We start from the raw sequence: 68,474 nt of genomic DNA on the forward strand, positions 1-68,474 counted from the left end.
GTGGACAGCAAGGCCCTTGGCTGGCCCTCTGGTGGGCAGAACGGAAACAGCAGGCCGCTCCTGGGGGGGGCATGGGGCCCAAGCCCCTTTGACTGTGCTCCTGGGACTCGAGCCAGTGTCCTGGAAGGGGGGCGTCCAGCACACCGGGGTCAGGGTGGCCTTGGGGGCTTGGCGGGCCAGGCCCCGGAGTCCCGGGTGAGCAGACGAAGAACAGAAGTGACACAAAACCCACAGCGATGGCGGAGCGCCTCGCAGGTGGCCCCCAGCAGAGGACCGGACTCCAAGGGCGGCCATGTTCGGGTACACGGCCAACTCGGGGCGCCCGCGGGCCTGGGCGGGCCCCCGGCCCGGGCGGGGGTGTCCCAGGGCCCGGCCGGCCGGCCTCCCGGGCTGGCGTGGACGCGGGGCGCCCTGGCTGCAGGGCCTAGGTGTAGAAGATGACCTCGGGGATCTGGCCGTCCTCCACCGACGTGCCGTTGTTGTTCCCGGCCGCGTAGCAGAAGGTGAAGCACGTCTTGGCCCCGGTGGTGGGCGACTCGTGGGTCACCTTGCGCAGCCCCTTGGTGCCGTAGTGCGAGTCGGGGCCCTGCGGGGGGCGGGCGGTGAGCGGCGGCCGGGCCCGGGGACCCCGCCCCGCCCCGACGCACCTTGAGCGTGGCGCAGGCCGTGTAGTTGACGTTGGGCAGCACCTCCACCGGCTCCTTGAACATGACGCGGAAGGTGCTGGCCGAGCCGTCGCAGCTGAAGCCCGTGTCGTTCTGGCCCAGGACCGTGTTGCTGTCCGTGTGGATGATCTGTGGGGCGGGGGGCGGCTCAGCGGGGCAAGGCGGCGCCCAGGACCGCCCCAGGCCAGAAGTGGGCGTGGCCGCCCTCGGGGCGTGGCCTGGGCCGGGAGGCGGGCCATGCAGGGGCGTGGCTCGGGCAGAGCCCGGGTGGGCGTGGCCCTGAGGCAGGCGTGATCCTAGGCAGGGGTCCCGCAGGCCTGACCTGGGGGCGTGGCCGGTGGAGCTTCGCTATGGGCGTGGCCTGAGGCAGGACCCCTGGGGGGCCTAATCTGGGGGCGTGGCCTGGAAAGGGCCCTGCCCAGCGGGGGGGACTGCATGGGCGTGGCCTGAGGCAGGGCCCTCCGAGCTTGGTCCTGGGGCGTGGCCTGGAGGGGCACGGCCCTGGGGGGCCTCTGCGTGGGCGTGGCCTGAGGCGGGGCCTTCTGTCTGCCTGGGGGCGTGGCCCGGCAGAGCTCGGGCCTGGGTGGGGCTGGCCGGGCACCTGGATGTTCACTTGGTAGTCCGTGGGCCCGTGGATGGATCCATAGAGCCCAAAGCCCACCACGAAGATGCGCTTGTTGACCGAGAACCTGTGGAAGGGGAGGAGAGAGGCTGACCACGTCAACATGGGGGGGTGAGGCTGACCCTGTGACACCCAGGAAGGACCCCACGGAGGCCCCCGCCCGCCCCGCGCCGCCCCCACCTGATGCGGTCGCTGGTGCCGCTGTAGCCCCAGCGGCTCTCCACCTGCTGGAAGCGGTTGATGCTGCACTCCTTCCCCCGCAGGCAGCACCGGGGCCGGTCGATGAACTCCACGCGGGGCTTGGGGTTCACCGTGAAGTGCAGGAAGAGGCTGACCACTTCGCGGTCCACCAGGATGCCCGACTGCGCAGGGCCTGCGGGCAGAGGGGCTGCTGGGCTGGGCTGAGCCCCGGGCGACCTCAAGTGCAGGGACCTCCCCGTCGCCTCCTCCTGGGGGACCCCCGCCATCATGGGGGTGGGGGATGCCCTGGCGCCTGGAGCGGGGTGTGAGCCGCCTGGCGAATGGCTGGCTTCCTGGTGGAGTCTGGCTGCGCTGGCACCTCAGTTCACCCCACTCCAGGACCACCCCAGTTCCCCCTGGGTGGAGGCTACACCCTGCCTGTCCAGGCACAGGGCCACTGGCCCCGACAGGGTCACTCACAGGAGCCTCTGGGGACAACAGAGTCGCGCCTGTCGACCCGGACGGGCCCAGAGTCTCGGGAGAATCCAGAAGGCTGAAATGTCGAGGACCTTTTTTTGTTTTGTTTTGTTTTTAGCCTGCAGGGCAAGCAGGCTGGGACATTCCTGTAATGCCAGTACTTGGGAGGCTGAGACAGGAGGATGGCAGGCTTAAGGCCATGCCTGGGCAACTTAAGCCATCAGTAACTTAGAAACTATTTCAAAATAAAGTTAAAAAGGAGCTGGGCGTGGTGGCGCATTTTTGTAATCCCAGTACTTGCGAGGGTGAGACAGGAGGATCGCAGGTTCGAGGCCAGCCTCTGCTACTTAGTGAGGCCCTCAGCAATGTAGTGAGACCCTGTTTCAAAATAAAAATAGGGCTGGGAGCCAGGCATGGTGGCACACGCACACTTGTAATACCAGCATCTGGGAGGCTGAGACAGGAGGACTGCAGTTCGCGGCCAGCCTCAGCTACTTAATGAGGCCCTTTACAACTCAGTGAGACCCTATTTCAAAATAAAGAATAAAAAATAGGGCTGTTATTGTGTGTGTCTTGGAGGTAGAACACCCCTTGGTTCAATCCTCAGTACCACTAAATAAGCAAACAAACAGATAAATAAGGGTTGGTGTGCAGCAACTGGGAATCGAACCCAGAGCTGGTTCAGCAAAACAAACAAACAAAACAATAAAAAAAACTGCATAAAGCCGGGTGTGGGGGCGCACGCTTGTAATCCCAGCATTTGGGAGGCTGAGACCAGAGGATCACGGTTCGCGGACAGCCTCAGCTACTTAGCGAGGCCCTCTGCAACTTAGTGAGACCCGGTTTCAAAATAAAGAATAAAAAATAGGGCAGGGGGTGTAGCTCGGAGGTTGAATGCCCTGGGTTCCATCTCCAGACCCGCAAAAAAAAAAAAAAAAAAAAAAAAAGAGCAGAGAGAAAAACTCCAGGCTGTGGGCCGTGGGCGTGAGCTGCATCTGGTCAGCAGCATCTGGAGGGGCGTCGGCTCGAACTTCCTACTGTCCTGTACTGTCAGGTGGGCGTTCCGCAGGGACACCCTCCAAGGCTCGAGGGGCCTCGGTAAGCCGCCTGGCTGTCCCTGCCCTGGATCGCCCAGGCACGAGGCCTCGCTCGCGGGAGGCGAGGGGACCCCCTACTTGCTCTACACGGTCCCCAGCCCCTTCTGTCCAGCAGAACCCATGTCCCTTCCTCATCGGTGCCCAGAGGCGACGAGCTGGGAAGGCTCAAGGCTGGTGGCTCTGCCGCTGGGCAGTCCGAGGTCGGGCCGCGTGGACAGAGGCCCGGGGTCTCCTGCCTCAGTCCGGGCTCCATTCTGAGCATGAGGGGAGCTGACGGGGGTCCTGGCTGCGGGGTCCTGGCCGCAGGGAAATGCAAGGGAATTTGTGGGACTCCCAGGGGTCCTGGCCCAGCAGGTGAGGACCCCAGGGCAGGGTGAGCCCTCGGGTGAGAAGATCAGGATTCGGTGTGGTTTGGATGTTTGGATGTGAGGTGGGGACACAGCAGCCAGCTTCCAGAAAGCCGGGGTGGCTCCAGGCCGATGTGGAGGCAAGCGGGGGACAGCATGGTCAGGATGGATGCCCCAGAGGCCTGGAGCCAGCGGTTCTGGGGAAGCCGGGGGGCCGGGGGCCAGCAGGCCCTGGAGGATTTGGGAGACTGCCCCGCTACTGGTCCACAGGCGGTCCTCCACAAACATATGGCAAGTAAGCGACGCCACCCCACCATGAAGGGAGACTCTGAGGCCTCGCCCAAGGCAGGGGTCACGGGGACAGCCCACCCCGAGACCCCCAGCCCTGGCTTTGAGTTCGAGGGGGTCTCCAGGCAGGAGCAGCACCCCGCGGGCCAGGACACATGGTCAGCCAGGTACACCCTGGAGGAGACACGTCACGCCCACCCCCACCCCTGGCTTCCAACCTGGGCGGCCTCGGGGACCACAATGTGGCAGAAGGCGGCGGGTACCGGTGCCCACGGAGTCTGCCCCTCCCGTGCCCACAGCCCAGCCCGCACGTCCACAACTGCGCACCACCTGTCCCCTTGAGCAGCAACCCCACGTCCCGGCACTGGGTCCAGACTGGGGGCGACCCGAGTGGACGGCACCCGCTGCCCTCTCCGGGCCTGTTTCCTCACCTGCAGGATGCAGACAAGGGCTTCGGGCAGGACTCGGGCTCGGGACGGGGAGGCTCAGCCCTGGGCTTCAAGGGCCCGGGGGACAGAGATGTGGCCTGAGCTCGGGAGGACGAGGGGGACAGGTGGGGCCAGCGCAGAGCCCGCCACTGCCCTGGAGGGCGGCCAGCCTCCCTGAGCCTGGCGTGCCCAGCACCGGCGAGGACCCCGAGAGGTGTGGGGTGGTGTCCCCCCCAGGGTGAGGGGGCTCCCACGGGCAGCAGGCACTGCTGACACAGGTTAGGGTTGGGAACAGACCCCCACAGCGGACCCCCGAGACAGCCCGCCAATCTCCAACACCTCCACACCACCAGGGGGGCGAGTCCCCAGATAAGACGTAAGATGCCGGGTCAGACCTGAGTTTCTGATCAGTGGGGAATAACGTTTAGGATAAGTATGTCCCAAATAGTGCACAGGAGATACTTATACTAAAAAGTTATTTATTGTCCTTTTCCTGTGGGGTGAGCGGAGGTCAGTGCGGACCTGGGAGACACAAGGCGGCCCGGCTGCGACACACGACCCCATCTACAACCGGCCAGGGCCACACGGCTCTCAAACGTACGTGTCCACACGAGCACAGAAGGTACGGTGGGGGCCACCCATCACACACAGCGGGGACCTCGCGCGCGGCCCACCCCGGCACCCCGCAAGCCTCGCCGTGCAGGACCCAGACATGGGCTAGACATGGACGCCGAGGCCTAGCCGGCAGAAAGGACAGAGCCCAAGAAATGGAGACCCTTATCTCCTGGGCTGGTGTCACCAAAACACAGCTGAGGGACGCTGGGGGGACTGCTCCACGCCAGGACAGAGGCAGGGCGGGCGTGCAGAAGGCGGGCACCGCTTGAGAACCTTCGCTCCGACCTTTACACTGTATGTGTTTTCAAGTTTTCGACATTGAACACGGACCGCCACCACCATGGGCACATGGAGCGGCTTCGGGCTCCCGGCCAAGCACGGGGAGGGAGCCTCAAAGGGCGGGTCACTGGGGGCCGGGCTGCCCCCCAGGCGGGCCCTCGGGCCCGGCGCCCCCAGCTGCGTTACCTGCGGCGAATTCCTCGATGGTCATGAGCGGGAAGCGGATGAGGCCCAGGGCCTTGCCCAGCACCCTCCGCCTGTTTTCGGGCGTCACCTGCAGCTGCTGCCGCTGGCACTCCGCCTCCGACCAGCGGACCACCGCGTTGAACAGCCGCACCTCCCGGATGCCCAGCGTGTCGCGCTCCAGGACGGCCACCAGCGTGTCTGCAGGCAGCAGAGAAGGCGTTGAGCTGGGCTGGTAGGTAAAGTGTTTACCCATCCCCACCCAGCCCTGTCCATCAGTCTTTTTTGGCAGAACTGGAGGTTGCAGCCAGGGGCCTTCTACCTCTGAGCTATATCTCCACTTAGGAGGCCGAGATAAGATGACCACAGGTTCGAAGACAGCAAGGAGTGAGACTCTCCTCAGCCTAGCGAGGACCTGTTTTTAAGTAAAGATAAAATAGGGCCGGGGGTATAGCTCAGAGGTAGAATGCCCCTGGGTTCCATCCCCAGCACTGCAAAAATAATAAAAAAAAAATAAAATAGGGGGTGGAGGTATAGCTCAGAGTAAGAATGTCCCTGCGTTCAATCCCCAGAACCACACACAGACACAAATAATGATGATAATAATAATTATTATAATTATAGTGCGGGGATGTACCTTGGGAGTAGAATACCCCTGGGTTCAATCCCTAGACTCACCAAAAAATAAAAATAAAAAAGAAAGAAGGAAAGAAAGAAAGGAAGAAAACAGGAGCCGGGCGTGGTGGAGCACGCTTGTCATCCCAGCATTCGGGAGGCTGAGACAGGAGGATCACAGTTAGCAGACAGCCTCAGCTACTTAGTGAGGCCCTCTGCAACTCAGTGAGACCCTGTTTCAAAATAAAGAATAAAAAATAGAACAGGGGGTGTAGCTCCGAGGTCGAATGCCCCTGAGTTCCATCCTAGATGCGCAAAAAAAAAAAAAAAAAAAAAAAAAGAAAGAAAGAAAGAAAAAAAGAAAGAAAACAAAGAGAAAGAAAGAAAAAAAAAAGGACCAGGCAAATGTTGAGAGAGAAGGATCGCAGAATCGAGAACAGCCTCCGCCATGAAGGAGGATCTCACCAAATTAGTGAGACCGTTTGAGAATTTGGGGATAGAATACCCCTGGGCTCAAACTCCAGTACCAACAAAAAATAAAAGAAAGTGGCTTGGGCAGCCTCCACCAGTTGGGATCATGGCGACCCCAGAATGGAGCACCGTCCGAGGCCTGAGCCAGGCCCTCCCGATGGGCTCCTGCTGCAGCGGGACGGCATCTCCACTCGCCCAGTCTCCTTCGGGAACCCCAGGCCAGGCTCAACTCTGCCCCTCAGCCCAGACCCAGGCGGGCCGGGCTCAACCTCAGCCCCTGAAGCCGAGGCTCGGGAGCGCCGGCGGCCTCCAGCACCCACCCAGGTCGATATCGGTGAAGCCCTCCGCAGTGATGGCATCCGCTGTGTTCTTGTCGATGCTCTCCAGGCACAGGCTGGCCAGCTGCGGCTCATCGAACAGGCGCGCCTGGCAGGAGACAGCAGGGCGTCAGCATTCGGCTGTAGGACTGCGCCCACTGAGCCCCGCTGCAGCCAGGGCTGGTGGCACACCCCAGAGGTCCCCGGCCACTTGGAGGCCGAGGCGGAGGGTGGCCGAGCCCAGGAGCTCGAGGCCAGCCTGGTGACAAAAGGGGAGACCCCTTTCACAAAAACAAAACAGTGCTGGGCGTGGTGGCGCACGCTTTGTCATCCCAGCATTCGGGAGGCTGAGACAGGAGGATCGCGATTCACAGCCAGCCTCAGCTACTTAGCGAGGCCCTCTGCAACTCAGACCCTGTTTCTAAATAAAGAATAAAAAATAGGGCTGGGGGTGTAGCTAGGAGGTAGAATGCCCCTGGGTTCCATCCCTAGTACTGCAAAATAAATAAATAAGTCCCAGCAGCCTTGCCCATCGGGGACCTGGGAGCACTCACCTCCTCTGTCGCCCCTCTGATGTCAGAGACCCTGGGGCACAAGCCACTTAGACCTGCTCACAGCTCCCACCCAGCTGCCCACCTGTCACCCTGACCCTGGTTTGCACCTCATCAGCACCGCTCAGCCTGTCAGACCCCAAAAAGCCCAGCTGAGGCCCCCAAGACCCCAGCATCTCCCTACAAACTTGTCACTAAAAGACCACCGACTGAACTGCCATGAAACCTCAACTTTGCCGGGCGCGGTGGCGCACGCTTGGAATCCCCGCACTGGGGAGGCTGAGACAGGAGGATTGCACAGGTTCAAAGCCAGCCTCAGCTACTGAGTGAGGCTCTCGGCAACTTAGTGAGACCCTGTTTCCAAATAAATTATAAAAATAATTAGGGGTGGGGGTGTAGCCCAGTGGGTTCCATCCCCAGTACCACACACACAAAAACCCTAGACTGAGCACACCTGTCGTCACATGGGAGAAAGGAACATTCTCCACAAAGCCTTGTCTACAGCAAGGCCCCGTGCCCAAGACCCAGCGCCAACGAGCCAGTTAACCCACATCTGGGCAGCGGCCCAGTCCCGCTGTCCTGCAGTCCCTCTGTCCTGCAGGCCCAGTCATGGTTGGCTGATCAGCAGGCTGCGGAGAGCCCACCAGGAACCAGACACCAGATGTGACCTCAGGTCAGGACCCACTGCTGGCTGGCTACACTGGTCCTGGCCCCTTGCCAGTCTCCTGGTGCCCGCCCAGCAGGCCCCGCCTCCGGCACACCCAGCCTGGCGCCTACAGCCCTACCAAGCCCTGTGCCCCGCCCACAGACAAGCCCCGCCCCGCCCCGCCCCACCAGCAGACTCACAATACTGACTCAGCCCGGCCCCATCCACAGCACGCCCGCTCCATCACACCTCTGCCGCCACACACGCCCCGCCCACAAGCACTAGATCTTGCTGTACTAGCCCCGCCCCACAGAAACTGACTCCGCCCAGCCCCGGCAACACAGGCCCCGCCCATGCCAACACCAGACCTCCAGTACTACACCCAACCCTGCCTCGCCCACATCCATGCCCCGCCCTCCAGTATACACCCTTGCCCTACTAGCCCCACCCACTCACCAAGGCCCCACCCACACCCACTGCCCCCCCAGCCCACCATTAGCTCAGCTCACATCCGGGCCCCGCCCCAGGTACTAACACACCTCAGCCCCGCCCTCCAGCACTGCATTTCAGCCCCACCCTCAGGCTCTGAATCTGGCCCCGCCCACACCCAGCCCCGCCCTGTTTTATACCCCAGCCCCAGGCCCTGAGCCCGGCCCCACCCGCAGGGAGGCCCGGCTCACCGTTGACCCCGCCCACCCCCAAGCCCCACCCTCCGGCACTACACCTGAGTCCCCCCAGGCACTGATCCATGCCCCGCCCACCCAGGCTGGCCCCGCCCCGGGCACTGACACAGGCCCCGCCCACCCACGGCTGGCCCCGCCCCGCAAGCCACCTGCGTGAGCAGCATGAAGGCGTTGTCGGCCCGCAGGTTCTTCTTGAGGAACTCCACGCAGTGGGCCTCGAGCGCCGGCACCGCGTACTTCTTGGCAGTGTACAGCGTGGTCATGACCGTCTCGGGCCCGATCTGCACCTCGTCCGAGTAGAGGAACCTGAGGGGGTGTGCAGGGTGGGGGTGAGGGGGCCGCCACCCAAGGGGTCCCACTGGATCCTTGCAGAACCGGGTGTCGCCAGCACTCTGGCGCGGGCTGCCCCTTGAGGCGAGTCTCCCCTCCCTCCCGGGGCCAGGCAGGCTCTTGCGTGAGTCCCTTTTTCTCTTCTAGATTTCTTTCTCTTTTTTTCATTGCTGGGGATGGAAGGGTCTACTTGCTGAGGCTGTCCTTGAACCTGCAATCCTCCTGTCTCAACATCTCAAGTACTGGAATTACAAGCACCCGCCACACATCACGCCTGGCTAAGGACAGACTTATGCTATGAAAATTATGTTTCAAGTTATATAAAAGGTATACTCCTAGTAGAGGTGTGGGGGCTCACCCTTGTAATCCCAGCATTCAGGAGGCTGAGACAGGAGGATCCTGGTTCACTGCCAGCCTCAGCTACTTAGGCCCTCTGCAACTTAGTGAGACCCTGTTTCAGAATAAAGAATAAAAAATAGGGCAGAGGTGTAGCTGGGAGATAGAATGCCCCTGGGCTCCATCCCCAGTACTGCAAACAAAACAAAACAAAACAAAACAAACAAAAAAAAAAAAAAAAAAAAAAAAAAAAAACAGGTACATTCCTGTAATCTCAGTATTTAGGAGGCTGAGAGGAAGATTGCAGGTTTGAGGGCAACCTGGGCAACTTTGTGAGGCCGTTTCAAAATAAAAACTAAAAAAGGCTAAACTGGGCGTGGTGGCACAAGTTTATAATCCCATATTTGGGAGGCTGAGACAAGAGGACCACAGGTTCAAAGCCAGCCTCAACTACTTAGTGAGGCCCCCTGCTACTTAGAGAGATCAGGTCTCCAAATAAAGAAAAAAAATAGGGCTGGAGGCGTAGCTTAGAGGTAGAATGTCCCTGGGTTCGATCTCTACTCAGACACACACACACACACACACACACACACACACACACACACACACACACACGGCAGGTCTCCGGAGCCCACCCTGAACCTAATGTGTATTCTAGGACTTTCAAGGGCTCTCAGGGTATGGGAGCTGAAGCTGCTGTGGCCAGGCTCTGTCTTCCGTAGCGCCCACACTCTGCCGTGCCCCCCACAAGAGAAGGATCCGAAAGCTTACCTGAGCAGCGCCAGGAAGGCGGCCGGTTCCACGTCGGGCAGCTCAATCTCGGTGGACGTGGTGGCCATCCCCCCGTTGAACATGGCATCGAAGACGGCGCTGCCCACGGCCAGCACGAACCTGGGGCAGGAGAGGGGATGCCCATTAGCTTTGCCAGGAGCCCCGGTCCCGACGTCCTCACTGGGGGCCTCAGCTGCCCGGGCAGATGCCAGCTGTCCAGAGCACATGGCTGGGCAGATGCTTCTGGAAAGGGGGCCACACACAGGCATGGGGCCATAGCCGGGCTGGCACTCCCTCCAAGGTGCCTCCCAGAGCCCTGCGGGGAAGAGCAGGCTTGGGGGAGTGTCCGGAAGCTGGGAGAGACCAGCTGCTGGGTACCACACCCTGGCTGGGGCGGGGCTGGGAAAAGATTCCCGGGGACCAAGCTACAGAGGACAGCTCCTGCTCTGTGCACCGCACGCACGGGGTGCCAGGGCTGGGGTCATGGCTTGAGGACTCCCCCTGCAGCTATGCGGCCCTTGGGAACGTGACGCTTCTGCAGGATTCACCACCCAGGGTCCCTGGGGGAGTCCCGCCCTCTCTCCTGCTCTGCCCTCCACCCGCCCGCCTCCCCGTCCAGCAGACCCTCTTCTCCTTCCTTCCAGCCCAGGGCTTGGAGACAGAGGCCAGATCAGGAAGGGAAAAGTGGGTTCAACGGTGCACCCCAAGAGCATCCACCTCTGAGAACCTCACGTGTCAACAGAGTCTCTGCGGACACTGCTGGGTAAGATAAGGCCACGTGGTAGGGAAATTCAGACGCGGAGCCAGAACCGGGCATGGAGGAGCACACCTGCAATTCCTGCACTTGGGAGGCTGGGACAGGAGGATCCCAGGTTAGAGACCAGCCTCAACAACTTAGACTCTTAAGCAACCTCGTGGGATGGTTTCAGAATTAAAAAAGAACACGCTTGTAATCCCAGTACTTGAGAGGCCGAGGCAGGAGGATCACAGGTTTGAGGCCAGCCTTAGCTACCTAGTGAGGCCCTCTGCAACTCAGTGAGACCCTGTGTCAAAATAAAGAATTAAAAACAGGGCTGGTGTGTAGCTGGGAGGTAGAATGCCCCTGGGTTTAACTCCCAGTACTGCAAAATAAATACATAAATAAATAAATGAAAAAAAGAGCTGGGCATGGTAGCGCACACTTATAATCCCAGCACTCAGGAGGCTGAGACAGGAGGATTGCAGGTTCGCAGCCAGCCTCAGCTACTACTTAGGCCCTACACAACTTAATGAGACCCTGTTTCAAAATAAACAATAAAAGATAGGGCTGGGGGCATAGCTTGGAGGTACAATGCCCCTGGGTTCAATCCCCAGTACTACAAAAAAAAAAAAGAAAAGAAAAGAAAAAAGAAAGAAGAAAAGAAAAAGGACTGGGGCATAGCTTGGAAGTAGAATGCAGTACCAAATGATGATGATGATAATAATAATAATAACAACAACAATAATAATAATGAGAAGGAGGAGGAGGAGGAAGGGCCGGGGTGTCGCTCAGTTGCAAAGTGCCTGCTTTGCACTTGCGGTGCTCTGGGTTCGATCCCTGGTTTCAAAAAGACAAAAATAGCAGCAGCAGCAGCAGCAGCAGCAGGGCGTGGTGACTCACGCTTGTCATCCCAGCATCTGGGAGACTGCGACCAGAGGCTCACAGGTTCGCGGCCAGCCTCAGCTCCTACTTAGCCCTCTGCAACTCAGTGAAACCCTGTCTCAAAACAAAGAATAAAAAATAGGGCTGGGGGCGTAGCTCGGAGATAGAATGCCCCTGGGTTCCATCCCCAGTACCGCAAAAAAAAAATAATCAGCATCAAAATAAAACCACAGAGCAAGGGCACGCGAAGGCAGAGGCAGAGCCTGGGTGATGTGGCCACAAGCCGAGGGACGCTGGAGCCCGAGACCCTGGAGCTGAAGGAGAGGCCTCCTGGAGCCTTGGAGGGAGCGCGGCCTCCTCACACCTGGACCTCAGGCCCGAACTCCGGCCTCCGGAGCCCAGGGGACGCATCTCGGTTGTTCCAAGCCCCCTTGCTGCAGTCAGCGCTGGAGCATGGCACCTGCCCGCCCCCAACCCCCAGGGCCACGCATCCCAGCCCTGAGTCACCGCAGCTGGCTCCCCCGGCCCACACTCTTCACTCCTACGCGCCTTCCGGAAATAAAGTACCTCTGCCTGCATCTTTTCTTCCTAGTTTAAAAAAGCCTCTAGCTCCCCCGCAGGGAAACCTCTGCCATCCACGCAAAAGCTCAAAGTACAAAGAGGTGCCCACGGCAGAGCCAGCCAACCCGGCGGCCAGGGCACCGGCCCCGCCACTGTGTCTACGTGGAGGCTCCTCCCAGGGCGGGGGCTCCATCCTGCACCTCCCTCCAGACAACCCTGAGCTCCCGGCAACCAGCCCTGTCCCAGGGCGCCCTGCGTGCCCACCACGAGTGTCCAGCCACACAAGGCTTCATGGCTGTGCACGTGATGTTCGCATCACTGAGGTCAGGAGCGAGGCTCCCAGACACCTGCAGCGTGGCCGCACCTCCGGGACATCGCGCTCAGAAAAACCAGACACAAGCCAGGCGTGGCGCCGCACGCTCGTCATCCCAGCAATCGGAAGGCTGAAACAGGAGGATCGCGGTTCGCAGACAGCCTCAGCTTCTTAGCGAGGCCCTTTGCAAATCAGTGAGACCCTGTTTCAAAATAAAGAATAAAAAATAGAGCTGGGTGTAGCTCAGAGGTAGAATGCCCCTCCGTTTCATCCCCAATGCTGCAAAAAATAAAATAAAATAAAATAAAAGATTCTCAGCAACCTCGCCAGACTTTGTTTCAAAACAAAAAAGACTGGAGATAAAAATGTCCCTGGGTTCAATCCCCAGTACCACAAAAAAATAAAAATAAAATAAATAAAAAGGGCTTGGGGTGTGGTATTTAGCTCAGTGGTAGAGCAAACCTGATTAATCCACAGGAACGTGAAAGGAAGGGAGGAAGGAGGGAAGGAAGGAAATTAATTTTTTTTTCTTGGTCTTGGGATTGGACTCAGGGGCATTCTACTTCAAAGATATAACCCCAACCCTTTTTATTTTTTGCTTTGAAAAAGACTAAGTTGCTGAGACTAGCCTCCAACCTGCCATCCTCCTGTCTTCGCCTCCCAAGCACAGGGATTACAAGTGTGCGCCACCATGCCTGGCTTATTTTTTATTCTTTATTTTGAAACAGGGTCTCACTGAGTTGCAAAGGGCCTCACTAAGTAGCTGAGGCTGTCCGCGAACCGCGATCCTCCGGTCTCAGCCTCCCAAACGCTGGGGATTACAAGCGTGCGCCACGCCTGGCTTCCCGCTGAAACATTAAGTAAATATTATGAACAACTTTATACCAATAAATGAAAACAACATAGATGAACCATTTCCTAGAAAAATATAAACTGCTAAAACTAACTTACAAAGAAAGAGAAACCTAAGTAAAATACATTACAAGTTGAAAAGTGAATCATTGATTTAATATCTTCCCACAAAAAGAAGCCCAAAGCCAGGTGGCGCACACCTACAATCCCCAAACTAGGGAGATTTGGTCAGGAGGACCACAGGTTCAAGGACAGCCTCAGCAAGGAGTGAGACTTATCAGGCTAGGGAAACCTGATTTCCAAATAAAAATAAAATAGGCCTGGGACTGTAGTTCAGAGGTAGAATGCCCCTGGGTTCAATCCCCAGTACATTAAAAAAAAAAAAATAGCCGGGCGTGGTGGCGCACACTTGTAATCCCTCCGCTTGGGAGGCAGACAGGATCCTGCAGGTTCGAAGCCAGACTCGCTGACTTTTAGGAGACCTTGTTTCCAAATAAAAAAAATATAAAATATAGGTCTGGAAGTGTAGCCCGGAGGTAGAAGGGTTTCCAGAAACCCCAGTACCACACACACACACAAATAGGACTGGGGTATAACTCAGTGGTAGGGTGCCTGTTTCAATCTTTAGTACAGAGAGAGACAGACAGACAATGAGAGGGGGAGAAGCCCAGACCCACCAACCCTAGGTGCACACTTTCTTTTTTATTTTATTATTTATTTATTTATTTGGTACTGGGGATGGAACCCAGGGGCATTCTACCTTCGAGCTACACCCCCAGCCCTATTTTTTTATTCTTTATTCTGAAACAGGGTCTCACTGAGTTGCCGAGGGCCTCACTAAGTAGCTGAGGCTGTCCACGAACCATGATCCTCCGGTCTCAGCCTCCCGAGTGTTGGGATGACAAGCGCGCCCATGCCCGGCTCCTCTCCATTCTTGACAGTGAGTCCCCTCAGAAATGAGGGCCTAGGGGGCGACCCCAGCACAGCCTGGCCTTCTGCCCTGTGGACTGCCCGTCCAGCAGGAGCTCTGGGCCAGTCACAGGCACCTTGTCAGTCCACGCGCTCAAGCAGCGTGCATGACCCCCAATCACAGATACAGAAACCGAGCGCAGACACCTCAAGACGGAACTCCCTGACCCCACCGTCAAGACACGAGTCCAAGCTAAGATCTGTCCTTTCCAGGCCCGTCCATTGTGACCCTCACACCAGAAATCTGCAGCCCCCTGCCACAGTCCCCACGCCCCTTCCTCCTTCCCCCACCCAGACACAGGGACCAGCCACCTTGGCCTCCTGCGGCTGCCACCCGCAGCACTTCTGCGGGCTGAAAGCCCTCTGGCGCGCCATTCCACACTCAGAGCCAATCCAGCACTCCGCTGTGACCTTGCAGTGGCTCCCACCTACCCAGCTCCCCTGGACCAGCACAGCCTCAAGCCTTGAACAGCCAGAGACCCCTCCTCTCCTCCCTTCCGGGGGTCGAGTTGTCCTCACACCCAGCTCTAAGACTGCCACTTTGCCACCAAGCCAACGACCCTCAAACAGAACCAAGTACGTGTGCCAAGGTCAACCAGCGCGGGAAGGGGGCATCAGCCCCTCAAAAAAAACCCTGGGAAGGCGAGCAGGGGTCAGGCCCTGGCATGATACCCTGCCCTTTACCAGAAAGCTGACCTGAAGGTACAGAGGGAGAGGGAGTTCAGAGTTGGGGGCTCGGGTGTCGTTGGTGAGGCAGGGGCGCGGTGGCCCAGGCAGGATGGACGGAGGGAGGCAGCGGTCCGGGAGTCCCGGGGTGCATGCGATGGGAAGCAGGGGTCTCTGATGGAAACTGCAGGGCCGGGGGGTCCTGAGGTCAAGTCTGGGCTGTAGGGGATCTCTAGAGGTATGGAGTCACCGAGGCCTGAGGAAGGAGACATTGTGGGCTCGGAGCCTGTGCCTGGTCATGAGGGGACAATGGTGGGGGATCTGTGTCATGCAGGAGTCCCAGGACTCTTGGTACAGACCCAGCTGAAGCTGGGGAGACTGAAGGCTGAGGGGTCCCCAGGGTGCAGGGATTCCTGTCTGGGCTCTGGGTACAGGTGACCTGGAACAAGGGGTATAGATGAGATGGGACCCAGGTTCAGGCCAAAGATGGATGCAGGCCTGGGGTGGAGGTACAGGGGTCCCTGGGCTCCAGGTGCAGGTCCTGGGAGAGGATGCAGGAGTCCAGAGGATCCCGATGCAGGGCCTGAGTCAGGGGTGCCGAGGACCGGGGCTCCTGTGTGGGGCGGGGCGAAAACGCAAGGGTCCCAGAGATCCAGGTGCATGGCCCAGGAGTGCATGCGAGACTCCAGAGTTCCTGGGATCTGGTGGAGGGCCTCCCGGGAGCTCGACACAGGGCCTGGTTGGGGGTGCAGGGCCTGGGGAAGGGATGCAGGCCCTGAAAAGGGCTGCAGGGTACCTGGGGCTCCAGCACAGGGCCTGGGGATGCAAGGATCCCGCTCTGGCGCAGGGCCTGGGGAGTACAGAGGGGTCTTGGGGGTCTGGCCACGGGGCCTAGAGGGTATAGGGGTTTGGGGGCTCTAAAGCAGGGCCTGGGGGTACAGAGAACTCGGGGCTCTGGCGCAGGGCCTGGGGGTGTAGGAGTCTTGGGCCGGGGAAGAAGTGCAGGGGTCTGGGGCACTGCGGGGCGGGAGGGGTGCAGGGGTGGGGGAGCAGCGGCCGGGAGGGGGTGCAGGGGCCTGAGGTACAGCAGATCGGGAGGGGGTGCAGGGGCCCGGTGCGCGGCGGGCCAATGGGGGTCAGCGGAGACCTCGCGGGCCAGGGGTGGGAGGTGCAGAAGGGAATGCAAGGGTCGGGGCGCGTCGGGCGGTGCAGGGGGTCGGGGTGCAGGGGGTCGGGGCAGGCGTGGTGCAGGGGGGTCGGGACCGGCAGGGCGGGATCCAAGGGGTCGGGGCGGGCGGGGTGCAGGGGGTGGGGGTGCAGGGGGTCAGGGGTGGGGTGCAGGGCGGGCGGGGTGGAGGGGGTCGGGGTGCAGGGGTCGGGGTGCAGGGGGTCGGGGGGTGCAGGGGTCGGGGTGCAGGGTGGGCGGGGTACAGGGGGTCTGGGTGCAGGGGTCGGGGTGCAGGGGTGGGGGGTCAGGGGGTGCAGGGGGTCGGGGGGTGCAAGGGTCGGGGTGCAGGGAGTGGGGGTGCAGGGGTGGGGGTGCAGGGGTGGGGGTGCAGGGGGTGGGGGTGCAGGGGTGGGGGTGCAGGGGTGGGGGTGCAGGGGGTCGGGGGTGCAAGGGTGGGGGTGCAGGGGTGGGGGTGCAGGGGTGGGGGTGCAGGGGGTCGGGGGTGCAAGGGTGGGGGTGCAGGGGTGGGGGTGCAGGGGGCCGGGGGGGGGGGGTGCAGGGGTCGGGGTGCAGGGGGTGGGGGTGCAGGGGTGGGGGTGCAGGGGGTCGGGGGGGTGCAAGGGTGGGGGTGCATGGGTCGGGGTGCAGGGGGACGGGGTGCAGGGGGTGGGGGTGCAGGGGTGGGGGTGCAGGGGGTCGGGGAGGTGCAGGGGTCGGGGTGCAGGGGGTGGGGGTGCAGGGGTGGGGGTGCAGGGGGTCGGGGGGGTGCAGGGGGTGGGGGTGCAGGGGTGGGGGTGCGGGGGTCGGGGGGGTGCAGGGGTCGGGGTGCAGGGGGCGGGGGTGCAGGGGTCGGAGTGCAGGGGTCGGGGTTGGGGGGTCAGGGTGCAGGGTGGGTGGGGTGCAGGGGGTCTGGGTGCAGGGGTCGGGGTGCAGGGGGTCGGGGTGCAGGGGTGGGGTGCAGGGGTCGGGGTGCAGGGGTGGGGGTGCAGGGGGCGGGGTGCCGGGGGCGGGGTGCCGGGGGCGGCCCGGCGGGGGGCGCGGGTCCGGGCTCGCGCGGCGCGGGCGGGGTCGCGGCGCCCACCTGTGCGCGGGGATGCGCTGCGAGCTGAGCCCCTTGCCCACCAGGAAGTGCACGTCGCACAGCACCTCGTTGTTGAAGAGGAAGGCGAAGCGCTCCTGCACGGTGGGCTTGGTGGCCTGCCAGTTGTACACCGGCTCGCGCAGCAGCGCGGCCCCCGCCGCCTCCTCGCGCTCGCCCGCGGCCTGCGCGTCCGCCCCGGGGCCCGGCGGCGGCGGCGGCGGCGGCGGCGGCGGCGGCGGGGGCGGCCCGGGGGCGGCGGCGGCGGCGGCGGCGGCGTTGCCGGGGGCCGGGGCCGCGGCGTTGGCGCTGGGCCCGGGGCCGCCCCCCGCGCCCGGGCCGACCCCCGGCGGGCACGACGCGCGCCCGCCGCTGCCACCCGCCGCCATCTTGTCGCTGCGGCGCGGGGGAGGGGCGGGCGGGGGAGGGGCCGCGGGGGGCGGGGCTGGAGGAGGAGGGCGGCGGGGAGGGGGCGGGGAGCGGGAGGGAGAGGAAGGGGAGGCAGAGGGAGGGGGGAGGGGAGGGGAGGGGAGGAGGGAAGGGGGAGGGGAGGGGGAGAGGAGGAGGGAGGAGGGAGGAGGGAGGAGGGGAACCAGGGAGGGAGGAGAAGGGGCGGGGCGAGGGAGGAGGAGGGCGGGCTGGGAAGGGGGAGGGGGAAGACCGGCGGCCAAGGGAGGGGAGGAGGGAGGGGAGGGGAGGAGCGAGGGAGGGGCTGGAGGAGGAGCGGAGGGAGGGGCGAGGGAGAGGGGCGGGGAGGAGGGACGAGGAGGGGGAGGAGGGCTAGCGGAGGGGGGGGAAGGAGTGAGGAGGAGGGCGGAGGGGAGGGGCGGGGGAGGGGCGGGGGAGGGCTGACCGGGGGCGGGGGCGGGGCGAGGGAGGGGCGGGGACAAGAAGGGTGGGGGAGGGAGCGATAGTGGGATTTTTGGAGGAGTAGCGGAAAGGAGGCGGGCGGGGGAAGGAGGGGAGAGGAGAGCGGTGGGGAGCTGGCGAGCCCGAGGGGACCGAGAAAGAGGGCGGCTGCGGGGTCGGCGGGGAACCCCGAGGGGGCTGGAGCCCCTGCCCCTGACTCAGCGCCGGCCGTGACGTCACCGAGCTGGGCTCCGGGACCGAGGAGCTCCGGGCGCCCCGAGCCTGGGGTCCACGCCGGGGACCCCAGGGGCCGCCGCACCCGAGGCCTGGGACACGCTCCGGTCCTGGACTCTGAGGTCCGAACCCCGGGCTGCGGACCCGGAGCCCACCCTTGGGCCGCAGTTCCGAACTGGCTCTGAGCTGCCCAGCCCCCAGAAGCCAGATGCTAGACCCCCGCTCCAGGCCTTTGCCAGAAACCCAGTCCCTGCCGGGCGTGGCGCACGCTGTAATCCCAGCATTTGGGAGGCCGAGAGAGGAGGATGTCAGGTACTCAATGCTCAGCTACTGAGTGAGGCCCTCCGCAACTCAGTGAGACCCTTTTTCAATATATTAAAAAAAAAAAAGTAGGGCTGGGGGTGTAGCTCGGATGTAGAATGTCCCTGGGTTCCATCCCCAGTACAACAAAAAATAAAATAAAATATAAATGGATAAAAAATCGGGTTGGGGGTGTCAGAGGTAGAATGCCCCTGTGTTCGGTCCCCAGAACCACAAGAAGTACTAAGTAAATAAACAAATAAATCCCGGGCCCTGGGCCCCATACCCTCCTTAATCGCAAACCCAATTAGCATGCCTGCAGGGAAGGTCAACCCGGGACCCTCTGCCTGGGACCCCCTGCATGGAACCATGGGGTCATCTCTGCCTGCTGCTTACCTGTGATCTTTCTGTCTCAGCCCCCCAAGTACTGGGGTTACAAGCAGGCACCTCCAAGCGGCTAATATTTTTTGTGGTACTGGGGTTCCTAAAAAAAAAAACAGGTTTGTTGGACAAATCAAGTGAGTAGGCGGCCTGACCCCAAGGGTAGAAGGAACCTGGGCCTGAAATGACCCGGCTGAACTACCTTGATCGATCCCGGCCTGCAGGCTACTCTAGCATAGGGTTTGTTTGTTTGTTTGTTTGTTTGTTTTTTACAGAGCCCTAATAATCTCCCAGCTATGTTAAGCAAGTTGAGTCAGGTTTTCTGTTACTCTGGGCCAAATGCACATAACTTCTACAGCTGGCCGCGTCCCGTTAATGACTTCGGTCTCACTACCCTTCTAACAATGACTGGCACTGTGTGGCTATTTATATAAACAGTTGCCAGAGTGGAGTTTCTTTTTTTATGGAACTAAGGATTCAACGCAAGGACATTCTGCCTCTGAGTTGCACCCCCAGCCTTTTATTTTATTTTTGTTTTGTTTTTGTAGTACTAGAGGTAGAACCCAGGGGCCTTCTACCTCCAAGCTATACTCCTAGCCCTGTTTTATTTTTATTTGGAAACAAGGTCTAAGTTGCAGAGGGCCTCACAAGTAGCTGAGGCTGGCCCCAAACCTGCATTCCAACTAACTCAGCCTCCCAAGTACTGGACTTACAGGCATGCATCACCATGCCAAGCAGCCAGCAGCCCTTTTTACTTTTTATTTTATTTTATTATTTTTATTTATTTTTATTTTTTTGCAGGTCTGGTGATGGAACCCAGGTACATTAGACTGCCAAGCTATACCCCCTGCCCTGTGTGTGTGTACGTGTGTGTGTGTGGTACTGCAGGTGTAACCCAGGGGCTTTCTACACCGGGGCCAAACTCCCAGACCTATTTCATAATTTATTTGGAAACAGGGTCTCACTAAGTTGCTGAGAGCCTCACTAAGTGGCTGAGGCTGGCCTCGAACCTGTGCGATCCTCCTGTCTCAGCCTCCCAAACGCTGGGATTACATGTGTGCGCCACCACACCCAGGCATTTTGTTTTGTTTTGTTTTGAAACAGGGTCTCCCTAGGTTACTGAAAGGATTGTTAAACATCTGAGACTGTCTTGGGTCTTGAGTCCGCCATCCTCCTGTCTCAGTGTCCCAAGTACTGGAACTACAATCCCCGCCCACATTTTTTGAGGGTTTTTTTAAGTTTCTGGCTCCCGCTCAGGTAACCAAGCTCAACCCACCTGCACAGCCAAGCCTCTAGAGGGCGCCCTTGACAAAGCTGCGCCCTGGTGTTTTGTTTTGTTTTGTTTTTAGCCCACTGGGGATTGAACCCAGGGGCTTCTACTTTGGACTTACACCCCCAGCCAGACTTTTTATCCTTTATTTCTTTATTTATTTTTTGGTGGTACTGGGGATGGAGCCCGGGGACCTTCTACCTCTGGGCTACACACTCAGACCTATTTTATATTTTATTTGGAAACAGCGTCTCTTAAACCAGCTGAGGCTGGCTTCGAACCTGCGCGATCCTCCTGTCTCAGCCTCCCAAGCGCAGGGATTACAAGCCTGCGCCACCACGCCGGGCTTGCTTTTATTTATTTATTTGTTTATTTATTTATTTATTTATTTATTTATTTATTTTGCGGTACTGGTGATGGAACCCAGGGGCATTTTTTTTTTTTTTTTTTTTTTTTTTTGCGGGTCTGGGATGGAACCCAGGGGCATTTGACCTCCGAGCTACACCCCCTACCCTATTTTTTTATCCTTATTTTGAAACCGGGTCTCACTGAGTTGCAGAAGGCCTCACTAAGTAGCTGAGGCTGTCCGCGAACCGCGATCCTCCGGTCTCAGCCTCCCGAATGCTGGGATTACAAGCGTGCGCCACCACGCCCGGCTCATATATTTTTTTTAACTCTTTATTTTGACAGTCTCACTGAGTTGCAGAGGGCCTCAACCAAGTACCTGAGGCTAACCCCAAACCCAGATCCTCCAGTCTCAGCCTCCGGGGCACTGGGATGACAAGTGTGCGCCACCTTGCCGGGGGCTCTAGAGCTGTTGGAATGAATGAATAGTGAATTAATGAATGAAGACCAGCTCCCATCCCCCAGGCACCCCCAGAACCCCCCTGGCCTGCTCGCCCGCCCATCCCTTGCCTAGCCCAGCTCCCAGTACACACATGCGTGCATGCGTGTGACTGCGTCTGTGCAGGGGGCGTAGGCGCAGGGTCCACATGCCAGGCCCTGCCCACCCCTGCCAGGCCATGCTGCTGACCGCTCCCTGCCCCCTGCCGCCTGCCAGGAACAGCATGTCCCCTGAGCCTTTGCTCCAGATTTTATTTTTGTGGTTTTCTCTCAGCCTGTGTGTTGGAGCCCGCCCTCCTCCAAGGCTGGCCTTCCCAGGCAGGCGGTGGCAGGAAAATCCTAGAGCTGGAAGAACCGGAGCCTGTCGGGGCCTCGTGACCCGGCCACCCTCCCCCCGCGGGGTGCCTGGCCAGTCTCCACCTCCGGGAAAGGCCGCCTGCATGTCCCTGGAGCCCGCGGGCCGCATGGTCACATGGCCGTCACAGCTAGTGGTGTCTGCAATCTGGGCAGGGTTTTGAAAAGACAGTGGCTCAAGCTGGTCCTCCCAGCCTTCTGGAGGCTGAGATAGGAGGATCGCGGTTGGCAGCCGACCTCAGCTACTACTGAGTGAAGCCCTTTGCAAATCAGTGAGATCCTGTTTCAAAATAAATAATAAAAAAATAGAGCCGGGCGTGGTGGTGCACGCTTGGAATCCCAGTACTTGTGAGGCTGAGACAGGAAGACTGAGGCCCTTGCAGGGTCTCAGCTACTTAGTGAGGTGCTCTGCAACTCGGTGAGACGGTTTCAAAACAAAGAATAAATAGGGCTGGGAGCGGGGCGTGGTGGCGCACGCTTGTAATCCCAGCATTTGGGAGGCAGGGACCCGGAGGATCGCGGTTTGCAGACAGCCTCAGCTACTTAGTGAGACCCTCTGCAACTCAGTGAGGCCCTGTTTCAAACTAAAAGAATAAAAATAGGCAGGGGGTGTAGCTCGGAGGTCGCATGCCCCTGGGTTCCATCCCCAGACCCACACACACACAAAATTGTTTATTCTTTTCTTGGTGTGTTGTACATATCCATCATAGGGAGGGTCAAAGTGATACAAAAATACACACACCCATCTTGCTTGCTTTTTTTTTTTTTAAGTGTTGGAAATGAAACCCAGGGGCATTATACCTCCAAGTTACACCTCCAGCTCATTTTATTTTATTTTATTTTATTTTTTTTGCGGTACTGGGAATGAAACCCAAGGGCTTTTTACCTCCAAGCGACAACCCCAGCCCTATTTTTTATTCTTTATTTTGAAACCAGGTCTCAGTGAATTGTGGAGGGCCTAAGTAAGTAGCTGAGGCTGGCCATAAACCGCGATCCTCCTGTCTCAATCTCCTGAATTCGGGGATTACAAGCGTGCACCACACCCAGCTTTATTTTCTTTCTTTCTTTCTTTCTTTCTTTCTTTCTTTCTTTCTTTCTTTCCTTTTCTTTCTACTTTCTTTTTGTGGAACTGGGGATTGAACCCAGAGGCATTCTACCTCCAAGCTATACCTCTAGCCTTATTTTTTATTCTTTGTTTTTATATTTATTTATTTATTTATTTATTTGTTTGTTTATTTTTGGGTGTGGTGCTGGGGATGGAACCCAGAGGCTTTCTACCTTCAGGCTACACTCCCAGACCTATTTTGTTTTTTTTTTTTTTTTTTTTTGTGGTGGTGGTGGGGTGGAACCCAGAAGCTTTCTACCTCCCGGCTATACTCCCAGACCCATTTTATATTTTATTTGGAAACAGGGTCTCACTAAGTTGCTGAGAGCCTCACTAAGTAGCTGAGGCTGGCCGGGAACCTGTGCGATCCTCCTGTCTCAGCCTCCCAAGTATTGGGATGACGGGTGTGCGCCACCACGCCACACCACACCTGGCTTAGTCGGTATATTTCTAAAACTTTTTTTTTTTTTTAGTGATTGTATTATTAAACAAAGTGAAAGAAATCAGCCACAAAAGACAGCGTGCAACTAACTCTATTGATAGGACTTGTCCAGAGACAGGAGTGGGCTTCAGGATGTCAGGGGCTGCTGAGGGGTCTGGGTGACAGCTCACAGGGTCTGGGCTTCCTTTTGGGGTCATGGAATGACGATAGATAGACGTGGCGGTTGCATGGCCCTGTGAATGTACTAAAACTCAGCGAAGTGCACACTTTAATGGGTAAAGTATGGTATGTGATTGTTATCTCAATAAAGCTGTTATCAGCTGGGTGCGGTGGCGCCCGCCTGTAATCCCAGTACTGGGGGGAGGGAGGACTTCAGGTTTAAGGCCAGCCTCAGCGAGACCCAGTTTCAAAAATAAAAAACTAAATCGGGCATGGTGGTGGTTTCACGTTTGTAATCCCAGCATTCAGGAGGCTGAGACAGGAGGATCGCGCAGGCTCGAAGCCAACCTCGCTGGCTTAAGAGACCCTGTTTCCAAATAAAATATAAAATAGGTCTGGGAGTGTAACCCGGAGGTAGAAGGGTTCCATCCCCAGTACCACCAAAAAAAAAAAAAAAAAAAAGAAGATAAATAAAATAAAATAAAGAATACAAAATAGGGCAGGGGGTGTAGCTCGGAGGTCAAATGCCCTTGGGTTCCATCCCTAGACCCGAAAAAAAAAAAAAAATATATATATATATGTGTGTGTGTGTGTGTGTGTGTGTGTGTGTGTGTGTGTGTGTATGTATGTAAAGAGATAAAATAAAAACGACTGGGAGTGCAGCGCAGTGGTACAGCACCCCGGGTTCAATCCCTGTACCATGACTATGGTGACAGCCACCTGCAGGGATTCCTTCGGCTCCAGCCTTCCCAACGTGCCCCTGTCCCCCCAGGCTCTGCTCCCTCTCACCCCAGAGGTTAGGTGCAACTGAGGTCAAGGCCAGGGCATCCTCCCCAGCCCCGCCCCACACAGCCGCGCCCAAACACAGGCCACGCCCCAGAGACCACGCCCTCCATACGCCAGTCCTCGCCCCTCTGGAGTTCAAGCCCCTCCCCAGACACAGGCCACGCCCCAGACCCCCAGGCCACACCCCTCCAGGCTCCAGAGTGGTGACTCTGGTCTTGCGGAGCCTGGTTCCGCAGGGAGCTACCTGCTGCGACCACGCCTGTGACTCTCAATGGAGTCCGCAAGGATCAGCTAAGGGAAGGGCGGTGGTCTGAACCGACCTGTTCTTCCAGCCAGGCTGCGGATTTTAACCCTGGAGCTCCCGGCCTCCCTCCTGCTTCTTCCTCCAGAATCTGCAGCCAGCCCATGGCCAAGAAGAAACTCAACCGTGGCTGAGTGGATGGACCCACATGAGGGCCCTGGCTTTTTTTTTTTTTTTTTTTCTTTTGGTAGTACTAGAATGAAACCCAGGGGCATTCTAACTCCGAGCTAAACCTCCAGATCTCTTTCATTCTTTAATTTAGAAATAAGATAAGGTCTCAGTAAGCTGCAGATGGCCTAAATTGTTAGAGCTGGCTCCGAACCTGTGATCCTCCTGTTTCAGCCTCTGAAGCATTAGAGTTACAGGCATGTACGGCCATCTCTGGCTCTGGGTGTGTCTTCTGCAGGGCACAGCGCCCCGGCTGTGAGGCAGGTCAGCAGGCAAATGTTCCCAGCTGCCATGTTGGAAGGAAGCTCAAGCCACACGAGGTCTCTCTAGTCATCTCCTGGTGACAGCCCAGCCCTGAGTGCTGCAGTGTCGCCCGATTTGCCCGAGAGGACGCAGATAGCTGGGTGGGCGGCACTCCCTTGTACTCCCAGTACCTGCAGGGTTTTTTTTTTTTTTTTTTTTTTTTTGGTGGTACTGGGGTTCCTGGAAGCCCTTCTATGTCTGGGCTACACTCCCAGACCTATTTTTATATTTTTATTTGGAAACAGGGTCTCTTAAACCAGCGAGGCTGGCTCCAAACCAGCGCGATCCTCCTGTCTCCGCCTCCCAAGTGCGGGGATGACAAGCGTGCGCCACCACGCCCCGCAACCTGGGAGGTTCTGACAGGGAGATATCAGGTTGTTGCTTTTTTTTTCTTTGTTGTACTGGGGATTGAACCCAGGGGCATTCTGCCTTTGAGCTACATCCCAGGCTGATTGATTTACTTACTTTTGGAAACAGGGTCTTGTTAGATTGATGAGAGTCTCACTACTTGATGAGGTTGTCCTCGAACCTGCGATGCTCCCGTCTCGGGTTCCTCCTGTCTCAGGCTCTGCAGTACTGGGACTGCAGGTGTGCACCACCACACCCGGCTAGCTCTCAGGTTCAAGACAGCCTTAGTGATGGAGTGAAACTCTCAGCAACCTAGCTTGAATAACCCTGCTTTAGGCCAAAAAAGAGGACTGAGGACTCAGAAGTGGAATGCTGCTGGGTGTGGTGGCGCACCTTGTAATCCCAGCCCTTGGGAGGCTGAGACAGGAGGATCGCGGGTTTGAAACCAGCCTCGACAACTTAGTGAGACCCTCTACAACTTAAGTGTGAGACCCAGTTTCCAAAAAAATAAAATCAGGAGGAATGCCCCCGGTTCAATCCTCAGTACCACACCCCTCCGCACGCCACAAGCACCCCAGGTCGCAGACTCGCGCCTGCGCCGGGAGCAGGAGCATGGCTTTGCTCTAGCAGGCTTGAAGGTGCCCTGTGGGGGACCCGGGTGCGCAGGGCTGTTTTTTTTTTTTAATGATTTTTATTAAATCCTTACAAAACAGAATACAAAATTCTGGCATTGACAGTTGGTGTAAAGGAAAACTTTCTAGCTCAGTCAGTTCACCTGGTACAACGGAGTAAAGTGCTTGGATGTCTTCGCCCCACTTCTTAAATTTTTTCATTTTTTTCTCTTTGTGTATCTTCTTTACACACGGTCAGCGGCCGGCCCTCCGCCACCCTCCCGACACTATTCACAGTAATGGTTCTGACCAGTCCACCAACCGCACCTGGAGGCGATGGGGAGGTGACGTCCCACCTCTGCCTCCCGGGGATGAAAGCTGCTCAGTGGTCCAGCCTTCTGGAGCAAGGTGGCCACGGCCCCTGCAGCTGCAGCTGGTGAAGGTCCATTTTGTTTTATACAAAAAGGCAGAGAACCCACCAGGTGCGAATCTGGGCATCACCCATGGGCGAGGCCCGGGGGCGGGGCCCGCAGCCCCCTCACCTTCCCGGGGTCTTTGGAAAGGCCGGTCCACAGACACAGGTGGGCATGGCACTGGGGAGGGCAGGTGGCCCCCGCCAGCCACCAGACTGTGACAATTGGACGAGACTGAGAGGGGGCAGAAGGGGCTGGGCAGTGTGCACGCCCCCGCCCGCAAGCCCCTCCAACATTCAAGTATTCTTCACAAACAGAAAAGCAGGTCAAATGATGGTTCTTAAAAAAAAAAAAACAAAAAAAAACTACCAACTAAACACAAGGTACAATCCTGACCATGGATCTGAGGCTGGGGGCTGCCTGTCCCTGCCCCAGAGCCCTGAGCAGGCCGGGCCGGGTCTGGGCGGCAGAGCGGCGTGGCCCCACCACCCCCGGCCAGCAGGGCCACAAGTGCGTGTAGAAAATGGGAACTCGGATATTGCATAGTAGTTAACCCCGAGGACCGGGACCGGCGGCCGTGACCCCGGCCCCTGTGGGTGACCAGGTGCTGAGTCAGAGCTCGGGGGCAGGAGGGGCACCCAGCAGACCCACTGGCCGCTCCCAGGTGCCTCAGGGAGAGACAACCGCGGCTGTTTTCCTGAAGGTGGGCACACACAAATTGCAGCCCTTTGGGGCAGGAGGGGGGATTCGGGGTGCCTGGGGTCAGGCCCTGGCTCTGGGGACTGGGAAAGGGCCGAGAGCTGCCAAAGGCCAGGCCCAGGGGTGCAGTGGGGCGGGGCGGGGCGTGCTCAAACCTGGTGTCGGCTGATGGCGCCTGGCCCACGCTCCCCCTTCATGGTGGGGCCAGCTGGACGGGCTCCAGCTGCAGTCCCTGGGGAAGGGGCCCCGAGTCAGCTGCAGGCCAAGTCCACCTCTGAGGAAGCCCTGATTGTCAGCCTCAGGGGCCCAGGGGTCAGGGCAGGTGAGGCCCGGCCGGATGGGCTGCAGTCCTCCTGCCTGCACCCGCCCTCCTTCTAGAGCTCCTAGGGCCTTCTGGGGGTGCGAGATGAAGGGGCTTCGGTGATGGAGGGGGGCCATCCCTGCAAACACTGAGGGCTGGGGAGGGGGTATGGAGCCGGCATCCTGTGCACCCCCAGGCTGGAAGACAGCGAGCTGGCTGGAAGCGGGCGGTGGGGGCGGCACGGGACCTTCACAGTACAGGTGAGCATCTTGGGCAGCGGGCAGGAGGGCTGCAGGCCGCTGCCGTCCGCTCCCTCCAGGGCACTTGCTTTGCTTTTAACACCATTACTCGAACAATAAAACAACAAACACAAAAACAAAGACAGGGAGGGGGCTGGGGGAAGAAAGGGGCAAAACCAACAGCAAAAACCTATAAAAACCCCTCCCGGGCCGCTGAGACCCTGGGAATGCAGCTGGGGGGAGGGGGGCCCTGGTCCTGGGGGCCGTAGCTTAAAAACCTCTTGGATCTGGTGGGGGAGGGGCGGCCTATGTACAGAGGGGCCGGAGGCCGTCACGCGTGGTCCCCCACGAGGACCACGGGCGCGGCGGACAGGCTGGCCCTCTGCCGCCGCTGGGCTAGCTTGGACTCCGAGGGCGGGGACAGCTGTAGACAGCGTGAGGTAGCTCGGATGACCACGGGCTGGCCCTGGCCCGCGGCCGCCTCCTCGGCCGCGTCCTCCTCCCGCTGGGCCAGCTGCCGGTTCATGGCGATGGCCTCGGCCGCGAAGGACGTAAGGTCTTTGGCACAGCTATTCCTGGGGACGGGACAGGCAGTAACCACCAGGACACCCGGGAACTGCGACGCCTCCCCAGCCTGCGACCCTCTGGGTCCCAGGACCCCAGCTGTGACTTCACTGGGGTCGCCTGGCACAAGGTCATCCAAGCACCCAGATGTGTCTTCTCTATGCACAGAGGATTTTCTGCACCCCTCTTTCTGGTACTGGAGATTGAACATAGGGCATTCTATCTCTAAGCTACACCTCCAGCCCTGGTTTTTTTTTTTTTTTTCCAGTACCAGGGGCATTCTACCTCCAAGCGGCACTGCCAGCCCTACTATTTTTATTCTTTGTAATTTTTTTTTTTTTTTTTGCAGGTCTGGGGATGGAACCCAGAGTCATTCAACCCCCGAGCTACGACCCACGACCCTCCGGTCTCAGCCTCCTTAATGCTGGGATTGTTAGCATCTGCCACCCCCACGGGCATTTAAACACCCCACCCCACCCCCGAGCTTCCCAGGACTCACCTCTGCAGGACCATGGGTGTGGGCAGGGTGTTCTCTGGGGCGCACTGTAACAAGACAGATTTGGGAGCTGAAGACCAGGCCCAGCGCGCCCAGCGCAGCCAAGGGACGCTGGCCCTCATGCCGCCTGCACTGATGGGGTCTGGCCAAGGGGTGCCCCAAGCCCACCCTCCATCATCTGGACCTCACCTGAGCTGGGTGCCAGAGCAGCAGACCCCCTCAACGCACCTGCCTGGGAAACCCACAGCCCTCAGCCAGACTAGGGGCACGGCGGTGTCACAGGAACCAAGTGGGGGGGCACCGTGGCCCCAACGAACACCCCTCTTACAGGTTCCTGGCCAAACCCACCCCTGGCTCGCAGGCCTCTGGGTGCTGCTGGAAAGGGCTCGGGGCTGCCCCTTGCTATAAGAATCTGAGGGACCTCAGCATCTATTTGGGAAGGCAGTGCCCAGTGTCTTCAGCCCCCCCCCCCAGGTAGCAGCTTGGCACCCATGACTGCTGGCCTGGAGACGCGCCCGGCCCTTCCTGGACTAGAGGCCCAGCAGCGGTGGGAGTGCGACCAGGACCCAGCCTGAGCCTGGCAGCCAGGGCTGCCCCATGCTGCTCAGCAGCCAGCCAGGACTCTGAGACCCTGTGAGCTCCTCCCTGGCCTCCTCCCAGGGGACACGAGTGACCCGGCCCCAGGCTCTGCACCTCCAGGGGTCCACATGGGGCCCTCTGGGTTTCTGGGAGATACCCACAGCCATCAGGGGGCTAGCACTCAGGAGAAGGGGCACCCCGGGCTCACCCCCTGCACCCAGGGGTGCTGCAGGACTTGGGCAGCGCTCAGCCTCTGCTTGGCGTCGCGGACCAGCAGCTTGGAGATGAGGTCTTTGGCGGCGAGGGAGATGTGAGCCCAGTCTTTGTCGGGGAACTCGTACTTGCCCTCCTGGATACTCTCAAACAGCATGTTCTGGGGAGAGGTACGGGGGTCACGCAGCGTGCCGATGGCAACGCCATGGGTTCCCAGAGAGGTATGGGGAGGGGGGGTCACACAGCGCGCAGACACTCCATCGGGGCCCCGGACTCCACTGCCAGCCCTAACCTAGCCATCACAAGGCTGAGGGGCGGGCACCTGGACTTCAGGGTGGGCGCAGGGCTGGAAACGGGACAGACGTCCCAGGTGTGGCTTGCTTTACAGAGAGCAAAGTTAGGGGGCCTGGCCCAGAGACACGGCGCCCGTGCATGCTGAGCCTTTCAGTACAGGGCCTGTGCCACCCTTCAGCAAGCTGAGCCTGTCTCCTCCCATGGAGAAGGAGCCTGGCATTACCCCGCCACACACACAGGGCTGGCGCCCAGGGCAGGGACGCACCTGGCAGGCTGGGCAGGCCTCCCCGCGGTCCCAGCCGCAGTCGCTGCCACAGTGGCCCACGAAGGGAGGGTAGCCGCTGAGCAGGATGTACAGGATGACGCCCAGGCTCCACAGGTCGCAGCGCTTGTCGTAGATGCTGGCCTCCTCACTGAACGCCTCCACCACCTCGGGCGCCATGTACTCCGCGGAGCCGCACTGCGGGCGGGCGGGGCGGGAGCACATCAGCGGGGCGGCACCTGCGCCTGCCCCGCCCAATCAGCAGGTGCCCAGAACCTGCCTCGCCCCGCCCACAGCCCCACCCACAGCCCCACCCTGTCTGGCCAATCAGGGGCTGTTGCTAAGCGGAAGCCCTGAGCCGGAGCCGGGCCCCTGCAGGTTACGCAAGCGCAGACAGGGGAGCGCGGCCGCTCCCGCCCCGCAGCCAGGCCAGGCGGCGGCTCTCACCGGGGTGAGCAGCTCCGGGGTGGAGATCGGGGAGCAGTCCCCGTTGAGTTTGATGCCGCTGCCCAGGTCAAAGTCACAGATCTTCACGGGGGAGACCTGGAGGGGGTCAGCGGGAGGGTGTAGGAAGGGTCTGCCTCTCCTTCCACTGGGAGAGCGCTCCCAGGGGCACCCTGCCCAGAGCCTCACCTGGTTGGGGTGTTCGCAGAGGATGTTCTCCGGCTTTAGGTCCCTGTGGGCAATGCCTGGGGGAAGCCAAGCAGGGGTTATGGGTGGCGGTGTCTCCAGGAGTCCCAGCCGTGGATGGACCCCGGGCTGGCGACACTGTGGGTGCAGGGCCGGCCCCACCGCCCACCTTTGTTGTGCAGGAAGTCCAAGGCGCTGGCCACGTCCTGTACCACCACGCTGGCCTCCAGCTCGTTAAAATGTCGCCGCTTGTGGATGTGGCTGAGGATGGAGCCTGGGGAGGACCGGGCAACAGGTGACCTCGCTGACACCGGCCACGCAGCACCTACCTCCACCCCGCGGCCCTTCCCGCCTCACTGGTTCCCTTGGGCCTAAAGCTCCCCACCCCAAGTCACTGCATGGACAGGAAGCTCTGTCCTGTGTCCTGCTGACCTTGAGCCCCCACCCCATAAGGACCCAGCTAGAAATGCTTCCCAGCACCCCCACCCCCAACCAGGAGCCCCTACCTACCACCCCGCATCTTCTCAAACACCAGGTAGAAGCGGTCTTCCTCCTCAAAGAACTCGATCAGTTCTAGAACGTTCCTGGGGTAGGGTGGGGCAGGAGAGACGCTGAGGCCCCCTCAGGCCCCTCTGCACCCATCCCCGGGCCGCCTGCCCGCCTGCCCGCAGGCCTTCTCCCACAGGGCCATGCGCCCCGTGCAGCAGGGCCCGGTCAATGCTGGGGCGACGGGGTGCTCAGACCCCTGCGCCCACGGAAAGATGGCACAGAGCCTGGCACCGTGGCGAGGGCGGGTCACCTTACCTGTGTCCCTGGCACTGGTACAGCATCTCCACCTCCCGGAAAACCCTGCTGCGAATGTGGCCCGGCTGCTTCTCGATGATCTGAAGTGGGGGTTGGGGAGACGCACACCGCTTGGGTCAGGGGGAGCCCGCCTGGAATTCTACCGTCCGGGATTAGCCGTTTCAGTTCCCCGAAGCAGAGCTCTCCTTGGGGCCAGAACTTGTTGGAAGTCAGGACTGCCATGCAGACACAGGCAGGGGCAAAGTACCCGCAGCCAGCAGCACCAGTGAGGGACAGGCAGAGAGCCAGGAAGCAGGCGGCTGGCCTTCCCCCCAAGACTCCCTGCAGGCCTCGGGCGACTTGAGGCTGGGCCCTGCTGGAGACCCCTCCAGGATGTCAGGGCCGAGATGAGGTGGCCGCACCCCCAGCACAGCCGCCAGCTCCAATTCTTTGCTCCCAGACGGGAGCTCCCACGTGACCCTGGAACCAGGGAGGCCTCCTGGCACCTGGCTGCCGGCCCAGCTGGTCCCTGCTTGCCAAGCCGGCAACACCACGTCCTGCCGCCCAGGCTCTGCGCCAGGCTGGGCAGAGGGCCCCACTGGCCCCACCAACCTCTCAGCCTCCTGGCCACGAGTGGGCGCGGGGCCCCTTGGGAAGACTGGCCAGTTTCGCAGCCAATGTCCCATACACCGGGGGTCAAGAGAACAAGGGTTCTGGCCCTCCAGGTGCCCCCAGAGAAGTACGGTCAGAGGGACCCCAGCCAGTGCTGGACCCCCTCCAGGTTGGACATGTGGCCCAAGGCTGCCTGCCTACCGCAGCAGCCTGATGGGGTGTGCCCCGCTGCCCAGCTTTCCTGCATTTCCACTGACAGGCAGGCCTGGCCCAGCAAGCGGCCTCGTGAGACATCTGCGAGCCAGTCTGCCAAGTGTGGAGTCCAGTGTGCCCAACAGCTCGGGCTTACACGGAACATCATCGTGTCCCTGGGGGGGAGGCTGGCCAGGACCCTGGCTTCAGAGCCGGGCTCAGTCGATCCTGGCAGGGAGTGCCTTCCTGAGGTCACCACTGGGGCTCGTCCGCGGGCACCTGGAGAGGGGAGGCCCATGCGCAGCACGCACTGGAAGGGACCACCCCCAACACAGCTCCACGGCACCCCACTCACCCTGCCTGGATCCCACTATGGCCCATCTCCTGTGCCCAGAACACCACCAGACAGACATCAGTGCTCTGCTGGACAGCAGCGCCACCAGGAAGCGCCTGCGCGCCCCAGACCCCAGCACCAACTGCGCTGGCTCGAGGCAGGGCGCCTGCCGCTGTGCCTCAGTTGCCATGTCAAGTAAGGGCAGGAAGGCTGCCCCGCGGGTTTAGTGGGAAGACGCCGCACAGGCCTGATTCTCCCACATGCCCACCTGGTCAGGCCTCTGAGCACCAGGGCAGGGACCAGCGCCGTGGCCCTCACTCCAGCCAAAAGCTTCCCTCTGCAGGGCCAGCCTCCTGCCGCCCTACCCGGACGGGATGGACTCCTGTCCTCTCCCTTACCACCCTCAGATGGAAGAAGCACCGGGGGGTCTGGACGGGCACCAGGGCCTGCGGGGCTCCCAGCCAGTCTCAGCTGCCAAGGAGCACCTGGGCCTCCTTCCTGGGCAGCCGGCCCTCCTGTGACCCCGCCCAGCCCGGAGCCGGATGTGGGGTCACGAGGGAGCCTGGAGGCTGCAGAGAACACGGGGTCCGGCTGGCTGGTCTGCGAGGTCATGAGGCCGCGCCAGAGCTTCATCCGGGGCCTGGCTCCCAGCCTGCTGCCCTACCCAGGACTCAAGGGCCGCGTGGACAGGGAGGGGCACAAGGAAGCGCTCCCTGCCCTGTCCTGTGCTGTCTCCCTGATGCAAAGCCCCAGACCCGGGCCTGTATCCCACCAGGGGTCCCCGTAGCCAACCCTCTGAACAGCTGCCATCCTTACAGCGCTCAGATGGCAGGAGCGATGTAGCAGGCCAGCAGGGCCTCCAGGGGCCAGGCTCTCGGCCACCCGGGCGCGGGGTAGGCAGGGCCAGGCCGACCTCGATTCCCAAGGTGGCCCGAGTCCCCAGGCCCTGGGCCAATTGGAGATGCTGCTTTTCCTGGCCGTCCTGTCCTGGGATCTGGAGCCCCCACCCCACCCGGCCACGGGAGCAAGCTCACCTTGACCGCATATTCCTGGTTGCTGATGAGGTTCACGCAGGTCTGCACCCGGGCATGGGCGCCTTCGCCCAGCACGTCCTCCTGCAGCTGGTAGACATCTGGGGAGCACGGAGAGTGGGTGAGGGGCTGTGAGCAGGCGCCACGCCCCCACAGCCTTGCCGGGCGCCCGGCTCACCTTCGAACCTGCCGGAGAAGCTGTCCGTGGCCCGGCACCGCTTCTTCTTCTTGCTTCTCTTCTTGGCATCGGGGATGTCGATGGGCTGGCTCGTGGGCATGTCTGCACGGGGAAGCCCACAGGCTCAAGAGGCTGCGGCCTGGCCACCTCCCACCCACCCCCGCCCTATCCCCACCCGGCCCTTACCAGGGCGGGCCTCGCACTGCCGGCTGAAGTCGGAATCCCCGGGGTGGGCCAGGTCTAGGGAGAAGGCCAGCTCAAAAGGATTCTGCCCCTGCACAGGACAGAGGACAGCGCTCAGGCCCAGAGTCAGCGGTGCCAAGGGAGGCAGGGCCCAGGATGGACGAGAAGACACGTGCTCCCTGCATACGCTCCCGACAGGCAGACTGCAAAACCAGGGGACCCCGGCTCTGGGACTGACCGCCTCTCCCCCTCCGCACCCAGTGTGGACTCTTATTTTGGGGAGGCACTAGGGACCGAAGCCAGGGGCATTCTACTTCTGTGCTACACCACCAGCCCGTTTTCTTTCTTTCTTTTTTTTTTTTTTTATTTTGAAACAGGGTCTGGCTAAGTTGCCAAGGCTGGCCTCAAATCTGTGATCCTCCTGTCTCAGACTCCCGGGTCCTGGGATTACAGGCCTGCACCACCACACTCAAATTCAGTGAGCGAGGGTTCTCAGACCTCGGCAGGATCGCGGGATGCAGAGTCTCTTGGGGTAGAGGGAGTCTTCACGGGGCCCTAAGTGGTGTGTGGCTGTCAGCCAGTTGCTCCTGGCCTGGAGGGAGGAAGGCCAGGGACAGTGCTCAGAACTCCGCGGCCCCAGAGGACGACCCGGCCCAGTGTCCATACAAAGAGGAGGCCCGTCTTTGCCTGGCCGGGAGGAAATGGCTTTCCACGCCAGCCCAGCGCTGAGTCAGAAGGGCCCAGCTGTGTCTTGCGCCTCAGTGGCTCCCCGGGATGGAGACAGCCTCCCCAGCCAGCTGACCTGGGGCCCGACCTGACTCGAGGGCAGGGCGGCAGGATCAAAGGCTGCAGTGGCGGCGAGAGGGCAGGGCCAGGCCCGGCTGCCAGCCTGCTTTCCCACGGCCTCCTGAGCCCCACCTGGGCGGCCCTTGGGCATGGCCCCTGGCCTTTGGGAACAGGGGCCTGCAGCCCTTCTGCTCTTCCACACCTCAGCTTCTGCCCCAAGGCTGCCTGGAACACCTTCCCACCCACCCTGCACACCTAACCCTCTTTAATCTCCCGACCACCGTCCACCCCTCCAAGTTACTAACTGGGTGAATAGGGGCTGGCACCTGCTGGTGGCCGCCTGGGTCAGAGGGCTCCCAGGGGAGGCACCACGGCTGCGACCATGCCTGCACCGCCCTGGGGTCAGCCTGAGAGGCCAGGATTCAAACTCAGCCCAGTACTTAGAGACAGTGAGACGGCCCCAGCACGTGCGGAAGGTCTGCGATCCTGAGCAGGAGACCACACAGCGGGGTCACAGAAACCACCTGCCGAACCCCAAACGGAGGAGTGCTGGAAGACATACATTTCTACAGAATGCACGAGGGGACTGAGCCCTGCGCGCTGGGAAACTGAGGCCTGACTAGGCCTGTGTGAATGTAGCCTCGCCCTCCTCCCAGCTGAGCGTGCCAAGAGGGAAACCTGCAGATGTGGGAGCAGGCTACTAACACCAGTGCTGCTGCCAGGCCTGTGCCACTGCCCCTCTCTGGGCCTCAAGACCCCTGGGCAGGGCTCAGGAAGGAGGGTTCCCAGCGGAGACGCTGCTCTGGAGACCCCACAGGACCCCTGGCAGAAAGGGCTGGGCAGATACCCACGGGCCAGAGGCCAAAGGGCCACCGGTGTGAGGGGAGGCTGCCTCTCCAGGCTGGGAGACAGTTGCTAGGAGGCCGGCACAGGAGAAGGGGCCCGCCAACCCTGTGGGGAGACAGGACACGCAGCCACCTCTCGGTGCTCTGATAAGGTTCGGGGCAGAGGCAGCTGGTGTCCCAGGGTGGCTGCACACTGGGGGCTTAGGAGGAAGGGGAGCCCACCGTGGCACCCAGCGGACCCCGGCCCCAACTCTGGGAACTGCACAGAAAGGACCAGGGGCCACAGGGACCAGTCTGAAGCTCTGGACTTCTCCAGCCACGGTCCCCACATGCTTGTCACAGTCCAATCTAAAATGGCGGTGACAGATGTGGTGGCCAGAGTCACGGAGGCACAGGGCTTAGGGCCCTAGGCAAGGTCACCCAGAGGGACCCAAAGCCTCCACTTCTGCACCTGAAGATGAAGAAAACTGAACTACGCGTGGTGGTGTACCCCCTTTGTCCTAGTACTTTGAGTCAGGAGGATCATAGGTTCAAGGCCAGCCTTGCCAAACTGGGGAGCCCGACACAGGGTCTCACTGAGTTGCATGGGGCCTCACTAAGTAGCTGAGGCTGTCTGTGAACCGTGATCCTCTGGTCTCAGCCTCCCGAATGCTGGGATGCCAAGTGTGCGCCACCACGCCTGGCCAGACCTTGGTTTTAAAGTAAAAAACACAGAGGGCTAGGGGTGTACCTCAGGCACAGAATGCCCCTGGGTGGATCCCTACAGACGGAATGAGAAAAACAGGGCTGGGGATGCGGCTCAGTCGTGGGCACTGGCTTGCCTGCCGTGGTGTGCAAGGCCCTGGGTTCATCCCAACCAGGGGGGAGTGGGGGAGATAAGCCCAGAGGCCTGACAGATGTGCCTCCCTGCTGTGCTGCAGATACCTCCCCAGGCCCAACCCAAGGGAGTGGCCAGCTCTTAAGTCTCCAGGCACCTGGAGGACCGCCTCCTGGTCAGGACTCCCTGTCCAGGGCTCCTCTGGCTTCCCTGGGGATTTCTGGTGTCCCAACTGCACAGAGGCCAGTCTGCAGCCTGAGCAGTGTGGGCGGCCCTGGCCCAACCCTCCCTAGGGCTGGCTGGGGGCCTCCAGTCAGCAGGCCTTGGCAGGAGGCGGCTGGAACCATCCAGAAAGCTCGGGTTTGCTTTGGCTGCCTTTCTGGCCCTGTGAACTGACCCCGTTTGGGCTCACGCCCAGCCCCAGGAGGGGAAAGACCACTGTAGGTGACAGTCTGAGACCCACCCCTCTCTGGCCCAGCCCCAGACACTCCCAAGGGCAGCCACCGCCATGGTTACCCTAGGGAGAACCAAGCTAGCAGAGGTGGGGCACCTGGCCAGGGACACTGGCTGCTGGACAGGCCTGGGAATTCTTCCCCGGCCTCTTCATGCTCCTCCCACACTGGTGCAGACACCGTGTGTGTACACACACACACACACACACACACACACACACACACACACACACACACGTCCTGTCTTCTCTACCGGGCAACAGGTCCCTGCCCAAAGAAGCCCAGAGAAGCCATTACATAACTCAGCCTGCGGGGTGGGGCGGGCAGGCTGACATCACTTCGTCCCCTGGGCCAGGCCCCATGGGGGCCCCTGCCCAGCACCTGCCCCCCTCACCACCCCCAGATTCTCTCAACTGAGACCAGGACTCAGCAGCCACCAACCACTGGCGGCCACAGAAACTTCCCGCTCTGTCAGGAAATAGCACCAGGGCCTGGGGTGTCTGGGAGAGCAGCAAACCCACTACCCTAAGTCACTTGGAGTGGGGGCTCCAGGGGACCCGAGACCAGGCCAGGGGTGCATGGAGGAAAGGGACCCACAGACCAATCAGATGTAGGGATCCCACAGTGGCTGCTAACCCCTCCCAACTACCAACACAACCAGTTGGGGCTTGCAAGGGCCACCAGCCCGGCCTGGGATTCCCAGGAGAGGAACCTCACGCTGCGGTAGGGAAACAGGAGCTGTGGTCCGCTGACCCAGCCGCCACCAGCCCACCCTGGCCGGGGCTTGCAAGGGCCACAGAGCCACCAGGCCGGGGGCTCCCCAGACCCCGCGGGCCACCGCCAGGGACAGGACTGTGGCCTGCTGATCACCCCCCACTGGCGCACAGCGGGCTGGGGCTGCCCCAGGGGCACGCAGGGTTCTCCTTGGCCCCCTCTCGAGCCTCCAGGACGGGCTCTGCGCCCCCACCGGCCACCCCGGTGGTCCAGCCCGCAGCGCCCCCAAATCGACCGGGCCCTCACCTTGAACGAACGGTGGAAGCCCTGAAGTTCGGCTGTTTTCTTCTGCACCATCTTCTGTCCGGGCCCCGCCAGCGGGGGAAGGGACGCAGGGCCCAGAGGGCGGCCCGTGGGCGGGGGGCGGCCGGGGAGGGGACCCTACGGGCGGAGCAGACAAAGGGAGGGCGGTGAGCGGCGGCGGCCGGCCCGCAGGGAGCGCGGCCAGGCGGAGGCGGCCGGGGCTCCGCGGGGCCCGTTCCCCGAGCCCAGCTTGGGGTCCCTGGGGCCGCCCGGAGCCGCGCTCACCGGGGTCGGGTCGGGGCCGCAGTGCTGCCGCCGACCGGCGTCGCACAGCCGGGACCCCTCACCGCGGACCGCGCGGGGAACAGCGCCGCCACCGCCGCCACCGCGGACTCCTCCGTCTGGGCCGCCGCCGCCGAGAGGAGCCGGGTGCGCCGCCGCCGATACCACTTTTATAGGCCTAACCTGGCCTCGCCCCGCCCCGGACGCAGGCTCCGCCCAGGCCCCGCCCCCACGCGCGACGGGGCGGGGCGTGGGGCGGCACCGAGTGCGACTGCGCACGACGGACACGGGGGCGTGCCCTCGCCAGCGCGCGCGCGCGCCTGCGCAGTAGGACACCCGGTGCTCTGGGGCGGGAGGCGCGGTCCTGTCTTGGGCTGGCAGACGTTTGGGTGCCCGCGGGACCCTCGCACCGAGCCGGTTATTTCAGTCTGGCGCCATGTAGAGCAACAACGCGTAGCTTGTCGGAGCCCCTGGGGTGGGGGTGACCAAGATGGGAGGTTCTGGTGCCTGGAACCAGGCCTGGATAGAATCGGCCCCTCCTACACCCTAGCAGTACCTGCCCGAGACCCCTGCTGTGGGCGCAGAGGGGCTTCTTTGATCTGTGTGGACAGACCCCAGCTTATCTTTCCAGAAGCTTCCCACTTCATTGCTACAGTGCCTGTTGGGCCCAGGCCTGGAGCTCAGAGGAGATGGACTCCCACTCCCCTGAAGTTGATTGGGCCCCTTCTCTACTGGGGTGCCTCTGTTCACCTGCTACGCTCAAAGCCCCGGAGGGAGGCTGGCAGAGCAGCCTCAGCACCCCCCACCCTCCGACCCCTGGGCTTGGGGAGGGTCCTGCAGGGAGCTCCCCAGTCAGCTTGCAGCATGGGTTCTGGAGATGAGCATTAGAGGGCCGGACAACCGGGATCCCCATCTTCCCTGCCTCTGTGTGTATGGCTCCCGGTGCCTAGGGGAAGGGATATAGAAGAAGGGATATAGAAGAGGTTATGGGGAGGCTGCTTCCTTCGTCCAAAGGTCACTTCTGGGAGAGTATGGATGTCCAGGATACAGGCTCAGTGTGCATTTGCGCAGGGATTGTGTCAGCTTCCTGGGGTTGCAGTAATAAAGGTCCCCACACTGGGTGGTTTAAGGATAGATATTCAAACGGGCACAGTGGCACATACCTGCGATCCAGGTCCTCGGGAAGGTGAGACACAAGGATCACAGGTTGGAGAACAAAGAGCCTTAGCGATTTTATTTATCTATCTATTTATTTGTGTGTGTGGTGCTGGGGATGGAACACAGGGGCATTCTACCTGTGAGCTACACACCCAGCCCCATTTTTTATTCTTTTATTTTGAAACAGAGTCTCACTGAGTTGCAAAGGGTCTCACTAAGTACTACCTGAGGCTGTCAAAGAACTGCGATCCTCCTGTCTCAGCGTCCCAAATGCTGGGATTACAAGTGTACGCTATTACACCCAGCTCATTCTTTATTTTGAAATAAGGTCTCACAGAGTTGCAAAGGGCAACTTTTCCAGCCCTATTTTTTTTTTTTTTTATTTCTTCTTCTGAAACAGGGTCTCACTAAGTTGCAGAGAGCCTAAGTAGCTGAGGCTGGCTGAAACCCTGCAATCCTCCTGTTTCAGCCTCCCAAGTACTGATATTACAATTTAGCAATTTAGCATGACCCAATCCCCCCATAAAAAGAAAAGAAAGCAGGGCATGGTGGTGCATGCCTGTAATCCCAGTGTTCTGGAGGCTGAGACAGAAAGATCGTGGTTCACGGCCAGCCTCAGCTACTTAGGCCCTTTGCAACTCAGTGAGACCCTGTTGCAAAATAAAGAATTAAAAAGCCGGGCTTGGTGGCACGTGCTTGTAATCCCAGCATTCAGGAGGCTGAGACAGTAGGGTCGCGGTTCGCAGACAGCCTCAGCTACTTACTGAGGCCCTCCTCAACTTAGTGAGACCCTGTTTCCAAATAAAATATGAAATAGGAACTGGGCGTGGTGGCGCACGCTTGTAATCCCAGCATTTGGGAGGCTGAGACGGGAGGATCACAGTTTGCGGACAGCCTCAGCTACTAAGTGAAGCCCTCTGCAAATCAGTGAGACCTTGTTTCAAAATAAAGAATAAAAAATTGGGCTGGGGGTGTAGCTCAAAGGTAGAATGCCCCTGGGCTCCACCTGGTTTGGGTGGATGGGGGTCCCATCCACATGACCTCCTCCTGTGTGTTCCCACCCCCCATCTGCCAGTAGTGCACCCAGAGATGGGAGGCAGGGGGAGGGGAAGGGTCACCTTTCACTTGCCCCAGATTATGATGCGGGCGCAGGGGCAGCCCAGGGGAGAAGCAACAGGAGGCGAGCCTGCCTGGGAAACCCAAGAGGCGCAGGGCCCAGCCCCAACCCTGCCTGCAGAGAGGAGACCCCAGGACTTTGAGCCAGGAGAGGCCAAAGCTGGGCTCAGGAAACCGGGACTGAGCCTCGATGGAGGTCTGGGGGTGACAAGCCCCAGCTCCCGCCAGGTCCCGCCTCCTCCACCTCCTCCCTCCTGGCCCAGGCTGACTGGTGGTACTCAAGGTGGCAGGTGGCTGGGGCGGGCGGGGATGTGGGAACCCAGGGAGGGCTGGGGGCCTCTGCACCCTCAGGTGTGGGTTTGTAGGTGGTGAGACGGGAGGATGCGAGGTGGGGGCTGGAGGAGGGGAAGCGCACCAAGGGGAGGTGGGGGGAGGAGGGAGCAGAAGGGGCAGCCCCGGAGCCCGGGAATCCGGCCAACAGAGGCAGGATGCTGGCACCGCCGCCCCGCCTGCGGCCGGCCCCGGTTCCTGTTTGTCTTCCCTCCTTGCGGCCCTGTGCCCTCAGGCCGGCCGGTGCCCCCCAGGCCGAGACTTCCATGGAGGCCGCCTCCCTCCCCTGGGGTTTTGGGGGGATCCTCTCCCTGGGCCCTGCCCGTCTCTCGCCCTGGCCGGTCTGCCCAGGTGGCCTCCGTGGCCCGGCCCCAGCTTCCCGCCGCCCCCACCCGGGCACTGGGGGCTCGAACCCCTGCGGGCCGTGCAGAGCCGGCGGGGGGACGCCGGGCCTCGCTGCTGGCCTGGACACCAGCCCTCCACCTGGGAGGCCCAGGGCGCCGGACAGCTCTGAGTCTGGCTGGTAAACAGGGAGCGGGCGAGGAAGCCGCAGGACAGACCGCCCAGGGTAGAGGGGGGTGGGTGAGCGGCCGGAGGCCTTGCGCATGCGCGCGGGGCCGGCCAGGGTAGGGCGGGGGAAGGGGTGAGCAGCAGGAGATTCTGCGCATGCGCGCGGGGGCCGGTCAGGGGAGGGGGTGAGCCACACGAGGCTCTGCGCATGCGCGCTGGGGGGACGGCCAGGACCTCCACTGTCCCAGGCTGCGGGACTCGGGGACTCTGGCCTGTCTCTGGAGTCATTAGCCTGTCCGCCCCAAGGGATGGGTCCTGCGTGGGGTGCACTTAGGTCCCTGGACACTCTAGCCAAGCGGGGTCCTACGCTCATGGACACTTGGAGTGTACAAGAGTGAGTGTGTCTGGAGCCGGGCGTGGTGGTGCACGCTGGTAACCTCGGTGCTAGGGAGGCTGAGACAGGAGCATCGCCTATTGGAGGTCAGCCTCAGAAAAATTTTTTTTGTTTTTGTTTTTTGAGGATTGAGGGATTGAATCCAGGGGCATTATAACTCCCAGTACACTCCTAGCTCCCCCTCTTTTTTTCTGGTGGAACTGGGGCTTTAACTCAAGGTCAAACCCAGTCCTATTTTTCATTATTTTTTGGTGGTACTGGGTATTGAACCCAGGGGCATTCTACCCTCGAGTTACATCCCCAGCTCTAATTATTATTATTATTATTATTATTATTATTATTATTTTAATATTATTTGCGGGTCTGGGGATGGAACCCAGGGGCATTCGACCTCCGAGCTACAGCCCCTGCCCTATTTTTTATTCTTTATTTTGAAACCGGGTCTCACAGAGTTGCAGAGGGCCTCACTAAGTAGCTGAGGCTGTCAGCGAACCGCGATCCTCCCAAATGCTGGGTTTACAAGCGTGCGCCGCCACGCCCGGCTAAATTACTATTATTATTTTTTCTAATTTTTTGGTGGTACTGGGGTGGAACCCAGAGGCTTTCTACTTTCGGGCTATACTCCCAGACCCATTTTTATATTTTATTTGGAAACAGGGTCTCACTAAGTTGCTGAGAGCCTCACTAAGTAGCTGAGGCTGGCTTCGAACCTGTGCGATCCTCCTGTCTCAGCCTCCCAAGCGCGGGGATTACAAGCGTGCGCCACCACGCCCGGCTAAATTATTATTTTTTAAACAGAGTTTCAAGTCTGATACAGGAGGACCAGGTTCGCGGACAGCCTCAGCTACTTAATGAGGCAGTTTGCAACTCGGTGAGACCCTGTTTCAGAATAGGGCTGGGGGGTGTAGCTTGGAGGTAGAATGCTCCTGGATCCCATCCCCAGTACCGCAAAAAAAAAAAAAATAATAATAATAATAAAAATAAAAAATAGGTTGGGCATGGTGATGCATGCTTGTAATCCCAGTATTTGGGAGGCTGAGACAGGAGGATTGCGGTTCACAGAAAGCCTCAGCTACTTAGGCCCTTTGCAACTCAGTGAGACCCTATTTCAAAAATAAAGAATACAAAGTAGGGCTGGGGTGTAGCTCAGAGGTAAATACCTATAGGTAGAATGCCCCTGGGTTAAATCTCCAGCACCGCACACATACACACACAAAAAGAAAGAAAATAAATAAAAGTAAAAGCAAGGCAGGTGTGGTGGTGCACGCTTGTAATCTCGGTGTTATGGGAGGCTGAGACAGGAGGGTGGCAGGTTTGCAGCCAGCCTCAGCTGGCTCTGGAGCTGTCTGATGCAAGTGTCGGCAAGTGCCCCTTCCTGCTGGTGACTCAAGGCTCCGTTCTAGTGGTGGGACTGAGCCAAGCCGCCGTCCCGTGCCCCGGGGTGGGGAGAGGTTGGGGCGGGTGTGCCCAGCCTGGAGCTGGAGCAGCAGGGCTGGACTCTGCCCTGCAGTGACCCCCGTAGCGCTAGGCAGCCTGCTTCCTTGGGGGCAGTCACCGCAGAATCCCCAAAGCAGAATCCCCAAAGGAGGCCGGCGGCCAGGGCCCTGCGGCTGAGCAGAGCTGACCCAGCCCGGGGCTCACCCACCGCGCCACTCCAGGGACAGAGGACCAGGGTCCTGCTTCTGGCTGGGCTTCCTGTAGTCTCTTCTTCTGAGAGTTCTTGTCCTCTGACGGGACCCAGAGGACGCCAGGGTGACTCTGGGGTGAACAAGAGGGTCTCCGTCACCCAGTCCCATGCGATTGGTAGCAGAGCCCCTAGTTAGGAGCAGGGCTTTCAGGGAGCTTGACCATGGCGCCTTCCACAGCAAAAGGGACTCTGCAGATGGGATTGTAAAGAACCCTGAGAAGCCAAGAGCGCTTGTAATCCCCGTATTTGGGAGGCTGAGACAGGAGGATGGTGGTTCATGGCCAGCCTGGGGTACTTAGTGAGGCCCTCTGCAACTCAGTGAGACCTTGTTTCAAAATAAAGAATAAAAAGGCCTGGCGCGGTGGCGCAGGCTTGTAATCCCAACCCAAGGGAGGCTGAGACCGGAGAATCGCGGTTCGCGGGGCAGCCTCAGAGACTGAGGCCCTCTGCAACTCAATGAGACCCGGTTTCAGAATAAAGAATAAAAAATAGGGCAGGGGGTGTAGCTCGGAGGTCGAATGCCCCTGGGTCCCATCCCCAAACTCACAAAAAAAAAAAAAAGGGCTGGGTGTGTAGCTCAGAGGTAGAATGCCCCTGGGTTCCATTCCCAGTATCGAAAAAAACAAAATAAGGAATAAAAAATAGTGCAGGGGTGTAGCTTGGAGGTCGAATGCCACTGGGTTCCATCCCCAGTACTGAATAAATAAATAAATATTATGAAAAGGGGCTGGGGGCAGAGTGCCTCTGGGTTCAAGCCTTAGTACATCATGCATGCTCGCACACACAAAATCAGAGGCAGGAAAGGTCAGAGAGAGGAAGCGGCTGGCGCGGAGGCAGGGCCGCAGATGGATCCTGCTGGAGCGGCCAGCGGCGGGTTGCGGATTCCCCCTGGCGCCTCGGGAGGGGACCGTCTCTGCCAGCCTCCGACTGAGCTCGCAGCGGCCATTTAAGACCCATCCAGGCCCGAATGCTTGGCGCCCCCCACTCCCAACCGCACAGAGGAGGAAGGCGAGGCAGGTCCGGCCAGCTGCCAGGAGGCGGCCAGGCCTCCAGCCCAGGTCCCCATCGCTAACAGGGCTGGGGAAGGGGCGCTGGGGGGCCAGGCGCCTGGACCTGGGGGCTCCGCCGTGCTGCAGCCCGATCCTGGGGCGGCCGGCCGCCTGGGCGCCCGCTGTGGCGTGCCGTCTCAGCCCCTCTGCGCCCTTCTCCGGCAGGCCGGCCTCTGGGGCGCCCCTCACCCTCTGCCCTGGGGCGATGGGGAGCGGAGGAAGGCGACACCCCAGGCTGCGGGGTCCCGCCCGCGCTCTGCCCCGAGAGCCCGCTCCTCTCCGCCTCAGGGGCGGGGAGTGGTTGCCACGACGACGCGTTTGCGTCAGCGAACCCGCGGGACTTCCGGGCTTTGAGTGCCCGAGAGGCGGGGTCCACCGCTGGACCAATAGGATTCCACATACCTAATGAGAAGGGCGTGGCCAGACTGTAGCCTGGCCAATCAGATGGTTGTCGTCGAGGCTCGGAGCCGCGCAGAGCATCTTTTTTTTTATTTTGTGGTACTGAGGTGAACTCAGGGACTTTATTTTTCTTTCTCTCTCTCTCTCTCTCTTTTTTTATTTGCGGTACTGGAGATTGAATCCAGGGGCATTCTATCTCCGAGTTATACCTCCAGCCCTACTTTTTATTTTTTCTTTTTTTTGCGGTACTGGGGATGGAACCCAGGCGCATTCTACCTCCGAGTTACACCCCTAGCCCTATTTTTTATTCTTTATTTTGAAACAGGATCTTACTGAGTGGCAAATTCTTTTTTTTTTTTCCTCCAGTACTGGGGGTGAATCCCAGGGGCATTCTACCTCCGAGCTACACCCCCTGCCTTATTTTTTATTTATTTATTTATTTTTGGTGGTACTGGGGTTCCTGGAAGCCCTTCTACCTCCGGGATACACTCCCACGGGCTACACTCCCAGACCTATTTTTTAACATTTTTATGTGGAAACAGAGTCTCTTAAACCAGCGAGGCTGGCTGCGAACCAGCGCGATCCTCCTGTCTCCGCCTCCCAAGCGCGGGGATTACAAGCGTGCGCCACCACGCCCGGCTTTATTCTTTATTTTGAAACAGGGTCTCCCTGAGTTGCAGAGGGCCTCACTACGTAGCTGAGGCTGTCTTCGAACCGCGATCCTCCGGTCTCAGCCTCCTGAATGCTGGGATGACAAGCGTGCGCCACCAGGCCCAGCGTTCCTTTATTTATTGTGTATGTGCTCTGCAGTGCTGCAGGTGGAAGCCAGGGTTTCACACACACTGGACAAGTGATGGAGCCCTGAGCTGCACTCCACCTCTCTTGTTCCTTTAACTCCTGCGGGCTGCACGGGATGGTCTCAGCTGGCAGAGACCAGCCTATGTCTGTATGATCGGACCCACCTCGGACCAACCTCCTGCGGCTACCATGGGAAACTGAGGCAAGCTCGCCCCTGCTGATCCGGGTGAAGGCCAGGGCACCGGGCTCCACTGTCCATGACAGGTTGCCAGCCTGGCTGCTCCCTGCCTTTTTGGTGGCCAGGCTGATGCACACTGCCTGCCTCTCCCAGGCACTTGTGAGGGTCACATCTCTGACCCAGGAACTGCCCAGCCCTCTGCACTAATCTGGGGCTAGAAACTCACCTGCTGTGCTGTGACATACCCGCCCTCCGGGCAGCAGGTGCCCTATTTATTTACTTATTTATTTACTTACTTACTAATTTTTGTGTGGAACTGAGGATTGAACCCAGAAGTGTTCTGTCTCTAAGCTATTTATTTATTTATTTATTTATTTATTTTTGCGGGTCTGGGTTTGGAACCCAGGCACATTCGACCTCCGAGCTAAACCCCCTGCCCTATTTTTTATTTTAAAACCATGTCTCACCGAGTTGCAGAGGGCCTCACTAAGTAGCTGAGGCTGTCTGAGAACCGCGATCCTCCTGCCTCAGCCTCTCCGTCCTGGGTTTACAAGCGTGTGGCAGCAGGCTTGGCTTTGGTGGGGAGGTGGAGTGGTCAGGGCTGCACTTGGGAAGACAGCTGGTAGGGACAGTTGTGTGCGGTGGGACTGTGTCTCTCACCCAAGAGCCAGCCTGCTGACCTGCCCACATCCCCCGAGCCTCCCGCCGCGTCCGCCCGCACGCCTTGCTGGCTTCTGTAATTCATGTCTCGCTCCCGGGCATCGGTGGGCAGGAGGAACCCCGGCGGGCTTCCAGTGGCAGCCTTCCCCGAGGGAGCAGGTGGCCAGACAGCGAGGAACACAGGCTGCGGGGCTGGGGACGTCTGTGGCACCCATCATGGCCCTCCAGGGCCCTGGCCGCGGCCAGCCTAGTCACATGCTGAGGTCAGGACCGGGGCAGCAGCCGGCGCCCGGCCCCACAGACATTTCTAGCAACTTGGTGAATCAGCATGGGGGCCTGTGGAGGGGACAGGATACCCGCCCTGAGCCCCGTCCTCTGCTTTCAAACAAGTCCTGGGGAGGAAGCTGGGACGGGCGCCTGGGGACCCAGGGGCGGCTCCCGGCGACTTTCCCAGGAGGACTGGCCCTGTCCAGGGCGGCGGCGGGCGGGCAGGCGGCCGGCCTCGTCAGCTGGGTTGTTTTCCATCTGCTGACTGGCTTTGAAAGAAGGCAGTAGCCCCAGAAATATCTAGGAACGCGGGCCACGCCCCTGGGGGACAGCACCTCGGGGTCAGGGCAAGTACAGAGTCAACGGCTGTCACAAACACCCGCGCTGGACATGCCGTCCCCAGGCGCCAACAGAGGGAGCTGCCAAGGACAGACAGAGCCCCGCGAGGTGGGGCACACCTGTCATCCCGGTACTTGGGAGGTTGAGACAGGAGGCTCACAGGTTCAAGGTCAGCCTCAGCAATTTAGTGAGGCTCTCAGCAACCTAGTAAGACTCCCCCAACCCGTTTGAAAGTAAAAATACGGTGGGAGTTTAGCTCAGAGGTAGAATGCTCGTGGGTTTAATCCCCAGTACCACAAAAACAAAACAAAAAACAAGGATGGAGGCACCCAGTGTCTTGGAACTGGGGCCTATCAACAGGGCATGCCCCATGCACAGGCCGGGCAGCCTGGCACAGTGGCGCACACCTGCAATCCCAGTACTTGAGAGGCTGAGATAGGAGGAGCTCAGGTTCCAGACCCGCCTCAGCTACTTTGCAAGGCCCTGGACACCTTAGTGAGATGCTGTTCCAAAGTAAAATATAAAATAAAATGGGTCAGGGAGTATAGCCCGGAAGTAGAAAGCCTCTGGGTTCCACCCCAGTACCACCAAACAAAAAACAAAAAACACAATAACAACAACAACAAGGATAAATATGACCCTCACCAAGGACACAAAAAACTTAGTTTCTTACCTTCTATTCCAAAGTAAAATATAAAAAACAGGTTTTAGCCAGGCGTGGTGGCGCACGCTTGTAATCCCCGCGCTTGGGAGGCGGAGACAGGAGGATCGCGCAGGTTCGAAGCCAGCCATGCTGGCGTAAGAGACCCTGTTTCAAAAATATAAAAAAAATAGGTCTGGGAGTGTAGCCCGGAGGAAGAAGGGCTTCCAGGAACCCCAGTACCACCAAAAAAAAAAAAAAAAAACAGGTTTTGGAGGAAGCCGGGTGTGTTGATACATGACTATAATCCCAGTACTTTGGAGGTTGAGACAGGAGGATCACAGGTTCGAGGCCAGCCTCAGACTTACTGAGACGCTATTTCAAAATAAAGAATAGGCTGGGCATGGTGGCTCACACTTTTAATCCCAGTGTTTGGGAGGCTGAGACAGAAGGATAATGCAGGTTCAAAGCCAGCCTCAGCTACTTAGTGAGACCCTGTTTCCAAACAAAATATTAGAAAGATAGGTCTGGGAGTCTAGCCTAGAGGTAGAAAGTCCCTGGGTTCCATCCCCAGTACCACAAAACAACAACAACAAAAAAGAATAAAGAATAAGCCGGCTGTGGTGGCCTACGCTTGTAATCCCAGCATTCAGGAGGCTGAGACAGGAGGATCATGTTTGAGGACAGCCTCAGCTACTTAGTGAGGCCCTGTGCAATACAGTGAGACCCTGTTTCAAAATAAAGAATACAATAGGGCTGGGGGTGTAGCTTGGAGGTAGCATGCCCCTGGGTTCCATCCCCAGTAAGGAGGGGGGGGGGCTCTGAGGATTCCAGTGGTGCCTGTGAGATCTGGGGGCGCCCTTCCCGGGACCGTGGCGCCCTCTGGTGTCAGGAAGGTGGAGCGCAGCAGGAGCCGGTAGCTGGAAGCCGGCCTCCCACCCCTCAGGCCCCTGCAGAGCTGCACAGGGGACCTACCCTGCTAGGCCCTGGAGCCATGGCCTTTTACACCAAAAGTGGCCCCTTCATCTGCTCTTCACATACAAATAATATGTAGCCGGGCGTGGAGGCGGACACTTGTCATCCCCGCGCTTGGGAGGCTGAGACAGGAGGATCGCGCGGGTTCGAAGCCAGCCTCAGCTACTTAGTGAGGCTCTCAGCAACTCAGTGAGACCCTGTTTCCAAATAAAATACAAAATAGGTCTGGAAGTATAGCCCGGAGGTAGAAGGCCCCTGGGTTCCACCCCCAGTACCACCAAAAAAATTTTTTTTAATTTAATTTCGAAACACGGTCTCACCTAGTCGCAGGGGGCCTCACAAGGATGCTGAGGCTGGCCGCGAACTGAGATCCTCCTGTCTCGGCCTCAGGCTCATCAGGCTGACTTCACACCTTCATCTCCGGGAGGTAACTTTACAGCGCCTCCCACCTCCACGCCCTGGGCCCCGCGGCCACAGTGACACTTCCCGGCCCCGCCCTCAGGCTGGGAACTCAAAGGACACCAGCAGCCCTGGTTACCAAAATGACAATGTACCCATTTATTCTGCTGTCCCGCTGCACCTGGGTCGGGAGGGGGCTCCTCAGGGGTAGGACGGGAGGGGGTTCAGGGCAGGAACCGCCCCAACTGTGCGCTTTGCCCGGGGGGCTGCGGTGGCCACTGGGACGGCGGTGTCCGGGGACAGTGGCCCGGCGCCTGGCTGCAGTCGGCCAGGGGTGGCTTCCAGAGTCCCGCGGGGCCAGGTCTGCGTCCTCGCCCCAGGGCCCCAGGGCCCCGGGAGACCCAGGTGGCATTTGCCAGGGCTGAGGGTGGGTCCTGGGGCTCCGGGCTTGGCCAGTAACACTTTTACTTTGGGGTTTTAGGGATTGGACCCAGGGGTGCACTAACTCCGAGCCACACCCCAGTCCTCTGTATTTCTGAGATAGTGTCTTACTACGTTGCTGAGGTCTTGCCAAGTTGGGGAGGCCGGCCTCAGACCTGCAGTTCTCCTGCCTCAGACTCCCAAGCACTGGGGTTACTGGTTTTAATTGCACTTGGTCAGTTACAGCCTCTCAAAGCCCCCAAATTAACCCGAACTTCACGTGGTGGGGGCCAGTGCCGGGTCGGTGAGGGGTTGGGGCCCAGAGCGAGGGCGGCTCCCTTTGGTCACGCCCCCCTCACACCCTCAAGGGAGCAGGAGAGATGGTGCCCTCGGCCAGTGGGTGCACCACAAACCAAGGGTTTTGCTAGAAAGTTCTCAGGCACCTGCAGCAAGGCTAGGTCCACCCGGCGGCAGACGAGAACAGGTGGGGATTAATGCTGGGGACGAAATCCATCCTTGGGCTGGTGGTAAGGACCGGGGACGTTGTTGGGGGGTCTCATTACTTAACTGGTTAAAAACAATTTAAAAACATCACTCCCAGCACTCGGGAGGCTGAGACCAGAGGATCACAGTTCGCGGGCAGCCTCAGCTACCTAGGCCCTCCGTGACTCAGGGAGACCATTTCAAAATAAAGAATAAAAAGCCGGGCGTGGTGGCGCACGCTTGTCATCCCCGCGCTGGGGAGGCTGAGACAGGAGGATCGCACAGGTTCGAAGCCAGCCTCAGCTACTGAGTGAGGCTCTCGGCAACTTAGTGAGACCCTGTTTCCAAATAAAGTATAAAATATGTCTGGGAGGATAGCCCGGAGGTAGAAAGCCTCTGGGTTCCACCCCAGTACCACAAAAAAAAAAAAAAAAAAAGAAAAAAAGAAAAAAAAAAGAAAAAATAGGGTTGAGGTATAGCTCGGAGATCAAAGGCCCCTGGGTTCCATCCCCAGACCCGCCTGTAACTCTAGTAACTGGGGAGGCTGAGACAGGAGGATCACAGGTTTGAGACCAGCCTCTCTCCTCGGGAACATAGTGAGACATTTCTAAATAAAAACTAAGGCTGGGGCTGCAGCTCAGAGGTAGACCGCCCCTGGGTTCCATCCCTGGTCACACACACACACACACTCTCTCTCTCTCTCTCTCTCAGGATGGCTCAAGAGACCGTGTAAAAACGCGAGCTCCCACAAAGGCGGAGACGTTTGGTCCCAGGGAGGGGCAGGCGGGTCGGGAAGCCTGGACAGTGGGCGGGGTCCCACAGTGGGCCAGGGGAGGCTGGGGAGGTGAAGCTGGGGCGGCGCGGGCTGGGGGTCCAGCGGGGTCACACGGCTGGCCACGCCGGCCTCCTGGCCGAGGGCGTGGTCTGCAGACACAGTGGGTTTTCCCGGTTGCTGAGAACGGAGGGCCGCGGGCCTCACGGTCGGCCTCCCCTGGAGGCCCAGGGCGCCAGCGGGGAGCACAGCCCGAAGGTCCCCGGGCGGCGCCGGCACGTCCTGGGGCCCGAGGTGCTCGGGACGGACATGGAGGTCTCACGCGTCCGGCAGGGGCCCCGGGCTCCTAGTGGCACATCCGGGCGGTCATCTCCTTCTGTTAAGAGCAAACGGGGAGTCAGATGCGGACACACGGCCAGCAGGTGATGTTTCGCACACAGGGCCAATATGGGAGCGCCGAGCAGGAGCCGGGCTTCCCTGCACCCACTGACGGCCAGGACGGCCGGGGGCGGCACCTGGCACAGGCCAGAGCCGGGGTTTGGTTGGTTGGTTTGGTGTGTGTGCGTGGTACTGGAGACTGAACCCGCGGCAATTCTAACCTCCGAACTATACACTCAGGCCTTTTTATTTTTTTTTTTGCGGGTCTGGGGATGGAATCCATGGGCATTTGACCTCCGAGCTACCCCCCCTGGCCTATTTTTATTCTTTTATTTTGAAACAGGGCGTCACTAAATTGCGGAGGGCCTCACTAAGTAGCTGAGGCTGTCTGTGAACCGCGATCCTCCGGTCTCAGCCTCCCGAATGGGATTCCTAGTGTGCGCCACCACGCCCGGCCCTATTTTTTTATTTATTTTGAAACAATTGTCACTGAGTCGCAACGGGCCTAAGTAGCTAAGGCTGTCTGCAAACCACAGATCCTCCTGTCTCAGCCCCCCCAAATACTGGGATTACAAGAGTGTGCCACCACGCACAGCTTCATTTTTTATCGCGCGCGCGCGTGTGTGTGTGTGTGTGTGTGTGTGTGTACGCGTGTGTGCGTCTCTCTCTCTCTGGGGATGGAACCCGGGGCGATCTACTTTCGAGCCACACCCGCAGCCCGATTTTTCTTATTTGGAAACGGGGTCTCGCTACGTTGCTCAGCGTCTCTCTCCTTGCGGAGGCTGTCCTCCAACCTGTGATCCTCCTGTCTCGGCCTCCCAACGCAGGGTGACTTCTAGAGCTCTCTCGGCCCAGGGCCACGCAGCTGCAGCTCTAGAGGTGAGCTGGTGCGGGGGTCGGGGTCGCCCTGCGCCCGCCCGCCCGCTCACCAGGGGCTCCAGCTCCTTGGTGTCGATGAGGCCGAACTCGGTGACAAAGTAGTAGAAGTGCTTGTAGCAGGTGTTCACGTGCGCCTCGGAGCCCATCTGCGCGATGCGGTCAAAGTGGTGGATGTACACGTGCACGAAGACGCGGAAGAGCCGCGACAGGATCTTCCTCACGGCCTGCAGGAAGTTCTTGGGGAATGGCGTGCCTGGCCGGGCAGAGGGAAGGGACACCGGTGACACAGCTCGCCCGGGACCCCGCTCCCCCGCACATGCCTGGCCCCGGGGTGGATGGAATCGCTGGCACAGGAACGGAGAGGCTCAGATACCTGCCGCGGCCACGCGCCGCCGCCGGCACCGGCCCTGCTGCGTCCCTTTCTCTGGGACAAGGGCTGCAGCCTGTGTCCCCGCCCTGCTCGTCTTTTATTTCCTGTAGCTTTGATGGGGATAGAACCCAGGGGCAGTGTCCTTCTGAGATACAACCCTCCCCTTCTCATTCCATCCATCCATCCCTTCCTTCCTTCCTTCCTTATGCAGTATTGGTTGGGGACTGAACCCAGGGGCCTTCTCCCTCTCAGCTACATCTCCAGACCTTTTAATTTTTTATTTGGAAACAGGGTCTCACTGATTGCTGAGGTTAGCCCTAGACCTGCAATTCTCTTGTCTTAGCCTCCCAAAGTACTGAGATAATAAGGCTTGTGCCACCATGTCCAGCCCATCCTTTTTTGTGTGTGTGGTACTGGGGATTGAACCCAAGGGCATTCTAAAACCCTGGCCCAGGCTGGGTGTGGTGGCACACGCCTGTAATCCGAGCATTCGGGAGGCTGAGACAGGAAGATTGCAGTTCACAGACAGCCTCAGCTACTTAGTGAGGCCCTCTGCAACTTAGCGAGACCCTGTTTCAAAATAAAGAATAAAAAATAGGGTAGAGGGTATAGCTCGGAGGTCAAATGCCCCGGGGTTCCATCTCCAGACCCGCAATTAATAAATAAATAAACAAATAAATAAACCCTGGCTGTTTCTTTTTTTTTTTTTTTTCATTTTTGTGGTACTGGGGATAGAACCCAGGGGTTTCATTCTAGCTCTGAATGACACCTCCAGCCCCAATTTTTCATTCTTTATTTTTGAAACTGGGTCTCACTGAGTTGCAAGGGGCCTCACTTAAGTAGCTGAGGCTGTCGGCGAACCGCAATCCTCTGTCTCTGCCTCCTGAATGCTGGGATTACAAGCGTGCGCCACCACGCTCGGCCTGACCAGCCCTATTTTTTTTTTTTTTTTGCAGGTCTGGGAATGGAACTCAGGGGCATTTGACCTCCGAGCTACACCCCCTCTCCTATTTTTATTCTTTATTTTGAAACCGGGTCTCACTGAGTTGCAGAGGGCCTCACTAAGTAGCTGAGGCTGTCTGCGAACCGTGATCCTCCAGGTCTCAGCCTCCCGAATGCTGGGATTACAAGCGTGCGCCACCATGCCCGGCTCCTATTTTTTTATTCTATATTTTGAAACAGGGTCTCACTGAGTTGCAAAGGGCCTCATTAAGTAGCTGAGGCTGGCTTCAAATCTGCGCAATTCTCCTGTCTCAGCTTCTTAAATACTGGGATTACAAGCGTGTGCCACCATGCCTGGCTTTATTTAGTTTTTATTCTGAAACAGGGTCTTGCTAATTTGATGAAAGTCTCACTACTTGCTAAGGCTGACCTCAAACCTGTCTCAGCTCCCAAGTATTGGAAGTATAGGTATTTGTCACTACACCCAGCTTAATTTTTTTTTTTTTTTTTTGCGGTATTGGGGATGGAACCCAGGGGCATTTTACCTCCAAGTGACACACCCCCTGCCCAATTTTTTATTCTTTATTTTTAAACAGGATCTCACTGAGTTGCAAAGGGCCTCACTAGCTGAGGTGGTTCGCGAATCACGACCCTCCGGTCTCAGCCTCCTGAACTCTGGGATGACAAGTGTGTGCCACCACGCCCGGCTTCTCCTGGATCTATTTAAAAAAAAAATTTTTTTTTTGTGTGGTATTGGGGGTGGAAGCCAGGGGCTTTTCTACCTTCCGGCTATACTTCCAGACCTATTTTATACTTTGTTTTTTTTTTTCTTTTTGGTGGTACTGGGGGTGGAACCCAGAGGCTTTCTACCTCCAGGCTATACTCCCATATTTTATTTGGAAACAGGGTCTCACTAAGTTGCCGAGAGCCTCACTAAGTAGTTGAGGCTGGCTTCAAATCTGTGCAATCCTCCTGTCTCAGCCTCCCAAATGCTGGGATTACAAGCATGCCCACCATGCCAGGCTCTATTTTATACTTTATTTGGAAACAAGGTTTCACTAAGTTGCTGAAAACCTCACCAAGTAGCTGAGGCTGGCTTTGAATCTGCGTGATCCTCCTATCTCAGCCTGCCGAATGCTGGGATTACAAGTGTGCGCCATCACACCTGGCTAAATAAAATTAAAAAAATTAAATGGGGCTGGGGTGTCGCTTGAAGGTAGAATACCTCTGGATTCAATTCCTAGTACCAAAACACAAACAAAAACAAAAATAGAAAGAAAAAAGAAAAGAATAGCAAAGAAAAAGTAGCCGGGCGTGGGGGTGCACACTTGTAATCCCAGCATCTGGGGGGCTGAGACAGAAGAATTGAGGTTCGCAGACAGCCTCAGCTACTTAGGCCCTTTGCAACTTAGTGAAACCCCATTTCAAAATAAAAAAAATAGTATTTCTACTGGGCATGGGGGTGCAGCTTGTCACCCCAGTACTTGGAGGCTGAGGCAGGAGGATCGCAGGTTTGCAGCCTCAGCTACTTAGTGAGGCTCTCTCAGCTGAAACATTATTTCAAAATAAAGAATGAAAATCAGGGCTGGAAACATATCAAAGTCAGTCACTAACCCAAACATGAGAAGGGGGGGTGGTGGTGGGAACTGGGGAAGGCCAAACGAGTGATGTGTGCGTGTGTGCCTCCGCCATCTTGTACCCCACGCTTGTCATCCCCGCGCTTGGGAGGCTGAGGCGGGAGGATCGAGAAGGTTTGAAGCCAGCCTCAGCTACTGAGTGAGGCTCTCAGCAACTCAGTGAGAGCCTGTTTCCTAATAAAATATAAAGTAGATCTGGGAGTGTAGCCCAGAGGTAGAAAAGCCTCTGGGTTCCAACCCCAGTACAACACACACACACACACACACACATAAAAGATGTATAGCCGGGCGTGTTGGCGCACGCTTGTCATCCCAGCATTCGGGAGGCTGAGACCGGGAGGATGGCAGTTCGCGGACAGCCTCAGCTACTTAGGCCCTCTGCAACTCAGTGAGACCCGGTCTCAAAATAAAGAAAAATAAATAAATAAATAAGGCAGGGGGTGTAGCTCGGAGGTCAAATGCCCCTGGTTTCCATCCCCAGACCTGCAAAAAAAAAAAAAAAAAAAGACGTATGACTACAGTGTACCAATACAACAAAATAAAATATCTGGGCATAGTGGCACACCCTTGTAATCCCAGCATTCGGGAAGCTGAGACAGGAGGATCCAGGTTCGCGGACAGCCTCAGCTGCTTAGTGAGGCCCTTTGCAACTCAGTGAGACTCTGTTTCAAAATAAAGAATAAAAAATAGGACTGGGGGTGCTGCTCACAGGCAGAATGCCCCTGAGTTCAGTTCCTAGTGCTGAAAAAAAAAAAAAAAAAATCTAAAAATCAAACAATATTCGGAACACCGAAAGGAGCGTGGCGGGCCCAAGGTGCGGGCGGGCGGGCGGGCGGGCTCACCGACGCTGGTGGGGAAGACATCCTCGTTGTTGATCTGCAGCTCGATCCAGTCCATGAGCTGGTCCATGTAGCGGGGGGCGGAGAGCGCCGTGGGCTTGCGGAACTTGCGCTCGTCCTGCCAGCGGTACTCGTACTTGGGCCCGCCGGACATGATGGGGCACGACTGCTCGGTGCAGCCGTCGCTGACGGTGCCGTAGATGAGGTTGACGCGGTTGAAGAAGTCCACCACGTGCACGGCCACCCAGTCGTTGAGCTCCTCGCCCGGCGGCAGCTGCACGGCCAGCCGCAGGTCCAGCCCCGCGTTCAGCGACGCCTGCGCCCGCTTGTGCAGCTCGAAGCGCTGGGTGCCCGGCTCGAACTTGCGCTTGGGCCGGAACGTCTTGTCTTTGTTGAACACCTGCTTCAGGAAGGGGTTGGCCATCTCGGCGGCGGCGGCGCCTCGGTCCGGGGACGCCTCAGAGGAGGGACCCTGGGCAGGGCGGCCCTGCGGCCGATCAACCCGGACGGCGAGGCTGAGCTCTTCTCCAGGCTCTGCAACGGGAAGAGGAGACCTTGAGGACCCACGCGAGGTGGGGGAGCTTCCTGGCGCACCTGTCATTCCAGTTCTTGGAAGCGGAGACAGGAGGATCGCAGGTTCGAGGCCAGCCTCGGCCACTTAACGAACCTCGTTTCCTAATGAAAAATAGTTGGGCATGATGGCACATGCTTGCCATCCAGGTACTTGGGAAGCTGAGGCAGAAGAATCGCAGGTTCAGCCGGGCGCGGTGGTGCACGCTTGTAATCCCTGCGCTTGGGAGGCTGAGACAGGAGGATCGCATAGGTTCGAAGCCAGCCTCGGCTACTTAGTGAGGCTCTCAGCAACTCAGTGAGACCGTTTCCAAGTAAAATATAAAATAGGTCTGGGAGTATAGTCCGGAGGTAGAAAGCCCCTGGGTTCCACCCCCAGGACCACAGAAAAGAAAGCATTTTGAACCCAGGTCCTACCAAGTTACCACATGGGGACGTATGACTCTCCTGTCTCAGCCTCCCAAGTACTGGGATTACAGTACGCACAGCTGTGCATCTCCAGCCCTTTTTATTTGGAAACAGGGTCTTGCTAAGTAGCCGAGGCTGGCCTCGACCTGAGAGCCTCCTGTCTCAGCCTCCCAAGTACTAGGATCACAAGCATGCGTTACTGCGCCCGGCCACCATCACACAGGGCCAGGTGCTCCTCCGCTGGCTCCCTCCAGGGCCACCTTGAGCTGAGTGCCTGCTTTCCGGCCCTGAGTCCAGGAGCAGCCGACCCTTCCTCACTCTCCTGGGTGGACTCAATGTCCACCTGGCAGGCCAGGCAGGAGCCTGACTGGGAGGCGCCGTTTGGGTGACCCCTCTCAGGGCGAGGCCACCTAGGACCCGCCCTCGCTGGGGTGGAGCTGGGGCTCCCCGAAGTGTCACCGGGGAGTCACTGCCCAGCACCCTGCGCCTGTGCAGGTCAACTCTGCACCCAGAGCTGCCCGATCCCGCCTTCATATTCAGGGGAGTGGGGAAGGGAAGCTCTGTGCCCGACCCCGACCCTGATGGTCACTTCCTGCAGCCAGCTTCCGGCTAGACACTTCCTCAAATCTCAAATAGTCTGTCTGTCTGTCTGTCTGTCTGTCTTTTGCTTTGTGGTGCTGGGGACTGAACTGAGGTGAGGGGCATTCTACCTCTGAGCTACATTCAAGTCTTTCCATTTGGAAACAGTGTCCCTCTGCATTGCTGAGGGCCTCGCTAAGTTGCTGAGGCTGGCCTAAAACCTGCTCTCCTCCTGTCTTAGCCTCCCTAGTACTGGGATGTCAGGTATGCACCCTGAGCCTGGCTTCTTCTGTGATTTTTTTTTTTTGTGTGTGTGAGGTATTAGGGATGGAACCCAGGGGCTTTCTACCTCTAAGATTTATGACTATTGTGCACCAATTAAAAAAATAAAAAAATAAATAAAATAAAATAGCCGGGTATGGGGGTGCACGCTTGTCATCCCATCATTTGGGAGGCTGAGACAGGAGGATCGCGGTTCCCAGCCTCAGCTACTTAGTGAGGTCCTTTGCAACTCAGTGAGACCCTGTTCCAAAATAAAGAAGAAAAAATAGGGCTGGGGTGTCACTTGGAGGTAGAATGCCCCGGGGTGCCATCCCCAGTACTGCAAAAGAGAAAAAAAAAAAAGGCGGAGGAGCGGTGGGGCCTCTGCAGCCGCGCTCAGGGCCGGCCGGCCGGCCTCCTGCTTCACCTTCGGGTTCCCGTTTACCACACGCGACCTCGCGACACTAGCGGAAGCCACAGCACACAGAAGAACTGCACTTAGCATCGCGCGGTGGCGTCTGTCTTGGGGTCTTTCCGGGGACAGTTCAGGGGACCCACAGGATTATTCAAGAAAATGGGGCGCTAGAAGGAAGAGCATCAAGTTCTTTTTTTTTTTTTGCGGGTCTGGGGACGGAGCCCAGGGGCATCCGACCTCCGAGCTCCACCCCCTGCCCTATTTTTGATTCTTTATTTTGAAGCCGGGTCTCACTGCGTTGCAGAGGGCTCGCTAAGTAGCTGAGGCTGGCCGCGAACCGCGATCCTCTGATTTCAGCCTCCCGAGTGCTGGGGTGACGAGCGTGCCCACCGCGCCCGGCGGCATAAAGTTCTTGCACAAACTTCAGTCTCTTCTCAGAATGTGGGATGCTAACTGGATGTGGTGGCGCATGCCTGTGACCTCACGACTTGGGAGGCTGAGAAAGGGGGATCACAGGTTTGAGGCCAGCCTCAGCAACTCAGCGAGACCCTCCTTCAAACCAAAACAGGAAGACCAGGCATGGCGGCATGCCTGTTAGCCCAGTATTTGGGAAGCTGACACAGGAGGATTGCAGGCTCAAAGCCCAGTGCCACAAAAAGAAGAAACAAAAAACAGCAACGTGAAAAAATACATTAAGATAAAGGCTGATGGATATAGCTCAGAGGCAGAACATATAAAATTTAGTACTGGGGATGGAACCCAGGGGCATTCCCATTTTTTATTTATTTATTTATTTATTTATTTATTTATTTATTTATTTTCCAGTACTGGAAATGGAACCCTGGGGCATTCTACCTCTAAGCTACACCTCCAGCCCTATTTTTTATTCTTTATTTTGAAACAGGGTCTCACAGAGTTGCAAAGGGCCTCACTGAACAGCTGAGGCTGGCCGCGAACCGCGATCCTCCTGTCTCAGCCTCTCAAATGCTGGGGTTGTAAGTGTGCGCCACCACACTCTGGCTCAGGATTAATTTTAACAAAAGAAGTGCAATATACTCTGAAAGTCACAAAACATCCTTGACAGAAACTTATACTCTAAATAATATCTTCTCAGCCTGGCATGGGCTTACAAGCGTGCACTACCATGCCCGGCTTATTCTTTATTTATTTATTGGTGGTACTGGGGGTGGAACCAGGGGCTTTTCTAGGACTAGGTTATACTCCCAGACCTATTTTATATTTTATTTGGAAACAGGGTCTCACCCTCACTAAGTAGCTGAGGCTGGCCACAAACCTGCAATTCTCCTGTCTCAGCCTCCCAAGTACTGGGATTAAAAGTGTGGGCCACCACACCCGACCGATAATATTTTTTAGGGGGAAGCAATTATGTTCTCAAAACTTCCTGGATGGGAAGGCTCCCTGTCCAAAGTCAAGTGTTTTCTCTCAGAAAAAAAATGCCAATGCCGGGCGTGGCGGCGTACATTTGTAATCCCAGCATTCGGGAGGCTGAGACCGGGAGATCGTGGTTCGCGGACAGCCTCAGCTACTTAGTGAGGCCCTCTGCAACGCAGTGAGACCCGGTTTCAAAATAAAAAATAAAGCCGGGCGTGGTGGCGCACGCTTGTAATCCCAGCATTTGGAAGGCTGAGACCTGGAGGATTGCGGTTCGCGGACAGCCTCAGCTACTTAGTGAGGCCCTCTGCAACTCAGTGAGACCCGGATTCAAAATAAAGAAAAAAAAAAATAGGGTGGGGGGTGTAGCTCAGAGGTCAAATGCCCCTAGGTTCCATCCCCAGACCCACAAAAAAAAAAAAAAAAAAAAATAGGGCTGGGGGTGCAGCTTGGAGGTAGAATGCCACTGGGTTCCATCTCCAGTACCGAAAAAAAAAAAAAAAAAGAGAGAGAAAAAAAAAAAGAAAGAAACGCCAGGTCCACAACCGGGGGTGACCGCCAGCCTCTGGCAGGAAGCTGCTGTCCTCACAGCCCGGCGTGGCAGGAAGCCAGGCTGGGCCCCAGGGACGACGCCCCACCACTGCCCCAGTCCCAGTCACCTTTGGGAGAGTCCTTTCTCTGATCTTCTTAGCGCAGCTTCCAGCAGCTTCTCAGAACTGAGCGCCAGCGCCTCTTGGACCCCCCGGTCTTCCCACAGATGGCTGAGACATGAGTGACCTGTGGAAACTTCTAGAAAGAGGAGAGGTAAGATGATACATTTGCCTGTCTCCACGCACACACATACACACCCTTTTTCTTCTTCTTCTTTTTTTTTTTTTTTCTGAAAACAAAACAAAACAGTTCCTCTAAGCAACCAACTGGCGTGACCTGTGAGCGGCAGCTCGGGCCCCCAGTCACCCACTTCCTTCCGGAGGCGTCCACATCCTGCCCCTGTTGCGTGTGCCCATGATGGGTGTGTATAATCCTGGTATCTGGCCCCAGTATGTGGCTGGGAGACACAAGGAACATAGAACCTGCCCCATTCACAAAGGCAGTGTTCCTCAACTACCCTCAGAGCCGGGCGTGGAGGCACATGGCTGAAATCGCAGTACTTGGGAGGCTGAAAGAGGAGGACCACAGGTTCCCGGCCAGTGAGGTCCTGAGCAACTTAGCAAGACCCTGTTTCAAATAAAGAATAAAATATCGCGCCTGGCGTGGTGGCGCACACTTGTAATCCCAGCATTCGGGAGGCTGAGACGGGAGGATCGCGGTTCGCGGACAGCCTCAGCTACTTAGTGAGGCCCTCTGCCACTCAGTGAGACCTGGTTTCAAAATAAACCATAAAAATAGGGCGGGGGGTGAGGCTTGGAGGTCAAATGCCCCTGGGTTCCATCCCCAGACCTGCAAAAAAAAAAAAAAAATAATAATAATAATAAAATATTAAATGCAGGGGCCAGGTGTGGTGGTGCACACTTATAACTGAAGCTTTTGGGAGGCAGAGACAGAAGGATCGCGCAGGTTCGAAGCCAGCCTTGCTGGCTTAAGAGACCCTGTCTCCAAATAAAATATAAAATAGCTCTGGGAGTGTGTAGCCTGGAGGCAGAAGGGTTCCATCCCCAGTGCCACCAAAAAAAAAAAAAAAAAAAAAAGATCTTTTTTACTATCCATAGTATAAACCAGCACTTGGGAGGCTGAGACAGGACAGGAGGATTCTGGTTCCAAGTCAGTGCTATGTAATTTAGTGAGACTCGGTTTCAAAATAAATAATAACTTACTAGGCCGGGCGTGGTGGCGCACGCTTGTAATTCCTGCGCTTGGAGGCTGAGACAGGAGGATCGCACAGGTTCGAAGCCGGCCTCAGCTACTTAGTGAGGCTCTCAGCAACTTAGTGAGACCCTGTTTGCAAATAAAATATAAAATAGGTCTGGGAGTATAGTCCGGAGGTAGAAAGCCTCTGGGTTCCACCCCCAGTACCACAAAAAAAAAAAAAAAAAAAAAAAAAAAACCCAAAAAAACTTACTGAGACCCTACTTAAAAATAAAATATAAAAAGGGCTTAGCTTGGAAGCAGAATGCCCAGTACCCCCCACACACATGCACACACGCGCGCGCGCGTACACACACACACACACACACACACACACACATACACACACGAGATAAATTAGTAGTTATGAAAAAGGAAGGAGGAAGGGTGGTTTTTCCCTGGAAGTTAGGTGAAAGGTGAGGTTCCTATTCTATGGTACAAGTGTCTGTGGCTTGGGATTTTTTTTGTGTGTGAGTGGTATGGGAGAATGATCAGAGAGGCTTTTTACCTCTAAGCTACACACCCAGCACTGTTTTTCTATTATTAATTATTATTATTATTATTATTATTATTATTATTATTATTATTATGTGGTACTAGGGATGAAACCCAGGGACATTCTAATTTCAAGCTATACCCTCATCTCTATTTTATTCTTATTTCTTTATTTTTTTTGCAGTACTGGAGATGAAACCTAGGGGCATTCTACTTCTGAGCTCCACCCCAGCCCTACAGGTTAGTCTTTATTTGGAAACAGGGTCTCATTGAGTTGCCAAGAACCTCACTAAGTAGCTGAGGCTGGGCGTGAACTGCGATCCTCTGGGCTCAGCCTCCCGAATGCCGGAATGACAAGTGTGCGCTCCCACATCAGGCATCGGCCCGAGTTTCTTTACAACACGGGCACGGTTCTTCTGGTGTGAGTAGGGCGGAGGGAACCATCTGGAGACATCCAGGGAAGAGGGCTGGCCTGGCCGGGGCTGCCTTGTCTGAGCCCGGGGTTCATTCTCCGCAGGGGAGGAGGTGGGGCAGCAGCACCCCCTTGGTGACGGTCAGACACCGCAAGGGCATCGTGTTTGGGATGCTGGAGCTGCCTCCGGGAAGACCAGAATCTCATTTCTGGATTCTCATTTGCCTTTTCTGGTTACAGCTTGTAAACCCCCGAATTCCCGGAGAACAGGAACCGGAACCACGCCTATGGGCTGGGGAATGCCTAAAACTTCCCATGGTAACCCCCGCAGGCTTGGAGCCAGGCCCATGGGGATTCTGCTGCCATGTGCCCAGGCGCTTAGCTGGGAGCCACTCCTGATGGCCGACCTGTAGCTCACGGGGACTTTTCAGAGAATGTGGAGCCTCTGGGATTTTTTTTTTTTTTTTTTTTTTTTTTGTGGGTCTGGGGATGAAACCCAGGGACATTCTACCTCTGAGCTATGCCCCCTGCCCTATTTTTTTCTTTTTTTTTCAGGTCTGGGGATGGAACCCAGGGGAATTCTATCTCCAAGCTATATCCCCAGCCCTATTTTTTATCCTTTATTTTGAAACAGGGTCTCACTGAGTTGCAGAGGGCCTCACTAAGTAGCCGAGACTGTCCACGAACTGCGATCCTCCGGTCTCAGCCTCCTGAATGCTGGGATGACAAGCGTGCCACCGCTCCTGGCTTGGGCCTCAGGTTTTTACACAAGACACCGACCCTGTCCTGCTAACTTAGACCATGAAAGGGCCCAAGCCAGGCCCTCTCTTAGTATTTGTGAGGTTGAAACAGGAGGATCACAGGTTTGTTTGAGGACAGCCTCAACAAGTAGTGAGATGCTCATCAACCCAGTGAGCCCTGTTTCAAAAATAGAAATAGGCCGGGTGTGGTGGCACACACTTGTCATCCCAGCATGCGGGAGACAGAGACCGGAGGGACCGTGGTTCGAAGCAGCTTTAACTACTTAGTGAGGCCCTTCGCAATTCAGTGAGACCCTGTTTCAAAATAAAGGATAAAAAAAAAATAGGGCTGGGAGTGTAGCTCAGAGGTACAATGTTCCTGGGTTTCATTCCAGGACTGTAAAAAAATTAAAAATTATAAAGTTAAAAAAATAAAAATAAGCCGGGCGTGGTGGCGCACGCTTGTCATCCCCGCGCTTGAAAGGCTGAGACAGGAGGATCACACAGGTTCGAAGTCAGCCTCAGCTACTTAGTGAGGCTCTCAGCAACTTAGTGAGACCCTGTTTCCAAATAAAATATAAAATAGGTCTGGGAGTATAGCCCGGAGGTAGAAAAACCTCTGTGTTCCACCCCCAGTACCACCAAAAAAATAAAAATAAAAAATAAAAAATAAAAAAAATAAAAATAAAGCTGGGGCTGGGCATGATGGCCAACTTGTAATCCCAGCACTTGGGGGGCTGAGACCTGAGGATCAGGTTTGCAGACAGCCTTCACTACTTAATGAGGCCTCTGCAACTCAGTGAGACACTGTTTCAAAATAAAGCATAAAAAATAGTGTGTGGTGGCACACATGTGTAATCCCAGAGGCTGCGATGGGAGGCTGAGACAGGAGGATCACAGTTTGCTGCTAGCTTCAGCTACTTAGTGAGGCCCTCCGCAAATGAGTGAATCTCTGTTTCAAAATAAAGAATAAAAAATAGGGCAGGGGGTGTAGCTCGGAGATCAAATGCGCCTGGGTTACATCCCCAGACTTGCAAAAAAAACAACAACAACAAAAAATAGGGCTGGTGGTGTAGCCAGGAGGTAGAATGCCCTTAGGTTCAATTCCCAGTAAACCCCCTCCCCCAGAGTCACTGAATCCTGGCACGGGATGGCACCGGCCTGTAATCCTTAGGAGGGTAAGACAGGAGGCTCGAGGTTTGAGGCCAGCCAGTCAGTTTTGGGGGAAGATCTTTCTTTATAGATATTACCTTTCCCTTCCTGCCTTTATCCCTTTTCTCTTTTACATTTGCGCATAAAGGAGGGTAGTGGTCCTGGGAGTTGAGCCAAGCTATATACACCTAGCTCCTTTCATTTCCTGTTTTGAAACAAGGTCTCCGTGCATTGCTGAGGCTACCCAAGAACCCATAATCCTCCTGTCTCAGACTCTCAAGTACTGGAATCACAGGTGTGTGCTTGCGACTGTAACCAGCTTCAGAGACTTTTGTTGTTGTTGTTGCAGGTCTGGGGATGGAACCCAGGGGCTACACTCCCAGCCCTATTTTTTATTCTTTATTTAGGGTCTCACTGAGTTGCAGAGGGCCTCACTAAGTAGCCGAAGCTGTCCACAAACCACGATCCTCCTGTCTCAGCCTCAGCTGGGATTACAAGTGTGCGCCACCACGACCGGCTTCAGTGATTCCCCCCACACCCACCCCACTATACCTGGCTTCCCTTTACATGTTTTTACGGGATTAATAAAATAAGCTGCCCATATTCAAAGTGACAGCTGCTATACTCTCAGACATGCAGTTTTACATGTTTCCCTGCCTGCATGCTTCCTATGGTGTGTATGCCCCTGTTTTCTGGGGTGTGTGTGTGTGTGTGTGTGTGTGTGTGTGTGTGTGTTTGCAGGTCTGGAGATGGAACACAGGGGCATTTGACCTCCAAGCCACACCCCTGCTCTATTTTTAATTCTTTATTTTGAAACAGGGTCTCACTGAGTTGTGAAGGGCCTCACTACATAGCTGAGGCTGGCCGTGAACCTGAGATCCTCCTGTCTCAGCCTCCCGAATGCTGGGATTACAAGAGAGTGGGCCACCACACTGGGCTCTATTTTATTTATTTTCAAACAGGGTCTACTTAAAGTATTGCTAAGTTGCTGAGGCTGGTTTCGAGCCTAAGATACTCCTGTTTCTGCCTCTCAAGTACTGGGATTGGAGCTGTGCGCCGCCACACCCCACTTCAAGGACTTCTTCTTTTCTCTGTCTTTTTATTCAGTACTGGGGATGGAATCCGAGGGCACTCTATCTCGGAGCTACACAGCTGCAGCCCTGTATTTCATTCTTTATTTTAAAACAAGGTCTAAGTTGCGCCTCCCAAGTACTGAGATTACAATTTCAAGCCTGCACCATCACACCCGGGGTTTTTGTTTTTTTTTGTTTTTGTGGTCCTGGGGATTGAAGCCCGGGACAGTCGGCCTCCGAGCCACACCCCATTCCTAATTTCTATTTTTCCTTTTAAGCAGGGTCTCGCTAAGTCGCGGAGGACCTCGCTAACTTGCTGAGTCTGGCTTCGAACCTGCGATCCACGGGTCTCGACGCCCCAGGCCCGGGGGCTCCAGGCGCGCGCCCCACGCCCAGCTTCGCAGACCGCTAAGAAACGTGGCCATTCAGAGGCCCGGGCCTCGCGGGCGCGGCGGGGCCGCGGTTACCTTCGGCCGGGCGCGCGGGCACCTGCCACACCTCCCTCCCGGCGCCGCCCCTGCCCGTGGCTGGGCTCCACGAGCGGACGGGGGCGCGGCGCGGCCGACCCGCGGGGGCGCGGGGCCGGAGCTCGGTGGACTTTACCCACCCCGGCGGCGTTCGCCTTCCCAGCTACCCGGCCTCCGGCCACCCCGCTCCATCCCTCCTGGAAACTCACCCAGGCGCTTCGCGGCCGCCCGCGCCGAGCTCGCTCTCGGCGACCTCACCTGCCGTCGCCGCCCGCGGACGAGCACGCCGCGGAGGGACCTGCGGGCCCCGCCCCGACCGCACCCGCGGACGGACCCACTTCCGCTGAGGGGCCGGGCTTGGGAGGAGGCGTGGCGGCGCGTCTCCAAAAGTCCCGGATGGAGGCGGGCGCGCGACTAGACTGAAGGCTGGGCGGGCCCAACGCGGATCTTGTTGCCTAGCAACCCGCACCGACCACTCTCATCATTGGCTGGTGCTTGTGGGAGGGGCTTGTGTATTGGTTTGAAATGCGGGTCCCGGGGCCCCCGCAGGGTCCAGTCCGAAAGGAGGAACTGGTGCTGGCCGTTGGCGCATGCGTGCGTCTAGGGGGAGGAGCTAACGCGTGTGAAGAATTTTAATTACGTCTAGTGGGCGTGGCCTGCGCCTCACTGGCTCCTGTGTCGGTTGCCGGTTGAGTCCAGGGGCGGGGCCGGGAGAGGGGCGGGGCCTGCGCTGGGGGCGGGTGTGAAGGCGCGGCTAGAGCCCGAGCAGGCGCCGTTGGTTGGTGCGCGTCGGGAGGGCGTGGCGCGGGCGCCGCCGTTGGTTGGCCGGCGGCGGGCGGGGGCGGGCCATGGCCCTGCTGTTGTGCCTGGGCATGACAGCGGCGCTGGCCCGGGGCTGCCTACACTGCCACGAGAACTTCTCAGAGAAATTCTCCTTCTACCGCCACCACGTGAATCTCAAGTCTTGGTGGGTGGGCGACATCCCCGTGTCGGGGGCGCTGCTCACCGACTGGAGCCAGGACACCATGAGGGAGCTGCACCTGGCCATCCCCGAGGAAATCAGTGAGCGGGGAGCCGGGAGCAGGGTCGGCTTGACGGCCTCGCGGTATCCCCGGGCCAGGTCGCTCACCTGTGGTCTCCTTCCTGCAGCCCGGGAGAAACTGAACCAAGTGGCAGACACCGTGTACCAGAAGATGGATCAGCTGTATCAGGGCAAGATGTACTTTCCCGGTAAGGGGCAGAAACGGAGGCAGGCTTCCCCGGGCTCGTCCACCGCCTGGTCCTGACCTGCCGCCTCTGCGTGACCCCTCAGGGTATTTCCCCAATGAGCTGCGATCCATCTTCCGGGAACAGGTGCATCTCATCCAGAACGCCATCATTGAAAGTGAGCAGAGAACTCGGTGGTGGGATGCTGCCCTCCCTCCCCTGCTCAAGCTCCTCCGGGCTGGGAACTAGCGCTCGGAGATGGCAGCCAGCCCAGGGCTCAGGGCGAGAGGAATGGCTCTCTAGGAATACCACCGCCCCACTGGCTCCTCTATCTAGTTCTTTGGAGGCACCAAAGTGTTACAACTGCCCTCCCCTGGGGGCCTGCTCCAACCCACTCTGGAAACGACTCCAGGACTAATTCCTTGTGGGTCTTTGACACACATCATGAAACCCAGATGCGGTTGTGGCCCATGTGGCCGGCAGATGGCCCCTGAGCTTTTTGGCTTGGCTGGGGGTTAGGCTGCGCCTGGTAAGGATGTGCTGTCTTGTTCCTCCACAGGCCGCATTGACTGCCAGCGTCACTGTGGTGAGTGAGCCTGGGCCCAGGCTGAGGGCGCGGTGCAGGTGGCCCGGGCTGGGAGGCCGGGGAGCCCGCCGCCACCTCTGCTGTGTTCCAGGCATCTTCCAGTACAAGACCATCTCTTGCAGCAACTGCACGGACTCGCACGTCGTCTGCTTTGGCTACAACTGCGAGTAGGGCTCAGGCACCAGCCTCTGCCTCTGCCTCGGGCCTTGCTGTCCCTGGGGTCCTGGGGCTTGTCACGCGGGTGGGGGGCCTGGGGCTCGGCAGCCTGCCACCTCCAAGGCCTGTGTTCCCACAGGTCGTCGGTACAGTGGGAGACGGCTGTGCGTGGCCTTCTCCATTACATGTGAGTTGGGGTTTGGGGCACGCACAGGCTCAGGGACAGGACACCGGACAAGGCCACCCAGTCCCTCACTTCAACCCCACTGTCTTCATAGAAATATATGGCACAAGTAAGTCCCCCCCTCCTCAAATCCAACACACCTTTTGTCCGAGGCAGTGTGAGTACGCCTGGGGCGCGTCAGCCCCCTCCTCCTTCAAGGGTCTTCCTCTCCAGAGAAGGGGGCGGATCACTCTGGCTCATGGGTCCCCAAAGAGTCTAGGCTACCCTGAGCTGGTGGTCAGCACCCCAGTGAAGGTATCCGCGGGCCAGAGACACAGGCCCAGCCTAAACTGGGGATCTAACCAGAGGCCCATCATGTCTTTCAGACAGGACACTCACGCCAGGTAAGGCTGCCCTGGCCTTCTGGAGGGGGAGGGCAGAGAATGACGGGTACCTGGGGTCCCCCAGGCGAGTGGGGAGCGGTCAGGGGTGTCGGATGGGGTTCTCTTTGCACCTGGGACGAACTGGATGTCGGCTCTGCAACCTCTCGTGTGGTCATTTTGAGAACCAACCACACTTCTTCCTCCACCTCCCCTCCTGACATGCGCAGAAACACCCCAGCCTTGTGAGTAACCGGGAAGGGAGGCTGCACATAAGCAGTGTTCTCCAGGGGCAGGGGTACACCTTACCCAGAAACCCAAACCCGAAGGCTAACAGGACCCCTCACCCCCACAACCTCTTATAAGAACAGGCGGGGACCCACCTGTCCATTTGGGAGGAGGCCGGGGGCCCCCCAGCCAAGGCCACCAGTGGGGGCAGACAGGAAGGGCTGAGGGCAGCTGGTTCCCCTGCAGCCTGATATCACCAAGCTTCGCCTGCCTGGAGCCACAGCACCTGGCCAACCTGACCCTGGAAAATGCCTCTGAGTGTCTGACCCAACACTGAGAGCCGTCACCTCACCCCCAACCTTGATAGGCAGGAGCCGGCCTGGCTGGCCCGCCCTGTCCTGTCCCTCTGGGGCGAGTTTGCTGCTGCCCCAAGTCTCCCCTCCCATCTCCAGAGAGCTCAAGCTGGGCCTGAGCAGGGGAGGGGAGGGAGATGAGTTTGTATATACATTCGGACTGGAAAGGGCCGCAGAGCTGTCAGTTAG

At 58.2% G+C, this 68,474-nt stretch overlaps 4 protein-coding genes across 7 annotated transcripts; 1 reads left to right on the top strand and 3 right to left on the bottom strand.

The window, feature by feature from the left end:
• Positions 1–424: 424 nt before the first annotated feature.
• Positions 425–17,518, bottom strand: BTBD2 (BTB domain containing 2; the record flags this gene model as incomplete). Of its 2 annotated transcripts, none has more annotated exons than XM_080712895.1 (9): positions 425–586; positions 648–794; positions 1,267–1,354; positions 1,468–1,660; positions 5,185–5,382; positions 6,588–6,693; positions 8,614–8,770; positions 9,902–10,021; positions 17,133–17,518. In XM_080712895.1, the coding sequence occupies 9 exons, from the start codon at positions 17,516–17,518 to the stop codon at positions 425–427; spliced, it is 1,557 nt and encodes a 518-aa protein (XP_080569021.1). The 2 variants fall into 2 exon arrangements, with proteins under 2 accessions (XP_080569021.1, XP_080569020.1); XM_080712894.1 differs by having other exon boundaries at positions 1,468–1,678.
• A 10,048-nt stretch (positions 17,519–27,566) lies between these two features.
• Positions 27,567–37,557, bottom strand: MKNK2 (MAPK interacting serine/threonine kinase 2; the record flags this gene model as incomplete). The annotated part of the gene is made up of 13 exons (XM_080712108.1): positions 27,567–27,810; positions 28,299–28,342; positions 29,083–29,247; positions 29,647–29,841; positions 30,091–30,186; positions 30,277–30,332; positions 30,443–30,547; positions 30,784–30,857; positions 31,078–31,157; positions 33,229–33,326; positions 33,404–33,505; positions 33,590–33,677; positions 37,507–37,557. 13 exons carry the CDS (start codon positions 37,555–37,557, stop codon positions 27,567–27,569), a joined length of 1,398 nt encoding a protein of 465 aa, XP_080568234.1.
• Positions 37,558–50,705: 13,148 nt separating this feature from the next.
• On the bottom strand, positions 50,706–55,828 carry MOB3A (MOB kinase activator 3A; the record flags this gene model as incomplete). Its single annotated transcript, XM_080712556.1, has 3 exons — positions 50,706–50,735; positions 51,667–51,869; positions 55,408–55,828. 3 exons carry the CDS (start codon positions 55,826–55,828, stop codon positions 50,706–50,708), a joined length of 654 nt encoding a protein of 217 aa, XP_080568682.1.
• A 10,205-nt stretch (positions 55,829–66,033) lies between these two features.
• Positions 66,034–68,380, top strand: IZUMO4 (IZUMO family member 4; the record flags this gene model as incomplete). Of its 3 annotated transcripts, none has more annotated exons than XM_080713169.1 (8): positions 66,062–66,275; positions 66,363–66,443; positions 66,526–66,597; positions 66,979–67,005; positions 67,097–67,172; positions 67,301–67,348; positions 67,440–67,454; positions 68,164–68,380. In XM_080713169.1, the coding sequence occupies 8 exons, from the start codon at positions 66,062–66,064 to the stop codon at positions 68,267–68,269; spliced, it is 639 nt and encodes a 212-aa protein (XP_080569295.1). In that variant the 3' UTR covers positions 68,270–68,380. The 3 variants fall into 3 exon arrangements, with proteins under 3 accessions (XP_080569297.1, XP_080569295.1, XP_080569296.1); XM_080713170.1 differs by having other exon boundaries at positions 68,179–68,380; XM_080713171.1 differs by lacking the exon at positions 67,440–67,454 and having other exon boundaries at positions 66,034–66,275; positions 68,122–68,380.
• Positions 68,381–68,474: the final 94 nt, after the last annotated feature.

Source organism: Muscardinus avellanarius (assembly GCF_963383645.1).
Source record: "Muscardinus avellanarius genome assembly, chromosome: 16".
Lineage (NCBI taxonomy): Eukaryota > Metazoa > Chordata > Mammalia > Rodentia > Gliridae > Muscardinus > Muscardinus avellanarius.